The sequence below is a fragment of the Ptychodera flava genome, chromosome 9 (assembly GCF_041260155.1).
Source record: "Ptychodera flava strain L36383 chromosome 9, AS_Pfla_20210202, whole genome shotgun sequence".
NCBI lineage: Eukaryota > Metazoa > Hemichordata > Enteropneusta > Ptychoderidae > Ptychodera > Ptychodera flava.
Window position 1 is genome coordinate 16,400,982 of NC_091936.1, and position 72,089 is coordinate 16,473,070.

The 72,089-nt window shown below is 36.9% G+C and overlaps 1 protein-coding gene and 1 long non-coding RNA gene across 2 annotated transcripts; one reads left to right on the forward strand and one right to left on the reverse strand.

Moving 5' to 3' along the window:
* Nucleotides 1-7,009: 7,009 nt before the first annotated feature.
* On the forward strand, nt 7,010-25,445 carry LOC139140152 (uncharacterized). Its single transcript, XR_011553953.1, has 3 exons — nt 7,010-7,130; nt 21,977-22,108; nt 22,412-25,445. It is a non-coding gene; the product is annotated as an uncharacterized lncRNA (long non-coding RNA).
* Nucleotides 25,446-32,885: 7,440 nt separating this feature from the next.
* On the reverse strand, nt 32,886-51,903 carry LOC139141183 (POU domain, class 6, transcription factor 1-like). The gene is made up of 9 exons (XM_070710807.1): nt 51,865-51,903; nt 46,902-47,037; nt 45,572-45,702; nt 42,782-42,797; nt 41,232-42,098; nt 39,439-39,627; nt 38,198-38,242; nt 37,264-37,429; nt 32,886-36,791 (listed from the first exon to the last, which is right to left on the reverse strand). Exons 1-9 carry the CDS (start codon nt 51,901-51,903, stop codon nt 36,452-36,454), a joined length of 1,929 nt encoding a protein of 642 aa, XP_070566908.1. The 3' UTR covers nt 32,886-36,451.
* Between the last annotated feature and the right edge of the window lie 20,186 nt (nt 51,904-72,089).

Below are 72,089 nucleotides of genomic sequence, written 5' to 3' on the forward strand. Positions count from 1 at the left end.
ACGAAATGGAAAAAATAACACTATCAAAAGGCTAAAAATGCAAAATGGTAAATATACAACAAGTCAAAAGGGAATTTTAAGTGAGATAACAAGTTTTTACAAAAGTTTATATTCCAAAACAAGAAGAACAATTTCGTTAGAAATGTTTTTACATGATGTTAATATACCGACTTTAAATGAACAACAAAAGCAGTTATGCGATAGATTAGTTACAGAAACAGAATGTGTTAACGCCCTGAAGGGTATGAAAATGAATAAGTCACCTGGTTATGATGGTTTAACGGTGGAATTTTATAAGAAGTGTTGGCCAATCATTGGCAATCTACTTGTAGAATGCTACACTGAATGTTTTCAAGAAGGTTCACTCACAATTTCTCAGAAAAGAGGAGTAATTACTTTACTACATAAAAAGAGTGAACCAGAATTATTGAAAAACTGGCGTCCCGTAAGTCTCCTTAATATAGAGACTATAAGATATTAACTCAACTTTTAGCCAATAGATTAAAATGTGTTTTACCATCTGTGATAGACTGTGACCAAGTTGGTTATATGAAAGCAAGACAAGCTGGGGAAGTACTAAGATTGATTCAAGATCTTTATTATTATACTCTGAAAAATAATTCACCAGGAGCAGTTTTATATATTGATTTTGAAAAGGCTTTCGATTCAGTTGACTGGGATTATATACGTGAGGTATTGAAAATTTTTAATTTTGGAGAAAACTTTCAAAAATGGTTCAGTACAATGGTATTTCTAGTAGTGTAAAAATAATGGATGGATGACAAATTTTGTAAACTTATATAGAGGTGTTCGACAAGGATGTCCTTTAAGCGCACAACTATTCATACTTTGTGTAGAAACACTAGCGTGTAAAATCAGACAAAGCCCTGAAATAGAAGGTATCGACATTCCATCACTGAATCAACAAAAAGAGGCACGAGTAGCACAGCTAGCAGACGACACAACCATCTTCGTTAAAAATGAAAGGTCTGTAATGAAAGTTTTAGAAATAATGGATCAATTTCAGAGTGTCTCAGGGTTGAAAATAAACAAAGAAAAAAGCGAAGCCGTTTGGATCGGCAGCTTAAGAGATTCACAATCCAGATGTGGTAATTTAAAGTGGACATCAGAGCCTGTTAAAGTATTGGGTCTTTATATTGGATACAACAAACAAAAGTGTGACCAACTAAATTGGGAGCCAAAAATAAAAAAGCTCGAGAATACTTTCAATTCATGGAAAATGCGAAATCTCACCCCGCATGGGAAGGTTCTAATTATTAAGAGTTTAGGTTTGTCGAATTTACTGTACTTAGCGTCTATTTTAAGTGTACCTGAAGAGATTGTAAAAACTGTTGATAAACTAATTTATGAATTTCTAGACTGTCAGAAGTATAAAATCAAGAAAGGAGTACTATTGGCACAGATAGAACAGGGAGGTTTAAATGTACCCAGTTTTTATGAATTGTCATTAGCTTCTAAATTTACCTGGTTTCGCAAATATTTTGATCAAAGTAACGCAAAATGGAAAACATTTTTTTCTTACTTGTTACAAACAGATGCGGAAAATAGCATTCTCAGATCAAGTGTTGATCCAGATTATATACCTTTTCAGATTTCAAGAGCGTTGCCACCTTTCTATAGAGATTGCCTTAAAGTTTGGTTTGCTGTCAGACAGAAAAGTACTGAAGCAAGTAATAGACATCTTATGTGGAACTCAATGTACAAATTTTTTGTGTCTGTTTTTTGCTTATGACTCTTTCAGTAACACCATCGATATTTCAAAAATTTCATCAAGAATGGTTTACAGAATATTAATTAAAGATTTTGTGATAAAGCCAAATGCGATAGAAAGTTGGAGTAGGGAATGTAAATTTCAATTGCAGGAAAAAGAAGTGTGGTTATTAGCCAAAAGGGTTACACAAGAAACTAAGCTTCACAGTTTTCACTGGAAATTTACTATCCGTAGATTACCAAATTGTGTTAAGCTTTTTCACTGGAAGAAAATTGATTCTCCTTTATGTAAACGTTGCCAAGTATACGACACTTACCAGCATAGATTTTGGGAATGTATTGTCGCAAAAAATATATGGAGCTTTACGGAGAAAGTAATAAGTAAGATGTTACAAATGCAAGTTGAGTTAAAGTTTGTAGATGTGATCAGAGGATATTATTTCAAATCAAAGAAATTGGAAAATATTGTAAATCTTACTATTATCATAGCCAAATGGTCTATACATAAATACCATGTCTGTAATCTTGAAGATTCATTTCCTTCTGTAATTGTTATGAGAAACGAGTTGTATCAAAGAGCTCAAGCTCAGAAAATTGAAACCTTGCTTAAAGTCATGTGATTTTTTGGTCACATTGTTGTAGTTTTCAGACATGTATACCTTTTACGAGAAAGAAAATAAATAACAAACAAACAAACAAAATCTACATCGTATAATTTAAATGTTGCAGCTATGATGATGAGGTGCATCTAGATATCGTGCACGAAATACATTGTTTGTAAACAAGAAACTCGCACAGGCGCAGTTCCGACTTCTGTTTCCCTTTGATAATATGTATTCGGTATTTTTGTTTTTAGTCTAAAATCTGTCGAGGGAACGACATCGTGTCGATCAAGGCAAATGACATGGTAGCAGAGATGCTACGACTTGCACAAGAGGAAGCAGCAAATTTCAGTGACGATACATTACTTTAGGCGTATGGCTGTCGTCATCGGAATGTGATGTGGTTGACATGTGTACGATTTGTTGAGTATCAAAGGAGGGTTTCCAATATGAAAATAATGATGACAACATCATTAATCTTTATTTACTTCAAATAAAACTGCCTGCCGTCACGTTTTTGGGAGCCTTCAGTTCCGCAGTTATCATTATTTTCAAGGGATACAGTCTTTATTACAATATTGGGCATTTGTCCAATAGCGATATATGAGAAACTGAAGTTAAAATCGAATATTCTTCAATGCAACATGTGACAGATGAATCACATTTCCCAGATTACTTTAAATATAAATTATTAGGTTTAATATTCTAAAAATTGAATGGCCGCCAAATGTACCGCAAATGCTTTAAATTCTAAAACCTTACATTGACGGTGTTTAGTTTACAAAAAGGAAGAATATGACTATCGAGATTGTCCCATATGTGAATCGTCATGCGAGATATCAATACATCAGTATATGCAGGGATTGACCGAAAATGCAAGTGTGAAAATCAAATAGGAAATTAGCTTATTGCCGAAATATAGATGTAATATTTTATATGTCGATTTACCGATTTCAACTATAGATATATCGATTTGCCGCAAAATATCACGAATTGCCAATATTCCTATTTCTCATCTTTTGTATACACTTCATCCATCCCTGATGGATGTGGTCTCAAGTTTCAAGACAATCAGATGAAAATGATACAGAAAAGAGAGCAACAATTACGTCTGCTTCCATAGGATTACGTCAGATGATAGAAAACTCTATTCTTCCATATTTTCATGAAACTTTGCACATTTCTGCAGTCAAAACAGACCAGATTTCAATATGCTAGATATTAAGATAAACCCCACAAAAGGTAGCAAAATATATGTGAAAAATAGGCTTACTCGGCATTTTGTTATGTTATTGACAAAATTAAGGACCTTAATTATATTTTAAAACAAGAGCGGTGACCTAATTTTTATTGTATACTTTGAAAATCCGCGTTCTAAAATTGACGTTTTCACTTTACTTTTGTACATTTAACGGAGTCATGTTTTCGCTTCATCATCGGTGTCAAGAGAAGGAATATGATGCTTTTCCCGTAGCCTGTAGGGATCGTGATACCACAATCATTTCTTCCCGGGGTCTCCTTGTTTGTTCCAAACACTTTATAGCACTTCTGTCTTGGTTTTTACGTTTATACTTAGGCTGCGCGTTAGAGCCAGACCCTTCAGGTTGCGCGCGTCCAAAACTCGTGTTACCGCGGATTTAACATCTAGATCTACCGCTGGACTAGGTCCCGTAGTAAATCTAGGTCAATGACGTCTTGATATGACATCATTGACCTCGCCTGACATATTACAAAAGAATGGCATTGCTAATATTTATGCGCCTTTATTATGCAAAGTCGCTAATGGCAGTGATGAAAGCGGGAGCAGAAGTGAAACGGAAGTAAGAGCGCCGCCACTGTTTGGAGTGTGCTCGGAGGGATGCTGGCGAATAGATACCGATGTGTTAGGCGGCCTCATCCCGAGACCGTCTCACTAACAGCCGAGTTCATTAAACTACAATAAAACAAGTATTGAGGACAATCTACGCATTAGAACGTGGGAACGTAGCATAAACTCACAGTATAAACTCTACACTATTAAAACTACCCTAGTCCACATAAGGCCTGTGGCCTATACTGACAACATACAGACAGACACGTGTTGAGGTCAAGGTCAACGAATTTAGGGACGATTCAGAATTTACTTCTAGGGGGAGGGTGGAGGATTTTCTATTTCTCGGTGATTTTTTTCCATGCCCCCCCCCCTAGTAAATTATAGAAAAAATCTATGGCCCCCCCCCTCATCTTTTCCTGTTTTTTTTTCCATGGCCCCCCTAATATATACATGCATGCTTATACGGTACATTATAGACATATCTAGTCTAACAAGTTGCAGGAACTGTAGGGCCTAGTGGACATTAATCGATGATATAACAAATTATTTCAGGTTATGTGACTATAAAAAGAATGATTTGCAGGACTGCAAGTGGCACACTTTTGGAAAGGGTAGCAATAAACATATCTGGTTGTAAATTTCTGAAGAAAAGTTAATTACTAAATATGAATACTTTTTTCGTTATGTCTCACTGATACATATGATGCACACAAAGACAAGCCAAAATGTCAGTTAGAAATGGTGAACAGAAAATCAGAGGAGCAGATAATTGGCAAAGTGATATATATCTTGAAGTTTAATGGTACATCTCATTTGCAGATATCCAGATATTTCTGGAAAGTGAGATGTACATGTACATGCACACGTTCAGCATACATTTTCATTTGATGATGCTGAATATTTGCAGACTCACGGTGAAGTTTTAAACATAAGGAATTAAAATTGTGAAAGCCAACTTGTTTTTAATTTTCTCTTTTTTTCTAATTTGGTTGTCATAAAACCAAGTTGCTGCCACTGAAAGCAACAATGCTGAGGAATATTTTAGAACATTTCTTGAACAAAACACCTTATCCAAAACATGAATTCACATGTTATTCTGCTCATTCCATTCACAATCAATGTTCATATTAAAATGCAGATAACCCTGTGTAAGTCAAAATTCACATTTTGTCAGCAGTATTTTTCAAAATTGACAGAGCATTCATATTTCAAATTTTTTTTAACAAACTTTAATTTTAGAATAGTCATGATGCGCATGTTTTCAGATGACACGAAACAATACATGTTAATTTGTTTTTTTGCCTTTTCTGCCAGCCGCCACTGTGAAATCTTTGATTATACATATCAGAATGAATGGGACACAAAAGTATTAGCATCAATACACAATGTGTAAGCCTATCCACATTTCTCCTAGCCTCATACACACTGAGATCACTTCTTGGACTACAGCAAATTTCTTGTGTACACAATATTTCAACAATCCGACACCATAGCATTGGTGCAGTGCCACATGATCTTCTGGATGCACATACAGGATTATTGGAAAATCAACCCTTTTGTAAATTTTTCACCATATATTTTTGACAGTATACATAATATTTTTATTTTCAACATTAAAACCTATTCGTTGAAAAGCACCTTGAAGATGAGACGGCCATAAATTTATTTTCAAAAAGTTTATAGTAGATGTAAGCACTGTAAAAAGTTATGTAGAACATTTAAACAATTTAGAAAGGGTCAAATTGATGAGAATGAAACATAGAAAAAAGGAGCAGAAAAGAAGAGTAGCAGTAGCAGTAGTTTACTCAAAGGATGAAGTGGTGTGTATATTTGGGGTAAAAAACCTCAATTTTGTATTAATGATAAAAATTAATTTAAGTCGAAAACTAGACAGTATTTTCTGAAATGTAATATTTACTTGAAAGGATAGTATTCATGTAGAAAAAAACAACTATTTTACTTGGCATTATCCATCTTCATTTTAAAATTGTAGGGGTTTAAAGACTGACACTCTAATAATTGATTAAAATCATGATCAGCAAAATTAAAATGCCTCTTATTCAAAATGCCTCTTATTAAAAATATAAGAGCTTTATTGCAAAACAAAACCAATTGATAGTTGTTGTGTTATATAGCATTTAAAAAACATAATGTGAAATTTCAGAAAATTTGACCCAGCTGGAGTGGAGTTAAATTCGTTGGAAATTTTGAAATTGGGAGGCAAAAGAAGCCAAGAAATCAGATGATTTGCATACATTTGCATAAATTAACACTTCTTTATCATGCAACTTTCAACTGCTTTACAAGCTACAAGGTAAACCCAACCTTAAAAAGACATTTGCTGTAATTTTTAGCATTTGTTCAATGTTCATCTCTGTGTATCAGCATTTGTTTGTTATTCTATCACTACATAGAACACCCAATGCTGTATTTAGCAACATACCAGTGTGAACATAAATGACCATTGTTATTGTTGATAAATGAATTCTAGTCTGGACTTGATCTGAGATCTCTTTTCAACAAAAACAACCCTGACTGTTCACTTTATGGTTTGTATTGACACGCTAAATACTGGACATTTCATAACGCTTCAGGGAGGAGAACAAGATACTGCAGTAGATGCATAAAACAAACCACTGTGAATATTACTGAATTTGGCAGCTAAAGGAGTTTAACTGAACATGTTGAGTTTATCTGTCACCCAGGTAGCGTCTACGGTGCTCTTTTGTAGAGATCAGAAATTCTGGGCAAATATTGAATTGATGTTTTTTTCCTTGGCCCCCCCTAAAAGATTGTGGTATTTTTGTCTGGCCCCCCCTAAATTTTCTTGGGAAAAATGGGTGCCCCCCCCTGGAAGTAATTCTGAATCGTCACGAATTTATTACAATGTTGACCTGCGATGAGCCGATTTCCACCAGAAACCTCCAACACTAGTGGTAGGCGCTAACCTTCCGGCGCCCTGGAAGTAGTGTTAGTGTCGCTGGGTAAGTCCGTGCTTTTTATTTGGCTTGTAAAGTTCTTACTGCAAAGGTCCGTGAGCAATAAGGAGTACGGAAACAGACATATGATGTGATAGTGCCTTTCCCGTAAAGGGTGTGTCCCAGGGGTGTGTCTCGCTAGTTTGTATGGTGTCCAAAACGTTGTTAATTTCGTGCAGGCGCGATAAGCAGTCCGCGTCGTTATCACTAGTTTTGACGTATCTGGTGGTAATGTGAAAGTTGGGGATTGTCGATAGCCAAAATAGTTCGCGCAGCCACTCGATGGCTGTTGTATTACGTGACGTGTCGGAGTGTTTCGCTAAAAATCCATTCAGACATTTGGGCCAGCTGTTGGCTATCGGCGCGGCGTTGGTGCAACATCGTCAGCGGTAAAGTCTACAATTTCACAAAATTGCGGCGAATTTGTCCATAATCTAGTGTACAAAGGCTTTATCAAGCATAACAAGGATTGGACAGTTTATTTCTCTAAAATGTGGTGAATCTTGGTGAAAACGTAACGCGTATCAATAGTACAAAAGCCACATCCTGGCTACTGACAGGCGCGGCATTGATGCAACATTGTACACGGTAAAGTCCACAATTTCGCAAAATTGTGGCGACTGAACCGTTGCAATCTGCTTATAAGGACTCACATAGTACTGAAACAGCACTGACTCGTATTCAGAATCGACAGAACATTGTCATGCTGGTACTTCTCGATCTGTCAGCAGCGTTTGATACAATTGACCATCAAATACTTCTCTCTCGTTTGTCTAGACTTGGTTCAAGTCGGTGAATTTTAAAAAAATAAAATCATTTATAATGATTTCTCTTGTGTCTCTCCTATTTCGTACAAACCTGTCCGGAATTTGGCAGCTCACGCCAGGTTTTCCCAGCGATTGAATGCGTCACGTTTGAGTCTGCGCAGTAGTGAGTTAGTTTCTGCCGGATTCACCGGGTGAAACTCCGGTGAATAGCGTTCACTCCACTCATCGCGTTCACTCCACTCATAGCGTCCACTCCACTCACGCGCGCGTTTCACATGAAAGCAGAATACAAATCATTGCGTTCACTCCACTCAAACATTCACAAATCACAGACTTGAACCAAGTCTATCGTTTGTCCTACCTTATGGGTGTTCGTGGTACCGCATTAACTTGGTTTGAATCACACCTTGAAGATCGTCAACACAGAGTTTGCATAAATTGTGTGTTTTCCAACCTTAGGAAAGTCAACTATGGAATTCCTCAGGACTCTGTTCTTGGACCTATCTTGTTCACAATTTACACATCACCACTTGGTAACATCATTCGAAGATACAACATAGAGTTTCACCTCTAGCGGATCGCTGACACCCAACTTTATCTTTCTTTCAGCGCAGACTACAGAATATCAACATGAGCATATCAAAAATGGAAAACGCGATCGCAGAAATACACAACTAGATGACCATTAATCTAATCACCATTTTTTGATCTTTTTAAATATTTTAATGTAGTTTTTTGAGTGTATATCTTCTTAAATATTTTAATGTAGTTTTTTTAGTGTACATTTTTATTGTATGGGTCATCGACCTGAAATAAAGGATAATAATAATAATAATAATAATAATAATAATAATAATAATAATAATAATCAAACTGAACTCGGATAAGAGGGAATTAGTCTTTATTTGGTTCGCAGGCAAACCTTCATAAACTGAACATACAATCCTTGCGAATTGACGGCTGTACCATCATTCCGACAACGTGTGCTAGAAACCTTGGCGCTCTCTTTGACAACACGATGAGTATGAACAACCACGTAACTGCAGTGTGTAAATCGTCATACATGCATATCAGACATATCAGCGCCATACGGAAATATTGAACAGAAGACGCAACAAAGCAGTTAGTTCATGCATTCGTAGTATCCAGACTGGATTATGCTATAACAGTCTACTTTATGGTATGACCAAGTTAAATATGCGGAAGCTTCAACTCATCCAGAACACTGCAGCTCGTCTGATTACAAAAGTAAAACAATTCGACCACATTACTGATGCTCTTATCAAACTTCACTGGCTGCCTGTCCATAAACGCATTCAGGCCCTGCACGGTGCTGCTCCGACTTACCTCTGCGATCTAATTACACGCTACAAACCAAAGCGCTGTCTTCGTTCTGAAAACCAATGTCTGTTAGCTGTTCCGAAAGTTGTATGTAAGACCTTTGGTAATCGGGCCTTTTATTCTGCTGCCCCAATCTTATGGCACGAGCTTCCACTTGAAATTAAAACCTGCAAGTCGCTTGACATTTTTAAGAAGAAGTTGAAAACTCACCTTTTTAAGCTTGCTCATAGTATGTGATTTTTATTTACTGTGTACCAGTTCTTTATTCGGTTTTTACCGTGTTGTTAGTTTTCTTTCCACAATTTTTATCTTGTTACATTCTTCGTTTTTCCCTTTATCCATTTTTCCTTTTTTCACTTTTAATGATCTTTTATTTTTATTGTTGCCATTTTCCCTTAAGCACCTATGAGCACTTTTGTGGATATATAGCGCTATATCAGTGCTTAATTATTGTACTTGGGCCTCAGCCCAAGTACATTTGTTTTCATTCCGTGGGAAAAAACTGTAAGGTATAACCATTTCTGGCTGAGACCAGGGAGGGCAAAATGTATTGGCTTCATCTTTCTTGGCATAATAAATGGCGTAATGATGTTAACTGAATGGAAGTGCTGCTCTCAGCCAGTCTTGAATAAGTGAGATGTGAATATAAATGCTTCTCTATCTGAGTTTTGGCCACAAAATCTTCTGAATATAGTCAAAATGTGCATCGAAATGCAACAATTAATGCACCCTCCGTTTCCTAGGCGATGGCACGACCCTTGCTACACCCACTGGACGAGCCAAAGTGGGAGGGGTAATTTCGGTTTGGTCGAACAGGAGGGCTCGAGACCAGAATTTAACATTTAAACTTGAAACATGTTTAATCACTGACAAGATGTGGATTAGTGTTAATCAAAGAGAAAGTTTGAAAAGGAAAGGTTTTATATCCCGGACACAATGAAAAACATTACGACTGGAAACTGTACCCCCGGTTGAGAATAGTAATGCCCACAGCGATGGAGAACACTTATCCTTGAGCTGAGAAAACCAGACCATCATTTCGAAATAGAGCTGCAGATTCGAGAAGCTCGTTAAAAATAGCTAGGTACACCCCAAGGGGTGGTTTCGCGTCTTGAGGGCAAATTTCGCCTCCTTCATTTAGAAATCGTACGTTTGTTTTTCCAGGGGAACACATCATTTGACACAAAATTTGCATGAAAAGGGTCGCCAGTAAGCACGTGGTCAAATCTGGCATAAGAAACAATATGAAATGTTGGGTAAAGCCAGTCCAAAATAAACTGATTTGAACTTTTGTGTTTTGTAATTTATACCACTGCAGTAACATGACTTTTTTTTGACAACATCACACAATGTAATACGTTTTGAAACTGAATACTCCGACGTATTCTGTGTCCCCTTTGCTAAAAAATACGGTATGCCGATTACCATGTAAGGAGATGATGACGTCAAGACAGATTTGTAGTGCGTTTGGTCTTGGATGGTGCACGAAGTTTTGTCGAGGTAGCTTGTGTATTTATTTCCTAAATGGGAGATATTAGGGTCGATCTAAAAGAAGGCCGAAAAATGTTATGATACTCTAAGCGAGCTGAACTCCAATGCGAATGGTTGGATAATTTGGAGGATGTCTAGACTGATCTCGTCTCATTAAGATTATTTGGCGGTCAGTATTGAATTTCAACTGCGTCACAAGTTTGCGTCGAACGGTCAACGAACGATATTTTAGAAATCTGGAGACATGGCACATCGCAGTTTTATTTAGTATTTTATATTTACAAAAGATGTAAGAAGCAATGATTTTGTTGAAAATTCTGAAAAAAATATAGGAAGATTTGATCGCGAACACATTTTCACTTGGGGGTCAACTAGCCCTGCGTACGATGCTGTGTGTTCCGCTACAGCTAACCGCCCCGCTCACCACAGCCCTGCAAAGACCCGTACGTTGGGTCGGTGACTTCAAATCCATTTTGGGACTTGACGTAAAAAGCCAAATTACTGCCGAAATTCAGCGTTCTTGGGCCCAAGTCGTATCCCAGCCTACCTCAGCTACTCGATCGCTTCCAAAATGACAGTCTTTTATTCACTTCTCGTAAATAACCGTCGATGTCGGCAACTCTCTCGCTGGCCCTGCGTACGATGCTGTGTGTTAGCTGAGCACATAGCATCGTACGCAGGGCTAGGGGTCAACATGGGGTCGCAGCCATGTTGCCTCAAAACTTATTTCTGTCTGCACTCAAAACTCAAAAATGTCGCATATGAACCTGAAAAATCGATGTAATTTTGTCAAACTTCGGCGAAATTTCAGCCTATAGACAAAATTTCATCTAGGTAAGGTAAATTTACTGAAATTTGATCGACAAATAATCCTGAGCTTGAACGTGACAGCTCGCCTTCTCCGGGAAGTCATGCATCCGGCCAGCTGCCCATATGGCCGGGTGCATGAGATTGTTTTCAAGCGATGGCGGCAGACCGTACGGGGCTCTGGATATGAACCTACCGCCGGTGTAGCTGTAATAACTGTTGCGTTGTTTTTAATCACCACGGACGAAGTCCGAGGGGACTTATAGGTTTGGTCATGTCCGTGCGTCCGTCCGTCCGTTCACGCCTAGTACCCAACCCCATACAGATGCACGTCGATTTGTTTCACAATGCTATCAAATTGGCCGTGTTAGAGGACTTTTTAGTTTACACCTCCATAGACTCCCATGTATAAGGCAGTTCTCCATAGATTCGCATGTATGATGCCAAGAAAAATAAAAATTTAGTTTCTCATCGTATTCATATTGCCTAAAGGATGCAGTGACACAGTTTTTTTGTCCCCACGGATAAAGTCCAGGGGGCTTATAGATTGGCTCATATCCGTCGTGAGTCCATCAGTGAGTCCATCGGTTCACGCAGATATCTCAGACATTTTGACAAAATATCATGTGACCTTGGTGACCTTTGACCTCAAATATACATTATTGTCCATAACTCAGTAACCACAAGTGCTAAACCTTTCATATTTGGTATGATGGGACACCTTATGACGCCACATATTGTACCCCATTAATTATGTGCATATCTAATTATGAGCGAGCCAATAGAGCAAGAGGTCTGATTTCTGGTATATAGGGATAAGTTAACAATATAATTTGTTTGACAAAACTTCACGTGACCTCAATGACCTTTGACCTCAAATATACATATTTGTCCACAACTCAGTAACCACAAGTGCTACACCCTTCATATTTGGTATGAAAGGACACCTCATGACACCATATATTGTACCTCATTAATTATGTGCATATCTTATTTTGAGCGAGCCAATAGAGCTAGAGGTCTGATTTTTGGTATATAGGAATAACTTAGCAATACAATTATTATGACAAAATGTGACGTGACCTCAATGACCTTTGACCTCAAATATATATATTTGTCCACAACTCAGTAACCACAAGTGCTACATCCTTCATATTTGGTATGATAAGACACCTTATGACACCACATATTGTACCTCATTAATTATGCGCATATATAATTTTGAGCGCGCCAATAGAGCTAGAGGTCTGATTTTTGGTATATAGGAATAACTTAGCAATACAATTATTTTGACAAAATGTCACGTGACCTCGATGACCTTTGACCTCAAATATATATATTTGTCCACAACTCAGTAACCACAAGTGCTACACCCTTCATAAATGGTATGATGGGACACCTTATGACACCACATATTGTACCTCATTAATTATGCGCATATCTAATTCTGAGCAAGCCAATAGAGCTGGATGTCCGATTTTTGGTATATAGGGATAACTATAGGGTAGAAATCTAAATATGCCCATCTAAATATTAGACATCTACCATCGAGAACAAAAGAAATTTGCTGTAATTTGAATATTTAAGGAGTTTAAGCAATTCCCGCTATAAATAAAGAACCCCTGCCTCAAACTCCACAAAAGTTGCTAGACATATTTTGCCGTTGTCATGCCATTGCTTCGTTTAATAACCAGTTAATCAAATGCCTCATTGACAGGAGGAAATTCAAGACCATATTTGAATAGTAGTATATATTGTCCTCAAAATTACTCTATCACGGCCCAAGTACTCATTGCCTTCAGCAATACTGCCTTGTTATTATTATTATTGTTATTATTAAAATTGACAAAACTTGGTATGTATATTGAAGATACTATGATACAAAATTCTTGAAAGGTATTAAGCAATTTTACTTCAGCCAATTTATAATTTGCATGTTTAATAAACTTTTGAAATTAGGGATATATCACAGGGGCTCATAAGTGCCTATTTAAGTCAATATTACAGCGTTTTTCTTTCTTTTTCAATGTTACAAATAAAGCTGAAGAGCACAACATTTTGTGTAGCTGTCTTTTGTGTAGCTTGTATTGGCATGTATAGTGCGCCCTCAATGGGGAATGTGATCATATGTAAATACGACCTTTAGTTCCGTGACCTCTAGCCAATTCCTCTGGCCATGCCTTCTGTACACGTGTACAGACGTCGCTGTGTTACTGTACTATACAGTAAGCATAGCGAGGGCAGGGCAGGAAGTAGGCATGGCTAGAGCCGGGCCTAGAGGTCACGGAACTAAAGGTCACATTTACGAGGACTCACTATACATGCCAATACACGCTACACAAAAGACAGCTACAACAAGTGTTGTTCTCTTCAGCTGGATTATTTTTAACATTGAAAAAGAAAGAAAAACGCTGTAATATTGACTTAAATAGGCACTTGTGAGGCCCTGTGGATATATATTTGAATTGACTCGACGAAAGTTGATGAAACTTGCTATGTACATTAAAGATACTATGACATAACATTATTGAAAGTCAAAAGGCATTTTTACTTGAGCCAATTCCCTATTTGCATATTTAATGATCTTTTCTAATTAGGGATATATATCTGAATTGGCTCGCTCGAAGTTTATGAAACTTGTTATGTACATTGAAGATACTGTGATACAACATTATTGAAAGTCATTAAGCATTTTTTCTTTAGCCAATTCCCAATTTGCATATTTAATGAACTTTCCTACTTTGGGATATATATCAGATTTAAAGTTGACAAAACTTGCTACATATATTGAAGGTACTATGGTACAATATTTTTGAAAGTCATTAAGCATTTTTACTTCAGCCAATTCCTAATTTGAATGTTGTTCATGATGTTGATCATAACACTTTCAATGAAGTTGCAAACACGTGGCAAAGGTTCAAATTTACACATAACTGCAATGTATAATGAAACTCGTGAGCATTTTCAGTTCATATCTGGTTTATACTTTGACACGCCAAGTGAGCAAACTGAATGTGTCTATTACATGCGCTAACTTTGGAATATGACATCTTAATACATAATCTGTGGGCCCAGTATCTCAAAAACGGCTCGTCAAATTAGAATCAAATCTGGTACACAGATTCTGTTTCATAATTGCAAGAACAGATTAGTTTTTGGAGGGTACGGCTTGCATATTTCATGCATATTTGCCTAATTAATGATTTTAGAAAAATGAGACACACAGTGAGAACGTCTGCACAGAATTGGATTAGATTTGCCACAAATATTGGTCACACAAGCATTTATTCGCCTTGAAAAACATAAAGGTGTGACCGACATCAAAGTTATCTGCTAATTTGCATATTTGATGAAGTTTCCTAATTAGGGATATATATCTGAATTGACTCATTCAAAATTGACGAATGTGGGTATGTATATTGAAGATACTATGATTTAACATTAGTGAAAGTCATTAAGCATTTTTACGTCAGTCAGTTCCTAATTTGCATATTAAATGAACTTCCCTAATTACCTAATTACGGTTATATATATCTATCGACTTGACTGAAGTTAATGAAACTTGCTATGTACATGGAATATACTATACTACAACATTATTGAAAGTCATTAAGCATTTTTCTTTAGCGAGTTCCTCATTTGCATATTTGATGAACCTTTCTAATTAAGGATATATATCTGAATTTACCCCATCAAAATTGACGAAACTTCGTATGTATATTGAAGATACTATGATTTAACATTAATGGAAGTCATTGATCATTTTTTCTTCTGCCAATGCTTAATTTGCATATCTAATACACTGTCCTAATTAAGGTCATATATATCTTGATCGACTTGAACAAAGTAGACGAAACTTGCTATGTTCATTGAATATACCATGATACAACAATGTTGAAAGTCATCAAGCATTTTTACCGAAGCAATTTCCAAATTTGCATATTCAATGAACTTTCCTAACTAGGGATATATACCTCGATTAACTTGATCAAAGTTGGTGAAACACGCTATGTACATTGATGATACTAAGTTAAAACTAAATTGAAAGTCATTAGTATTTTCACTTCAGCTAATGACTAATTTGTATATTGAACATACTTTCCCAATTAGAGACATACATCTGGATTGGCTTAATCAAAGTTTACAAAACGTGCTATGTACATTTAAGATACTACGAAATAACAATATTGAAGTCATTAATCATTTTTATTTTAGCTAATCACTAATTTGCATATTTAACAAACTTTCCCAATCAGGGATGTATATCTGGATTGACTTGCTATGTATATTCTAGTTACAATGAGAATATATTACCAAAGGTCATTTTGATTTTGTAAAACATTATTACTAATTTGCATTTTCAACGAACTTTTCAAATTAGGGATATATCTTGATTGACTTCATGAAAGTCGATGAAACCTGCTATGTACATTGAATAATTTCCGATGAAATATTAATGAAAGTTGTTTAGATTTTTACATTGGCAAGATACTAATTTTCATATTTAACTAACTTTCCCAATCAAGGATATAAGATTGGAAGAACTCTAAAAACAGTTATGAACTTGCTATGTATATTGATAGGGTAATTATGTTGTATAAGTGAAAGATATTTTTGTCTGCTAATATATAATTCGTAAATTCAATGAGCTTTCACAGTTTTGCATATATAGCTTGAGCTTAACCAAAGGCTATTACACTCGCAATACAAAGTGGTGATACAATTACAGTATTCAAAGAAATTTTGTATTTTTATCAGCTAATTACATATATATTTAATGACCTTTGGAATTAATCTGTGGTGAATATTGTTCATGATGTTGATCATAAACACTTTCAATGAAGTTGCAAACATGTGGCAAAAGTTAATTTTACATACAACTTCAATATGTACTGAAACATATGAGCATTTTCAGTTTACATCTGGTTAACACGAGCAAAGCGAAGAATGGTCGCTGGGTAATCTCGCATATCGATAATCGTAGCGATCATCCGACACAGATTTCAGATACCAATTGCTGATTTGCACACGTTATCGCAGCCGTGGTACCAATTGGGACCAAAAAACTCCACGGAGTTGAGAGGCGGCGAAGCCAAAGCCGTACACTCTCGCCATACTCGTAGGGTTAAGGCGCTGGTCAGTTTCTTTGGCCAAGGTGGATTATTTTTCGCCCACGTCAAAAAGTGGCTGACCCCCCCTATTCCAAATTTTGAAGACAGGGTGACCTCCGCGATATATATATATATATATATATATATATATATATATATATATATATATATATATATATATATATATATATATATATATATACGAAAAGATCTGTAGAACGGCAGGTTGTTCTAAGATTGACCTTACTTCCAATCCCAAGAGTAAATTTTGATGAGCAACGTTTCGATGTGGCTAGCACACCTTCATCAGGCTCTATTTACTAAAACAAAAACAATGTGCGCATGTCCAGATTAGACAATGCGGGAATATTCACGTGACCCAAAAGGAGACCAATAGCACGAAAGCAACTAATTTTGAATTCCCGTAGGCTCGTAATCATTCAAACCCTGAGGATACATCGTTTCCGCTTTGTTAATCCATAAACTTTCTAGCTGTTTCATAAGTTGTGTGTTAGGATCTGGTAATCGGCAGAGGATTACGGCTGTCAAAGCATTATCTGACAATGAATGACCAGGCAGCCTAAAATGAGGCACTACATAAGGAGACCTGTCCTTACGATTTGTTTTGATATTAGAACGATGGCCATTCATTCTTTATGGAAAGGTTGTGTTGTCTGCCCTATATATTGAATATTACATGTACGACAGGTTAAGGCGTATATAACGTTGTTTGATTTACAATTAACGTCATCTTTAATTTGGAAGGATTTACCAGACACTGTAGATATGAAATACTTTGTGTCCTGTATAATAGAACAGCAAGCACATCGTTCTCTGTTACAAGGTTTGCAACCCCAGGTAATACGTTCAGATTTAGCATGTTTAAGTTTATTTTGACGTAGAATGTTACCGATCGTCGCTGGTTTGCGGTACGCGATAATTGGTGGCAATGGCATCACTTGTCTCATGCGAGATGATGATTGGAGGATGATCTGGTTTTTATCGCTGATTTCCTTCAGATAAGGTTGTCGTGGATCATATGTTGTAACCCAAGGCACTCTATCTGTGTGTGTAAGTGATTTACATTTGTATTGAAGTAAATCGGAACGAGTTTGGTTTGATGCACGAGCGATCTGCATATCAATGGATTTTCCCGAGTAGCCACATTTTCTGTTGTGAAAGCGAAATTCTTTGATTCGTTGATCACACCATTCCGATTTACTGCAAATACGGCGAATACGAAGTGTACCGGAGTAAACGATTGACTTAAAGATGTGTGGTGGATGACAACTCGAAGGGGGCAGGTAACGATGTGATGCTATAGGTTTACAATAAAGGTCTGTCTCCAGTTTGTGGTTAATAAGGTGTAGTTTGACATCTAAAAATGGAACTGAATTAGGACTTATTTCAACAGTGAATTTTATCTTCGGATGACAGTTGTTTAGCCGGTTTATGAAGGTGCGTATATCCGTTTCATTAGATGTAGATAGCGCGGCAAGATCATCGATGAAACGCTCTGTGATATCTGGATGGTTTGGGATGGTAAAATAAAACTTCCGCATCCACCAACTCATATATATATTTGCATACGATACTGCGAATGGTGTACCCATAGCAGTACCCGAGATTTGTTTGAAGTGTTTCCCATTAAATTGGAAGAAATTATTTTCCAAAACAAAGCGAGCTATTTGTGTTATATATATATATATATATATATTATATATATATATATATATATATATATATATATATATTAATATATATATATATATATATATATATATATACACACAAAATGTATACAATGTGCCCTCCCGGTTATCACATAATGGCTTTATGGCAACCTCTGAACTTGGGCACAGAGAGTTATGTATATATTATATATATATATATATATATATATATATATATATATATATATATATATATATATATATATATATATATATATATATATATATCCTTCAATAATTCTGTGTTTTAATGAAATTGTTGACATGTCATGATCAGTTGTAAGACAGGAATTTCAAAGTGCCAATTTTAAAGTTTGAATACAGTTCTTCGGTACTTCAATTTTGAATCAGCTGTGAATGACTTTCATACTTTCCATGCTTAACCAGATGTCCTGAACTGTTGTACAGAAACGGATGTCAATCATGAATATTTAAGAGGGAAAAGCAGTAAAACAAATCAAAAAATCAGTAAATCAAAAACTTTGATGGGTCTTAAGGTTTCAAGACAAGAAATTGACCATTTTAATCTAACAATTCTCTGGTGGTTAATAAGCTCAGAACTCCCGTAAATTGTACATTTTCTGAAAGCCTAGATATAGGGGAACATTTTGGTAACAACAGTGTCACTATTGTTTACATAACTATCAGGTAACAGATACTTTGCATAACCTTTCGAAAATCGGTTTTCCCAATGTTTTGTCTCAATTCTTCAAAATATCCGACTCAAACTTTCTGGAATGCAAGCTGTCACAACGCTCTTCCAAAGTGTGTCTCAGATTTTTTATATCTTGCTTAGTTTTTTTGGAGCACAATTTTAAAGAAATCAACTCGGATTAAATTCACCACTCTGGAAGTTTTTCTGGCATAAAAATTGTTTTAGAAGGTTTAAAAAAATTCTGAGAGACATTTTTTGGAAGATCTGTAGGACAGCTTGCACTCACACAAAGTTCAGCCTTATATCTCAAAGCATTGAAACAAAACATAAGGAAGCAAATTTTTGAAAGGTAAGGCAAATTGCCCGTCACGTGATAGGTATGTAAACAATATTGACACTTTTGTATCCAAAATGTTCCCCTATATCTAGGCTTGCCGAAAATATATAATTTACAGGGATTCTGAGCTTATTAACCACTTAGAGAATGTTAGCTTAACCAAGTCAATTTCTTGTCTTGGAACCTTATTAAGACTTGCCAGCCATCCAGTTACATCTCCTGAGAAGCCACAGAGAGCTATATTTAAAAGTTGTAGCTAAATCTGATGTGTGCAGTATCTGAGAGGACCTTTTCTTTTAACATTGAAACCACATAAAGCACAGCTAATAATGATAAGAGCTGCCTTTAGTTAACTTTTATTTTAGTCATGAAAAAAAATCATCTCTTGACAGAAAACCTGTGACACAACGATAGTTGCATCAAAGAGAACGAAAAATATCTAGTCATTTTTCTCTTTCTAAAGTATATCATTGTATCAAATATATTGTGAAATATTAGTGCGTGTTGCTTTCCAATACTGAATTCTCATAGAGAAAACAGGAAAGTATCACGAATTTGTCATGCTTTTCATATGAACTGCAGATTTCATAACTGTAAACTTTGCTTTGCAAACATCAAGATATCTCTGACATGTATCTCTGATTTATGTAAGTATATGCCGCACCAGAAGGGCGCGCTGAAAAATATTAAACATCAAGATAGCTCTGATATATATGTCTGATATATTCAAGTGATGCGCCCGAAGGATGGCCTGAAAAATATTAAACATACAGATATCTCTGATATATGTATGTCCGATATGTTTAATTTACGCGCCCCAAGGGCGCGCTGAAAAATGCAACTGAATTATGCTTCCGAGGCTGGCACGATGCATTTTAGGCAAGTATGAGCCCGTGTCGAAATTCAAAACACTGTGGGCATTTCAAAAATCATCGTGACCCCATCACCAAAGTCAAAAACAGGGTGACACCATGAATCCACCGTCCCTCAGGCCGAAGACACTGACCAGTCCCTAAGCGCCCAGGATAGTTGGTTAAAACCCAACTAGCTGGAACTCTTGAAATGTGTTGGCCTCATAATATCTTCCTATTTTCTCCTGGTTTTCTCTGAATTCTACACTCTGAAGGGATATGGGCTTTTACTGCGTAAGGAAACCATTCCTTTGTGACATATTTGACAAGTAAATTCATTTTTATTTTCCGCCTTTTTCAAAAATTGATAAAGGAAAACAGAACTTACATCGTCACAGTTGAAATCAGTCACCCCTATTATAGACTACTCTGTACAGTTTATGCGTAGATTTCAGTGCAGATATGCACAGTATCCACGGTTTTTGCTTTTCCGCATTGGGCTGCGATTTAATGTTTGGGCAAACATTTAATTGCAGTGTAATCTTTATCTTGTTCAAAACTGCATTTACAGTCGCATAGAGTGACTGAGTGACTGAACACACCTAAATTAGTACATTCTCACATAACTTATTTTAGCTTGAAAAGTAAATTAATAAAATAATGTAAAAGATACAGCCAGTGGGGCTTTAACTAGGAGCGTGCAGACACAGCCCGGTAGGACCGACCAGAGACAAGGAGAAAGGTAAACTGTGAACAGTCTCCACAGCCGGCCCTGAGTGCCCTATTTGCCTACCACTAACATAGCCACCGTGGCAAGTTTCCAGGAATCATCACTTTCCCGAAACCGAAAGCTATAAAATGAACACGATTGGAACTAATTTGGGATAATTGGATGGTGAAGTAATGTCGATTTATATCTGCAAATATAACCTCACCTACGTTTCTTTATAAGTTACACACTTGTTTTTATGAGTAATTTGTAATATTGCAACATTCAGCTACAGGGCACCTAACACTTTTGACCTTGCTAAACTCCGCTCATCAAGTCATACATTGGCTATTGAATTTGAAAGATATTCAAAATCCATTGTTCCAGTTGAACAAAGAGTATGTTGTTTTTGTTTAAGTAAAAATTTGTCAGTTGTAGAAGACGAATGTCAATTTGTACTTTTCTGTCCTTTATATGAGCATTGTAGAATGGATATTATTCCTTCTTACGATAAGTTTATGCTGTTTTGGCATCGTAAAATCAGTGTACTCTATATAAGTTGTCTATTTTTGTACACAAAGCATTCAAACTTCGAGACGAGTTTATTTTGCAGTTAAATAAATACGGTTTTCTTTCATATCTCTGTATTGTACGTTTTTTTGTTTGCGATGGGCTGAGGCCCAATCATTTGAATAAAGATTGATATCAGTTTACTTACATGCATGTAGAAATATTCCTACCCTGCCATGACAAATAATGGGCTAAGAAATTATAACCTACACAAAATATTTTGACGGCTCTCGGCAATCGCTACTTATCTAATTTCCCCCTTTTTCTTGTGACTCAGCGGCCGAGGGCTGTCATTCGGCTCCGTGTAACTCAGACTATGAACCGAAAAGAATGCTGGTCAAAAAAAGGCAGCTATCGGCAATAGTTGAAATGCATTTCCTTTCGTTTTACTTTTAATTCACTTTTATTTTTATTTTACTTTGAATGTTTTTTTCATTTTACTTTGATTTTTTTATGGTTTTTTTTTCATTACACTTGCAGAGATCATTCACTCTAAAAAATCCATCATATCAGTGCAAGTGGTGAGCAAGTAGAAGTGTTCCGCCTCTCGATCAAACAGGATTGAATTACAAGTAATCATACATTTACAGTCGGAGAAAAGTTGAAAATTTGGTAAATATAAACCCGTTCATTGTAAATCCTTAACTAGTCTGTTGCATTCACATCACCAGGCAAAATGGCACCCACAGATTAATCGATCAGATGCTTCGTCTATCGTTATACCAGCTTCATTTGTTTTTTCGTCTACAACACTTCAATGATCAGCATATATATTTTTAGAGGATACTTTCGTCATTGTCCATATTAGAATATTTTATACGCTTTATTGGCTTTTAGAATCTTGATTTCTTCAACTTGATCTGCGCGTTGAATGCTGATGTAACCAAAACACCATTTACCTGTGCGAACTTTCAGATTTTGGTCCCTGGATACTGAGTCTGAATCATGTACACTAAAGAAGAGTCAGTGGACTTCATCGAAAACGTTCTGAAAATAAAAGATCCTCTGTTGATGTTCAAGGAAAATCCACTAGGTTTACTCAACTGTCTTGTCAGGGCTTTCCATAACGCCATCCCGTCGCAGAACGTCACCTTGCTGGCCGTGGACGAGGAGGACAGACGAGCGCCAACTATCGATGATATAAAGCGAGCTGGTTTGTCTGGCATGGGTGGTATTTGCACGGTCAATAATGGCTTTCTAAAATTTCTGCTCGAAACTATAGGCTTTGATGTTAAGTTCGTTCCGTCTGAAGTGATATATCCCAACCATCACTTTGTTGTAATCGCAAGCAGTGTTTTACTGTGGTTTTACGACTTATCCGGACACCAAACTTGCTAATTACCCAGCAACTTCGCTGATGATATTGAGACTTTGATCGGTAATTACCAAAGCACTTCGGTAATTCACCTCAAACTTGATACTTGATCTGGCTGCATGAGTGCTCCATGGGGTACACAATGTGTATACAAAGTCACTGATAAGTGCCATAAACTAATTTGTGACCAGGGGTTGGCATTCCACTGAACAGCATTCCTCAGTAAAACCAACATATGTACATGTGTGCTGTTCATCCGTGTTACATGTAAAACTCAACTACGGAGAGGTTAGGAGAGTATAATGGGTCGTTAGAGTTTGTTAAATTACTTTTCAGAGCAGAAAAACTATTACTAATGTTAAAACAAGGGGACATTGGAATTCCTGTTACAGTATTGTGAGGAAAATCCTACATTATCCAGTTTATTTATAATCCTATGACCCTCCGTCTCTGTCACCTATAGTCCCACTCCGCACATCCGCCATTGGTTTTCCTCCTATAAAACCTGCAGTTTCATTCGTTTGAAGCAATTATCGTTTCATCTGTGAAGAGTTTTTACCGGTGACTATTACAACTTTCACTGCCAGTTGTTGTTTCCATAAGATGCAGACCATTTGATACTGAGTACACTGAGTTGCTTTTACGTGCAGGCAATGCAGATGCCACTTCACAGTTCACACTGTGCTGTTGATCGGCAAAGTACAAGACGTCATTGTTTCACTTTTTTTTAATTTTAAGATATGATTCGTGTGAAAATTTTACCAAATGTCACTGATGGGATTGTGTTTCAATTTCATTTGATGCAGGGATATGAAATACTAAGCTCGGAATCATTGCTGAATTTTGCTGCCTTTTGGCAATGGTTGTCTATCAGCATAAATGTGATCGAGGAATGCCCATTCATGGAGATAGAGATATTGAAAATCTTTTCTGTATTCTAGCTTCCTTTACAATTTCTTCATGTGTAAGTCGATTTAGGAAAGTGATTGAAAGTTTGAGTGGTGTTCAAGAATTGTGCCTAAATCAGCACGACTTGAGCGGAAAAAGGACTGTTCAATCAGACATGGTGTCCATTAAAGTTAAAGAAATATTTTTGGTGCAGTAGGCAGGTTTACTGCATTGCAAGTTGTATTTGTCCTGTGCCATTTTCATCACTTTGTTCAGCAATTTTTTGTATGGGTACACTGTTGAATACTTCGAGTGCAAACTCATGTCTCAAATTGGTTTATGCTATCGCTGCATGCACTGTAGATGTCGGCATCTGTGTTTACACTTTGCCACCCATCGAGTTACTGCAGCCAGATCAAGTATCAAGTTTGAGGTGAATTACCAAAGTGCTTTGGTAATTACCGATCAAAGTCTCAATATCATCAGCGAAGTTGCTGGGTAATTAGCAAGTTTGGTGTCCGGATAAGTCGTAAAACCAGTGTAAAAGAGGGCGATCAGTATTGTCTCGAGGCTGGATGTTGCTATCCCACTTTTGAAGCCATTCCTCTTGATTTTGACGCAGAATCTCCAGTCTACAGAAATTCCTTTTTGCAGTTTAGACTGGTGAGAAAGGGTGAATTGATTGAGAGACAGCATTTCAAAAAGAGCCATGACTCAGTCGGAAAAGTTGCAAGAAAGTGGGTCCGATTTTATGATTTCAACCCGAATCGTTCCGTCGATTTCGACTTTTTTGAGCCTCATATGAATGAGGAATGTCGAGGCAGTAGAACGAAAACGATAGTTACTTGCCTTCGTGCTGTCGCCTTCAAGAGTGACAAATGTATCGCCCTCAAGGAGAACTCACTTCTGGTCGAGGGCGATGATCACCATCTCCACGAGACAAAACTGAAATCCACGGACGAGATGAAACATCATCTCCGTGAGATGTGTCCAAATATACCATCTCACGTCATTGCAAAAGCACTGGCATTCTGGGAGAAGAAAATCAAACCGACTCTTGCTTCCGATGAAGTGAGTTCTCTTTCCTCTGATTCTGAGACCATATTATAAACAGAGTTCTAGCTCTTTCATTCCTAATCACCATGTATTTTTCGCAGGTATTGTTGTGTAGGACACTGCATCACCGTTACATGTTAGAGATATAATTTTCATGTTTTAATGCGAGGGTCTTATTTTTTAAGTTACACCCTTCTGCTGACCTTCGCAAAATGTTAAATATCGATTAATGTTTCTTATTCTTTTGGATGTTCTTCGGCCGCACTCTTATTTGTAAAAAAAAAGGATGGATACGAACTAAACAGGTATTTGTGAACACAAACTGTATCTAATAGTTAACTATTTGTGATAATGTAATTTTGATGTATCGTTTGATCATTTTAGCTCCTTTCGAAGATTGCTTTGATGATGGATGTCAACTCGTCACCAATTCATACAGCTTCAGCCGCTTCTTTGAAGCTGTTCAGTCAATCACTCATGCATACCACATTTTCAGACCCGAAGTATAATCTCTTTCTTGTTTGTTTTCAATATAAATTTGAAAGCTGCGATTGCTCACTGCTCTGGTTTGTTCCGTTTCGACGATTTAGATTGTGAAACTCTGTCGAATAGTAACTGTCAGCGCAGTGTTCATGAAATCGGCATATTTTTAGGTGTGTTTTGGTAAATAAAAAGTTTTATTTAGTCAAATTTGTGTTCTACAAGAGTCTGATGTTTGGTTTGTGCAAGGCGACATGGATATGATTTTAAAGTGTTGCATGACTCATTAAATCATGATCATATCATATCTAGATTGCCCATACATGTTCACATAAGGAGGTACTAATTCACTTTAAAGATGTTTTCTTGTTGTTTACTTTTTGACGAATACATACACAGAGTAAATAACAACATAGCTGAAACATTAAGATGCATGGTTGTTTGAAATAAAGCAATAATTAAAATATAAATTGAAAAGTGGGGTGTTTCCCACATAAATATGCTATCCCGCAATTAAAATGGTGAAAGACAATGAATTCTATGTGTTAATATCATCCTGAAGATTCTACCTATACGCCGATGTTTTCCCCTCTCCCTATATTGGAAAATTTCTCTCAAGCTCTCCTCCGTTAGAAAGTCTCCTCATTGCCCTGTCATCACCACATGGTCTTACCCTCCCAATTGACACCCTAACAGCCGAGTCCTGCAACAGTATTTTGTTTTCAATTTTCCCGCTAAGCAAATGAACAAGTGCCCACCAAGAGACTGTTTATATATACGAATTCTTTTATTCACATTCACAAACAACAGCTTTGTTTGATATGCCCGTGTGTACGACCTTTCGCTTTACTTCCCACTGTAACTGTAAATATAGAGACAGGGCATGGCATCCTGCAGGGAGAAAATCTGAATTTGTTCAGTGTTTTTTTTTTAATTTTTTGTATATGCGTTGCTTATTAATGTATATAACACGCCTCGAGAGTGAAAGACTTCAACTTCTGCTCAAACTTTCCTCAGGGAAACTTTCACCAATTCTCTTATAAAATTAGGAGACACCGTGCAAAGAAACAAATTATTACTAGTAACTTGACCAATATTTGAAATTCAAAATTGCAGCCACCCCTGCATTAACTTTAATGAAAAATGGGAATTTTCGATTTTTACAAAACAAAGACGGCGAAAATAATGTTTACTACAAGAGCTTCAAACTGAATTTACGTAAGTGGTAGATCAGGAAAAAACAATTGTAAAAGTTTGAGAGTCCGTATTCTACATTAACAGAGATTGCAAGTGTGTTTTTTTTGTATTTTAGGAGTATTTACTGGTAACAAGAATGAAAGGTATCAGTATTTGTCCTGATGGTGTAACAGTACAGTTCTCACCGCGAACTGTCAGTAGAACTTTATATTTCATACACAATAGTGCATTTTGAAGTTTGGAACTAGAGAAACAAATTACCCAACATTTTGCGATATTTTAAATTCAAAATGGACACCATTCCTGTGTTAACTCTATGAGGAAAATAGATTTGGGGTTTTCGAAAAACTGAGACGTTGAATTTTTTTTCTATATCCAAGAGCGTTAAAATGAGCACCACAGGTGTTAAATCAGAAAAGGCTTGAAGAAATTTGAGAGTCCAAATATCTGTCTCCTAGCCGCGGCCTACCTTGAAAGGACAAAGTCGCTCTTTTTTACTTTTTTGTGATCTAAAGAAATCATGGAATACTTGCACAAAATCATCAGTGTACAAAAATGTTCAGAGTATATAACTGCAAAAGTTACTTTATGCGACAGTGTATGTTCTTCGGTGCATGGTGAGAATTGTGTTTACTGAGAAACTTGATTTTTTTTGTACGGACCGTAAAATGTTTCATCGAATATTTAATTTTGTCTGACTGCGAGTAGAGTCGGGGTCGTGCACAGTTGACCAGTGTTCCAGCATGTTTCAAGGAGTCAAACAACACAGACTATTTTTCATACAAAAAATAATGAAAAGTGCTGAAAAATAGTCGCAGCGACTTTGTCCCTTACATATATGTCTACAGAAATTTTCATGATGCCATTACATTCATAAATACCCTGCTAATCCGTGGCAAAACGCGTCCAACGGTTTTCTTTTAACCCCACATTGACGGGTAAAATGGAATAAGGACACCTTTTTTATATTTTTCCTTAAAACGTTAACGAAAGATAATTAGTCTATAAGAAACTCTTAAACGTTTTCTCAAACTTTCCTTAAGGAATCTTTCATCCATTCTCTTTCAAAATCAAGAATAAAGGTCGGGGTCATCATGCAAATTTTGGTACTAGAGAAACAAATAACCCAAGATTTCCCGATATTTAAAATTGAAAATGGCCGCCATCCTTGTGTTAACTCTACGGAGAAAAACAAGATTTTCCGATTTCGAAAACTAAGCCAGTGAAAAGTTTTCTCACGACAAGAGCTTTAAAATGAACCCCCACAAGTGGTATATCAGAAAAGAATTGTAAAAGTTGGAGAGTCCGAATGTCTGTCCCCGAGGCGCGTTCTACCTGAAAGGATGAGTGTGTCGATTATGCTTAAATCTTTAAATTTGTAAGGAAATTATTTATTCCATCCATGAGTTTCTTACGTTCACATCACAAGTAATTACAACGACCTCACCATGGCTAATTTCTAACACCAAATAACAGACACATTCACATCACAGACCATGTAGCACACTTACGAAACATAAAAACCACGCAACATCTCAATATCATTGTAACTTTGAATCTGAGATGTCAATTGCAATGGACGGTAAATGCGGGAGCTGCCGCTTTGCAGAATGTGACATCTCAATGTAACGATGAGGTGGAAGTTATTTTACATACTTGGTAATTGTAATAACGACAAAATTTGTTAGCACACAGTTAAAGCTCTCATGTAATACTTCACACTCTTCATGATTAAAGCACTGGGTAAGTAGAGTAAACAAAGAATGACGTGTGACATTAAGTCCGTCTCTGAAGGTCAAAGTTCACTGTCACTTTCATGTTAATGCCTGTGATATTTCCACAACATATGCATGGGAGGCGTCGCTTTTACATTTGTGACACCAAAATCGGTGGGTACGTCATGACAACAATTACAAGAACTTTGCTTGCATTTAGCAAATCATGTTAATTATTTTTTAATAAATACACCAGTCGAATGACTCTAAGCAGTCTGAAGTATGGAAAAGAGGACAAGGAAACTTCCCGTGAATGATACCCTGGATACCACCAGCACCACTCCTTTGAAAAAGTTGGTTTGGCGCCCTCAAACTAACCACCAGCATTACCAACCCATTTACGTACCGAACTCATGGCAAAAGCTAGTTTATACCGTGAAAAGTGCTGTGAAGGCATTTGTGAAGTGATCTTTTCATATTAAAGAGGGATTTTAAAGTTAATGATTATACACGAAACTGGAAGAAAAAACTATACACTGAGGACGGATTTGAGTGTAGTCTACACATGTGTACACTTGGTGACTTTCTTGCAGACGGATGTACACCCGATACATAAACTGAAAATATTCGTGAACATTACTACACTAACCCTATTTGTAACAAAAGTTAACCCTATTTGTAATAAACAGCCTAATTTTCAAAAAAAAATGGCCGTATTTGTTTAAATTTTGATTAAATATGCATATTTGTATTTAGGGGCGATTTCTTGTTTTTTCCTTGTGGAAACTCATTTTTTGGAAACTGCTCGTCAGATTAAATTTCGTTGTACATGTTCCTAGGGATAATAGGCCTACTCGTGAGAGATAATCAAGTTGTGCAGATATATGCAAAGTTTATTTTGGGGCAACTTTCACCAATTTTGGTCAAAAATGTGAAAAAATCTTGTTTTCTAACAAAGTCATACTAACCCTATTTGTAACAAAAATTAAGCCTATTTGTAATCCTAACCCTATTTGTAACAGTAAAAACTAAAAAATTAAAAATAAATATGCTGTTCCGATAACAGGGTTTTTAAAAATAGGGTAGGTAGGTCGGCAGGGATTTTTTTCCAAAATACTTTTATTTTTAAAAATGCACTTTTCAGGGGTTCAAGGCGATCAAATACTGGCCACAACATTTCAAGAAAAAAACGTATCATATATATCAAAGGAATAAAAACATAAAAGACGTCCTCATTCAAGCAAAAATCAAATGTCAGGTGACGAACACGTGATTTTTCGGGGTTTTCCTTTCTTTTTTTTACTTCCGTGTTTACGTAGCTTGAAAAAGTTTAGGGTCGGCAGGCAAAAAATAGGGTAGGTCGGGTTATCGGAACATCACAATTTTTTTCTTTGGCCTAACCAATCCACCTGCGGGCCAACCATGCAGACTTGGGTCGGCCTCTGTAAAGGATGTTTCATAGTAACTAAAATCATCATCAAACTTTAAATCGGCGTCACGTCGCCCTGGAGTTCGATATTTCTCCTCCTTCTGTCATATTTTTCTCTGTATTACTCCAATTATTTTTCCCTGCAGCTCTTACACATATAGTACTGGGAAAATGCCGTACAATCGATAATTATTACTAAGCTTCAGCAGCCGAAAACCACATGGAATTAAGGCAGAAAGGACCCATCATGTAGTTACTTATAATCCGAGGCAGGCACAGCCAGATGATACACTACACATTCGGTGTCCAAAGTTAGAGAGTGGGGTCGTTTAATATGTTCCAGATCCGTCGATCTGGTTTTTGGCCTGATAGTATCGGGCCATGTAATCGAGTTGTTCAAAATGTCGAGGGACAGATACTTCTCGATTGGAGTAATCATAATTTTATTGAATGTTATCGTGATCTCTATGAACAAAAAGGAGAGATAAAACATGATTCTGTAGGGTATTCAGAACGAAAATCTCCGAATCTAAGCAGTGGTGCGGCCGATGCAGATGATAACATCGTTGACGATAGTATACTTCTTGAGGTTTATAAGACGAAATATGCCATGCACTTGACTCATCCCTTCATCACAGGCCACGGGGGTTACTTATCCATCAGCGCTCGGCAGCAACATCGAGTGGGAAATTACCCTTGCGTCTCTGTCTCCCAGTTAATTGTCAGTGAAAATCTCCCTGCAGCAGGTTATACAAACTGATGAATATTCAATTTGAATATGAAAATGGTGGTAGACTTCATGATACCGCAGTGACACTGGCAAGTGACACAGCCGGGCACTACAACAATGGTAAAAGTTTTCTGTATGATCAAGTGCACCACTGCAGTTTTAATAGAACAACCCATTTAATAAGCCGGACTCATTTGTCAATGAAAATGCCAATGTGCCACGTTGTAGCATGGGAAGTAAATTATTACTCTTTACCAAAAAAACAGAATCAGTCAGAACTGAACAAAGAACTGTTCGTAAATCCATTACTCCGCATTCTTACAAATAGGCCTATTATCCCTAGGAACATGCACAACGAAATTTAATCTGACAAGCAGTTTCCAAAAAAATGAGTTTCCACAGGGAAAAAAGAAAATCGCCCTTCCAAAATACAAATAAGCATATTTCATCAAAATTTAAACAAATACGGCCAAGTTTTTTTAGAAAATTAGGTTTTGTTACAAATAGGGTTAGTGTTACAAATAGGGTTAACTTTTATTACAAATAGGGTTAATATGACTTCTGTCAAAAAACAAGGTTTTTTCTCATTTCTGACCAAAAATGGTGAAAGTTGCCCCAAAATAAACTTTTGGCATACACATGCACAACTTGATTATCTCTTATAAATAGGCCTATTATCCCCAGGAACATACACGAAATTTAATCTGACGAGCAGTTTCTGAAAAAAATGAGTTTCCACAAGGAAAAAAAATAAAATCGACCCCCCCAGTACAAATATGCATATTTCATCAAAATTTAAACAAATATGGCCAAGTTTTTTTAGAAAATTAGGTTTTGTTACAAATAGGGTTAGTGTTACAAATAGGGTTAACTTTTATTACAAATAGGGTTAATATGACTTCTGTCAAAAAACAAGATTTTTTCACATTTTTGACCAAAAATGGTGAAAGTTGCCCCAAAATAAACTTTTGGCATACACATGCACAACTTGATTATCTCTTATTAATAGGCCTAATATCCCCAGGAACATACACGAAATATAATCTGACGACCAGTTTCTGAAAAAATGAATTTCCACAAGGAAAAACAATAAAATCGACCCCCAAGTACAAATATGCATATTTCATCAAAATTTAAACAAATACGGCCAAGTTTTTTTGAAAATTAGGTTTTGTTACAAAAAGGGTTAGTGTTACAAATAGGGTTAACTTTTGTTACAAATAGGGTTAGTGTTACAAATAGGGTTAACTTTTGTTATAAATAGGGTTAGTGTTACTAGAGTTGATTGTTACAAATAGGGGTGATACAGCAGGCACCACAGTTCATCATTAACTTTGCGTAATATAGTATTTCCGTAAATTCATACAAATCCAACGTTTTCAAGGGACGTTCCAGCATTGATTGTATTAAAACAACCACCCACTAATCACATTGAATAGCATCGCTTGCGATTAAATCCAAAATGGTAAAGTTAATGACAGAAACACTTATGAAAATGAGCGGTAACATTGCCTTCGTTTGTAAAATGAGGCCTACTTACGGTTGAATTTGTCGCGAGATAAGGACTGCCAATCCCAAGATAGGGTCATCAACAACATCGATGAAAGAATAGTCAAATGTTACACCTCATGTACAGATCTGTCTTGTGTTCTCCCGAAACAAGTATACATATGACGAGGAAAACTATACAGTCTTTATATTGATTTTTCTACGGCATTTGATAGGGTCGGTCATTCTTTTGTACAAACTTTTGTCGCTTGGTGTTAAGGATATGATGTAATATTTTATATATTACATTCTATGTATTCCAGTGTTACATGAAGTCATGTGTCAGAGCTTGCAATGTCTCTTCACAGTATTTTTAATGTCCAGCAGGCGTCAGACAGGGCTGCATTCTCAGCCCTATTCTCTCCAGATTTTTTATCGAAGAACTCAATGACATCCGGCCGTATGGGCATCCAGCTCAGTCTTTGACGATTTCTCGTCGACGTGGTGGAGAAGCATAGATATTTTTGTAGTTTGTTTGTTTGGGTTTTTTTGTTTTTGGGGGGGGGGGGGGGGGGGGGGAGGCTCTGTACCCAGTATCCAATGAATGGTTATTGAAGGTGGTATGCTATGTTTTGAATTGGCATTTTCATTGAAATGCAACAAAAAATAATATTCACATGATAGTTTTATAATCTTACCAGGTGGTATGACTTACTATGTAAATGACATAATGATAAGATTGTGTGGGAATTTCCTGAATTTCATTTGCCTTTCTCTCGGTGAGGAGTTTTGTGTGTATGATCAAGCACATTACAAAACTGCAAGTCTACAGTAGATTAAAGAAGTCTACACACATTCTGAACAAATTGTCCAGTCATGGAATATTTTCTATTTGTAAACACTAAATCGGGCTGCTGTCAAAGTTATTAAAAACCAGTCAATGCGGCTCGTTATGCTCGACCACATATATTTTTGAAGACATAAATGTGCCAGTTTTCACATATTATCTCATGAACTCAAAAAATAAGTTGGCCAAGAAAAGCCCAAACCTCTGTGTCTGTAAAATTAAGGAAGTACCACTTACACATCAGTTGTTGCTTTACTTTCCAGTTGATACACAATAACAACTGCCTTTATTTCACTTTTCATACAAAATATGACTTGGCCAGGAACAAAACAAGGTCACAAGTCAAAGGTCAAATGTCACCAGAGTCCTCACAAGCACAAAACTTTCACTGACAGTTTACAGCATTATGACAAAGTACAATTGAAAATAGAGTACACACTGATTGAGTAATAAATAATATTTTTTTTTTTTTGCTAAATTCTACTACTTTTACACAAGGCAAGAAATGTAAAAGGTAATAAATAAAATGTGTCAGCTACTATGTATGCAAACAACATGCAGCGAAATAGTCTCTGTAATTTGATTTATATTTCATCGGATGATTCTTAAAGGTAAAATTTGGAAATAGGCAATAATTTTGGCATCACAATTGGTCTTATAAAGAAAACGCATACGAAACATGCATGGCTCAAAACACACATACATACATCAGTACTCTAAGGCATAAAAGCTGGATGGCTTACATGAAATCGCATTTCAAATTGTGAGTCAGAATAAAAAAAAAAATCACTAGAAGATAAATACTTTAATACATACGGGTAAAAGTTCAAGGATGTTAAGGACTTGTAATTTTTAAGTGTCCTGTTTTCACATTTATAGAATTGGCGTGCTTTTTCAAAGCATCAGACTACATAAAAACTCACATGGTAATCATCACCATAGTTACAGAAGACTCGTTCAAAAAGCATCGACTATTATTTCTACAAGCTACAAGTACTTCCTCTGTTTATTTTAAATATACATGTATATAATGAGCAATCTATGACATATACGACTTGTAAGTTTTGCACAACTTTGAAAGCTGTTGCAGAGTTTTAAAAATATGTGACAGAATTGTGAACTTGTACTGTGATAGACAAACATCACTGTCTCATCAGATTTCTTATAACATACATTCTCTTACACTATAATGACATAGAATCTGGAACACCAATGGGTCAACTAGGACTGGACTAAAAATATATTATATAAATTATATATATTATGTATATGGCACATCACAATCGACTTCACACAGCTTCAAAACTGACACCTCTTAAGTAAACAACAATACGTTTGAGTGTAAACATCCAATGCGGATGAGTAACCCGCTGGTTCAGGATTGATGGGAAAAAAATACCATGTTTCCTGTCTCGGTAGGACATTCACAAAAACAATTAACCATCTTCTTGAAGAGAATCTTTGACAGATTCTGCACATTACTGATAGCCTAGCTGTTCAGGTACAAACTTTGGGTACGCAGTATACATTTAGAGTAAAGGAATGAGTTTATTATTTTTTTTGTAGTTTATCAATGATGCCCTATGATATGCTTAGTCTACTAGTAACTACTGACATTTATCTCTGCAGTTCACGGCGATTCCCCAAGTGGCCTTCACCTGAACTAAAAATCCACACATTTTCTTGCCGTCTGACCTGAGAGTGAGACTCGAATGACCACTATCAAAAGCAGAAGTTTACAGGGTTTCTCATAGAGAGATACACATTATAGTTTTTTTTCTCAATGGTCTGCATTGGTTTGTGCTTTGGTATGCTGTATAGAATACCAGTCACTGTTAGTGTTTAAGCTGCCACAACGATGGCCTGTCATAGTCTACAATAGGGGCTGGTTGGTGAAACAACCCGCTTTGGAACCCTGCAAATCATTTTGGCATTCGGCTATCTGTGTTATGTAGTCATATTAAAACTTTTGAGACATCACAGATCTACAATTGAATACTCATCTTGCCTTGCTGTTTGACTTAAGGTAGTGAAATGCCTCAAAACTAAAAGTTTTTAACTTTAGCTAAAAAGGAAACTTCAAAAAAAACCACTCCATTTCATAGTCAAAAATAAAAATCTGGGGCAACCAAGCAAATTTCAGTACCACAGAAAGACTTAAATTTACCAATATTTGAAATTTAAATTGCCATTATACCCTGTGGTGAATCTTTGGGGGAAAATTGAATAGTTGATTTTCATGATTTTCACAAAAAACAAGAAGATGAAAACTTCATTTGCTAAACAGGATTCAGCACACCAGGAAAGTGCTTTAAAAAATGAAATGGTCCAAATATCAATCAGTCTCTGAGGTGCATTCTACCTTAAACTAAATAGAAGCTGGAAAACAATACTTTCCAAATACACGGTGAAATTTGAACCCTTTGCAGACAGTATACTTCATCTATTGTACAGTGTACATATGCATGACTACAGGATGAATTTTAACCACACCATCATGCGAAATATTGGACAGTTTTAAGCGACAAAACTGAAATAGCATTTGGCTGTTCAGTATACCGTTCTGCCCTGTCGTTTATGCTACTGTACAAAGTCAGCTCAGAAATAAGTAACATTTGCCATAAATACAGACACAAGAGCTTTTCATCACAACACAGACCTGACGCAGTCATGTGAGCAATCTACCCAGCACTGACAGGAATGGTGAAGAGCCATAGGTGCCTTTGGCTCAATACTACTTTGAGAAGTGATGCTAGAATTACTCCATGTAGTAAATGTTCACAGACATTATTTCTATCCAAACTGGAGGAAGCACTGCCAATGCGTCTATTGATACACTTGATGTCTGTTCACAAAACTCAGAACTGTACTGTGATTTCATTTGATGAACACTTGTGCCATGCTCTAGGTTGGACTTTCACAGAGAATAGATTTGAACATCTGGGATTGAAATAGAGATAGTTGGAATCGCATGCTATCGCCAAAAAATTGATCGGCCCATCTCAGCACACAATTGAGGCCATAGGTCAATTGAGGCCATAGGTCCTCAGGTCAGAGTTCATAATCCAGGAAGTAGAAGGGGCCACTTGACCTCACAATAATTTGATTATTCAAATAATCTGTTATAAATAGTCAATCTTGAAATTTGCTACTATAGTATAATACGTTCACATGCACATTACTGGCCATACTATTTCCATGCGTCTTTCACAGAAACACCATGCTTTGTTATAGGACAATGATTTTTGATGTCCCTCTTCTCTTAAAGTGCTACGAAATAAATTTAAAATTTTGAAATCATCTGTATTGTGGCCTTTTGTAAACACTTTAAAATCTGTTTCATAATTGTGATAATTTTTAAAAAGATACTGATGCTAAATTCATTCAAGTAAATCTGCTTCTGTATTTCATGCAGGGAACTAGGATGCAACACTGGTAGAAAAATAAAAATATTCTTTTGAGCTCTCATAAAAAATAAAAACGGAGGAACGTAGCGATGTATTCATCAAAACTAAACACAGCTCATTTGGTCACAAATTTCTAAAAAGTCTGCACAATAAAAACTTTTCAGTACCCTTATCTGCCATTCCTAGAAACTTCTGTCAGATAATTTTGCAAAATTATCATTTCACATTATTTCATTTATCCAGCATTTCATTATAGAACGTAATGAGGAAAAGATATATACCAAAACATATCGATACAAATAAAAAAATTCATGAACTTGATATATCCTGATCCACTGGCATGGAACCGTGCATTGTAAGACATTCATGATACAACGGTGGTATGAGGTTTCTTTGGCTAGTTTCAGGGAGATTTCAGCTTCTTGATTGTGTTCTTCAGGGCCTGCCTCTTGTTGCAGAACCACACTCGCACCACCTCTCTGTCGTAACTCAACTTGTTGGACAACTCGGTCATGTCCTGGCTGGAGGGATGGGTGATCTTCTCAAAGTAGGCGTTGAGCACCTCCAGCGCTTGGGGAGTGAAGGAGGTGCGGCGTTTGCGCTTCTTGGACGGCTCGCTGCCCACAAAGTCAGTCAGCGGTCCAACACCGTTTTTATGCCGCTCCTCTGCTTCTTCCATCCATCTTTCCAACACAGGTTTTATCTTTTGGGCACTCTTCGGAGTGATGTCCAACTTCTCAAACCTGTCCAAAGAATAGACTTAGACTTTAGACAATATAGGTATCATCAGAAAATACATATTTAACTTTGAATCTTTTCACATTGCTATCAACGTCACACATGCATCCTCTGCTTATGAAACAAAAGACAAGGGTTTTTAACAAAGTTGTGTGTTAAACTCTATGATTTAAGGCTTTCAAAAATACAATGTCGGTAAAATGTCACAGATTAAGTTAGGAAGCTGCAGCTTTTGAAAATGCTGAGTTGGAAATGTTCAATTTCATTTTGTCTGCAATCCTCATTAATGAGCACAAATTGTTGATACTGAGGAACAGATTTTAAAAATTCACATTTTTTGTATCAATCAAGATGTGTCAATGTGCTGGAAAGCCTACTTTAAATGTAGCAAATATTCTATTTCTTATTCACGTTTAGTTATTCACTATTTGGTGGAATGAAAACTTGTTACTGTACTTGGGAATACAGCAAGCATACCTGCAAATGGCAGACTGGCTGTACGCTGGACCTTCAGTGGCACTCAATGCCTGTCCCACCTGTGTCTGAGTTAAACCCAGCGATAGCCGGCGGATTTTGAACTGCTTGGCAAACTCCCGGATTTCTTCCAGGTTTACTCCATCTACTTCAGAGTGACTGTTCCCATCTGAAGGGAGAAAAGTTGTTGAATAATGGTGAACTGTTGCTAGCTGCTGAGGAAAATTTACTGGTTCTTAACACACAGATACAGGAGAGAAATGTGTGTGAGAGTCAGTGTACTTAAATACAGTATCATAATTATAACCTCTGATCATAAAGACTCATTGGCTCTCAGTAAATTATACATTTATCTTGACAAGGTTTCAGATTTTTTCAGTACATTATTCTGAGATGAAGTACAGAAATTCTGAAACCAACAGGTCTCTATGCTATACTCTAATCAATAACATGGGTTTATCCACTGTCACACTGAAATGAGACAACTTGCAGATGGAAGGAGTACATCACTTGTGTACCCATACCAAAATTAAGACTTTTGGATATTGCAATTCTTTTACAAGCAAATGTGAAACATTTACAATTTCTTTACAGTTGATCAGTTTTAATAATCATTAAGACTACATTTAAAAGAAATTCAGGTTGAAAAAATCTAAAGATAAAGTCCCTGCATTAAATAATAGAGTTAAACACAGATGTGCTGGATCAATAATAACTAGTGGATCAAAGACAACTACATAAGGCTTTCATAGCAGGTAGCATACACATTCATGAAAGAGATGTAAAACACGCTTTTTGTTCTTCCATCAGGAGGGTGGGTCAACTTATTATAAGGTCAGACTGGAGATTTGAAAGATCACTAAAAGCTATCAAATATAAATGCCAGATGACTTTTTTTTCTTTTTAAAAAGATGGTTGGGAAAAGTTATTAATTCACCTGCTTTTGCCACAGTCGTGTCAGCACTTTTCAGCAATGGTATACCTATGTGAGAAAAAATTGTACTTGAAGCCAAATAAAATCTTCTTTGTCTAGATGACATAGGACACTGATTGTAGCTAGCCACAGTGTAATAGTACAATGCTTTTGCAGTTTTTAGTTCTTTTTTTTTGCTTAAAGCACAATTCTAGAAGTATGATGCTAGAGGTACAGTGTGAATTTGCACAATTTTGATGGGTGAATGTTTGGAAACACATGGAGGAGGACAAAGCTGACTGCACCCTCCTGAAAATGAATAACAGGATATCCAAACTTTTTGAGAGTCACTTTTCTAAAATAACAAATTATATATGTACATGTATTTTGTGAGTCTTTTCCCCCGAGAAAAATGACATCAGCGAAGCAGACAGCATGCATGCACTGAGTTGATCAAGACATGCATTAACAATTTAACCAATTCCATCATTCTGTGAGAACTTGCATAAATAGCTATTGGTGTAAATGGCGACTGACTGAAAACATTGTGACAATATTCTTGACTTCATTTGGCTGAGTGTTTTGACAGTGCTTGCATCAATGACAAATTGTATGATAGTGAACACATTAAATGCGGCAGAAAACCGACTGATATGTGAGCTTAATGAGAGCACTCTATGAAGCATTCTTTGCTTGATAGACATAAAAGTACTGGAGCAGCTTGTTAAGTGGAGTTTTGCACGGAAGCTGTAACAACCATCACCGCAAAAGCAAGCCTTTCTTTGCATGATCATTAGGGAAACACATCAGTATCAAAGTGCATTCTACTGTTAAAGTAGCTGATAAACATGCCTTACAGTGTGAAAAACACCATGACGCATTTGAAAATACGCATTATCATACATCTGAATGCCGCAAATTTTCTTAGGCTATCAAAAACCATCAGGTCCCCCATGAATCAAAATGACAAGATAACAGAGGCAGCACTCACAATGCTGCACATTATCTGTCGTAAACTCTTCTGTGATGTCAAACGTTGCACAACATTAGGAGATAGACATCTCAAAATGGTTCTAAGACAGCACTGATATCCCACTTTAAATGGCCCCAGACAAAGGTTTTTCAGGCTGTGAAAGCACACATATTTCAGAAATTGTTATCAGACAGATCCTCCCTGAGATAAAACAGAACCTATCCAGTTTGAAAGTGTCGGGAGCAAAATGTTAACGGCCAGGTTGTAAAATAGGAATTGAAGCGGTACATACTTGTTGTGAGTTGACTGATGTTGGCGGTGCTGCCTGGAGAGTTGCTGGTGGACTGGGAGCTGAGTTGTGGAGCTGACACTGAGGGCGCTGTAATGGCTGTAGACAGTGAGGTAGGAGCAATGGCAGCTTGTGATAACACTGCCTGCCCCGCTGTTGTTGTCGACAGACCAATGGCTGTGGCACCCAAGCCTGCACAAACAACATAAAAACACACATTGCAAAACGTTTTACACATGCCTTATAATAAAATAACACAATGAATGACCATTTCTCTTGGACCGTTATTTGTACATGGTGTGTCGGGTAACATACATGTTCTAGTGCATCTACGAGTGTTCTCACAAGACATTTCTTTGCATATACAGAAGATGGTTTGCCAATCACCACAGCAATAACAGGCCTATTCGGGAAGAACCCAAAATGCTACCATGCCAGAAAGATAAATTGGAAGATGTTAGAAGCCCTAAGCCCTTTAAATTCAATCAAAACCTCTCAAACTACACCTAATGACCTACCAATGACAGGCACTGAATAGCATGAGTAATTCACTTATTATTAACACAAGATTCAAAATCTTTATGTTTGTCTATTCAACTGCCACTTGAAACTACATGAACATATATAACATACACAGACCCACAGCCATCCCTTTTGTAGCATAGCTTCTGGCCACCAATGTGATGCTTGATCTAATGATGTGAAATTTTATCAAGAATCTATCAGGGTTTGCTGTAAAATCAGCTACTGATGAATCAGAATCAGAAATTGCATTGTTGTCAACGACAACAATAGGGATGGGGAGAGAGTGACAAGATGATTATTTGTCTGCAGGTCTGAAGATATAATAGACCACTCGTGAATATTATGGCATTACAAGATGAGTGCTGTACGACACAAATCATGCAACTGTGGATGTGCATAATAAATCATATATACAAAAGATCCAAACTTCACAAATACAGTGATTGTAATGATTTTATGAAGATGTCAAATGGTCCTAAATGGTTGAACGACAAAAACTACTTTGACAGAATAGCTTTAGGCTAGGTTCAGGTAAAATCTTCAAATGTAAAGGGTGATCACAGAGAAACATTTGGCAATCTTTGTGCCTTTATCTTTTGAAAAGTGAATTTTCACTCATCTGGATGGTCAAGTACCAAATAAAATCATCATATTTTACTAAACCACATGAACTTAAAGCATCACTTCATTGTAAACTGTATGAACCTATGTCTAGCCGGTGAAAATGTCCCTTATATTGTCAAACTTTATTCAATAAGTCTTCTCTTGACAGCTTTGTGTTCTTCTCTAGACAAAATTTGAGTTTTAAAGAGAACACCACATAAACCTGTCAAGCCATATAGCAAAATGCCTAGTGAGACAGGGAGTCATTTGGCCAGATAACAAATAAAATTGGCGATAAACTTACTGGTTGGGTACAGCAATTGCAAACACTAAAATTAGCGGGTAATCTTGATCGGTGTCAATTGTGAATTATTCTTCATTCGATTCAGTTTATTTTCTAAGATACACCATGAGAGAAATGGTTTGTACCACTGTGGGATGTTTACGCAGCCTGTAATATCAGTATCAATTTTATGGCCAGAGTTGGGCTTCCTGCTGACGTTTGTATTACAATCGCTGTACCAGACCACTGAAGTTTACTGCCAATTTACTTGTTATCTGGCCAAATGACTCTGTTTTACCAGGCATTTGCTAAATGGCTTGACGGGTTAATGTGGCGTTCTCTGTAAAAGGTGATAACAATTGTACAATACACTTGATATGCCTACCTTGGGCATTGACTTGAGTTGCAATTGATGGAAGGGCAGTAGCCAACATCTGATTTGTTGCACTGGATAAGACTTGTGGCTGAGCGTGGCTAGACACAGACTGGTGGGTTGTGGCAGTGACTTGTGGGCTTGCCAAGGAGCCTGTTGCGGACACGGCAGTCAGGGTGGACTGTGCTGGTATTGTGGAAGTTGACACTAGAGAAGCAGACATGGTCTGAGCAGCGGTTGTTGCAACCATAGACAGGGAGAGCGGAGTGGCTGGAGTAGACGCAGTAGTCATGGTTGTTGGCTGGGCTGCGACTGTTGTAGTAAGCTGACTGGCTCCTATCCCGCTGATGCCGGCAGCCGGGATCTGCCCGGTTGAAGATGGGATGGCAAGGAACTGGATACCTCCTTGTCCCTGGGCGATTGTCACTGGGATTGTCAAAATTTGTTGCTGGCCGGCGGAATTTGTGATGGGGATTGTAAGAAACTGTTGTTGAGGTTGACCTGTCGCGCTGTTCGCTGGAATGGTTATGAGTTGATGGCCTGTCAGGCTGGCAGCTGGCAAGGTGAGAACTTGAGCGGCAGACTGTTGTTGTTGTTGTTGTTGTGTTGTTGTTGTTGTTGTTGTTGTTGTTGTTGCTGCTGCTGTTGCTGCTGCTGCTGTTGCTGTTGTTGTTGTTGTTGAAGCTGTTGCTGCTGCTGAATGGTTTGCTGAGACTGCTGCTGTTGTCGTACTAGGTGCTGGTTTTGACCAGCTGCTGCAGCAGTGGCAGCTACTGCACTGGGCAATACTTGCTGGGTGGTGGCATGCTGAGTGTGTGTGGGATTTGTGGTGACAGCGTTGCTGGCACTGGAGAGTAAGTGTTGACTTGCAGCAATGTGCTGGATAGAAAAACAACGAAAAAAATGTCATGAGATTTATGAAATAAGTACCACAGTTCATGGAAGGAACACTCTTGAAACCACTGGAAGCGACTTACTGTATTTCTTTGCACAATCAGAAAATTTAGTTTCTACTTGTACCATACTGCTATATGAAATCAACAACAAAACACTACAAGCAAGTAATAGCTCTCCTTGAAGGATCAATCACGATAAATTGACCCATACAAAATGTAATATCTATAAGTATCTGTCTACATAAATTTTGGGGGCAGGGACACAGACTCGACAAGTTCACTGATAACTATTTCTCTGGCCCTCATCAAATTCGGGATTACTTTTGCTTTTCTTGATCATGTATACATTATATTTACATATTTCTGATGAAATAAATTCACTTCACTTCAATATAACAGATTAAATTTTAATATTATCTACAGCTGTGCATGTACATGTATGTTACTCTTTATGCAAGCATACTGAGTCTACTTTGACACATACAGGTACAATGTTGACTTTTGTACATCATGTATAGTTTTTACATGTTTTAATCCTTGAAAGCACCATAGTCTAGTACCAGTATATTTAGACAGTACATGATTTTTAATTAAAGCTGTTCAAACTTGTCCTGTTTTATGAAGGTGGATTTACTATTACGCACAGAAGTTGATTTACTGTCTGACCTCTCCTCGCCTGCCCCTGAGTGAAGAAATTATATTTTTTATGATTGACTGCCCTACAGTGCTAGAAATTACTAACATGCCCTTCTGTTTTGTATCATTGTAGATTAGCTTTCTAATACCTTTTCTTTATTTTGATATGCGGCTGCAGCACATACATTATTTTTTTTACATACATTATTTTTTTACAATATTTAAAATCAATGATAAATCATCCATAAAATTAAAATCAAAGTACATTTAGAAATTAAGGGAAGAGCATCAAATTTGTAACTAAATGGGAATGAAAAACACAGGTACTACAAATGCCATACTTTTGAGAAGCAATGACATACTGAGGTAGTCATCCACTACTGAACTGAATTTTCTTTTGTCCTTAGGAAAAATATTATACATTTTTTTGTATGCTAAACCAGATGTCTCTGGTTGCCCTACTTTCCCATAAACTATTCTCTATGGCTGGTTGTACAATAGTTTGAATGTTTTTCAAAATTGCTATCTCCTATCTCAATCAAGCATGATTTGCAAAACAAAGCAAAAGGGGAAATGATATATACCGGTACACTGTGCTCAGAAGCAAGCTTTCAGTATTCCCCTGACAAGCTCAGGAGTTTATGATGGTATAAATGAGTCTAATTGTGGAACATCTCTAGTCCTGAATGCCTTCAAATATCAGTAAGGTAGCAACAGACAAAAGTCTGTATGTCTACTGGTGGTTTCTGTTCAGACTGACGTTCTCTACCAATAAATGAGCAAAACACATGATTTGGTTGTATCAGTAAATTCCTAAAGCCCCATCAGCTGTATTTTTTTGCATTTTTTTCGTACGGATGGTCAACAATTAAAAGCAACTATTGTAACAATGCTTATTGAAGTGACCACAGAACATTTTTCAAACATTGGCGACAAACGTACAACCTAGATTTTTTAACAGCTATAATTTTTAACTTGCAAGTGAAATATGGCAACCACAGGCAAGTACACAAAAACTGATGAACAATCAACCAAATCCACCGCCAAGGACTGAAATAGTGATATTTTCAAAGACTACATGGCTTGATAACAGGAATCAAAAACATCTCTCTAAAGATTTGACAGTATATTTTTAGAAAGCAAAATTCAAAAAAGATACAGCTAACAGGAATGTAAACTGTTGGGTAAATCACTCTTGTCCTAGGAAATTTACCATTGACATTATCATGTTGAAATGGAATTGACTCTAAGACTTGTAGCCTTAAAATAAAGTGGCAAGTTTATGTTCTTGATCTGAATGATGTTTATTTCAATTTCTGACTATCCATGGCTTCTGAACTTTTGGGAAATGCCATGCACTGGGGTTTGAATGCTCATAAAATGATGGCAATTTGATGTGGAAACCATTTCAATGGAAAAGCATGCAAGCACCTGAGCTATTAAAATCATTACCTTTGTTGTGCTATTTTCCCTTACATGAGCTTTGGGAATACACATATTTGTAACAGCTAGTCTCATTATTCTGTGGACTTACACCATGTAGAGTCTTTGCATGAAACTGACTGTAGTTATAATCTGGGATTTTTTTTCCGTTATAGATAAGCGACTATTAAGGCTCCCTACTGAACTTGAACATGCCAGGCTGACAATGGCAGATTGGAAACACGGTTTTCGATCGTACTAATGGCGTCAGGATTGAAAAGAAATTTGTGAACCAGCCAGCATAGCAGGGTGGCCTTGATATACAATACTCTAACAGCAGAAAATGTGGGTTTTTGGATGTTTTGAAAACGATAGTATTATGATGTAAATATCTTATGTCAAGTTTTTTGGTAATTCATTGAAATATGAGATTTCATGGATGGGGTCACATTGGTTGCTGATGACTATCAGTGAGAGATTTCAAGTTCACTATGTTCAGAAATGTTGGTTAGATAATGACCTCTGTCAAAGTTTCGCACACACAGTGATACTTTGGATAGCTTGTTAGTATGGAATGAAATTGAAAGTCAATATTTAACTCAAATTTTGTGATTTATTCTATCATAGTTTCATCCTTCATGAGCTATTCTTTAAGGTGCATGGCAAATGTAGAGATGTAATTCAGAATGAACCATCAATTTATTTTCATATCAAATGAAGAGAAGATACCAAAAGAAATAGCATAATGGGAAGCTGTGGACTTCAATTAAAATATCAATGATTTAACAGGCACAGTAGAATATGCTTTGAGGCTTGACTGAAACCCACTGATGCGGATGAAACTATCTTGAGAACTAAACCTTCATTCAACTTGTAAGTCAAATTTGATTTCTGGTCCAGTTGACCAAAAAACAGTAACATATGGGGTCTCTTCTGAGAGTTACATGTTAACATATGCCACAAATGACACAGGCTAGCCCTCTATGTAGTGACACTAGAAATTAAAAAAGTCTCTGTGTCTAGCTAAGTGAACCATTCACTGCCTCTCCACAATCAATTTGTCCAAAACTGACATCACTTTGATTATTTGGTGACCAGGACAATATGCACCTGGAATTACAATTGCTGGAATATATGGATTGCTCCCCCCTCAGGTCAGGAAAAGCGGCTGTAAAGTATTTCACTTTTGGGAATAACATGAACATCTTTCTTATGGTAATGAGTCTAATACTCTGGGAGTGATATGAACACACCTCATTTGCATGCAATTACTCATCTCTCCTTTACATGGTTTCTGTCAGCGGAAATATAAAATCTAATTCCCCCCTGCGTGACTCACAATGCAACTGGGTCAGAGTTTAAATTACTGAAGGACTGATTTTTTTGTGTTCTTTTTACCTGTGTGTTAAGTCCTTGGTGTGCCAGCAGCGCTTGTTGAGCTTGTAAAGCTTGTAACGTGGCAGGGTTCATCATCAGCTGTTGATGAGCTGAAGATATTGAACTTCCCGCAGCAATGGATGATATGCCAACTGCCAACAGGGAGAAAACAAAACATCAATTAGACAGGTCTCTAAAATCCTTCTATGTGAGCTGTGTGCAAGTGAAATCAAACTTGAATTTCAGCCAGATGCCTGTGAATACTCAGATCAAAAAAATTTTACATTTGTTTCTCATTCCTGATATCTTATGAAAATGATGAAGTCATGATGTGGTTTTTGTGTTTTTTCCTTGAGCTCACTAGATTCAACTGTTGACTTGACAAGAACACATCAAAAATATTTAAATGCTGACAGTGAAGTCGCTTTTCAGAAATGTACAATGTGTACATGTATGTATAAACAATCGGGCAGACACTCTTATATTCTTCCTGCATAGTGCACTGAAAACTGTTTAAATATGTGATTTTTTTAAGTGACTGTGGGAAAACAGGTTGATGTGGCTACTCAAGAATGAGGAATGTGAGGCTGTGAAATATAGTGTTTGACTTTCTCTTTTTCTTGCCATGTCTTATATTTATAGAGGATACATGTATGTATTTATAAGGAGCACATGATGGTTAGAAAAATTGATAACCACAAATAAAGAATTTTACTGGTAAATTCACATGTAGCCACTATTTTACTATACATTTCAGAACATTCTGGTTGTTGAATCATAGAATTTCTATAACGGATATAGTTTCAGCACACCACCTCACAGTTCAGAGCAATATCTGGTTCATTTATTCCACACCAACTGTTCCTCAATGTGAGCCATGTGCTCGGAGCCTTGTGTGATCGCACACAAAAGCCAATCTTCAGAGCCTACAGAACTTTGATTACACGGATACTCAGAGAATACCAATTAGAGGTCACCGATCAATTCCCTTTGTATATACTTCATGACCAGGAAATAAAAAAGGAGCCTACATAACGGCAAGGAAGCCCGTATAATGACTTCACTAATATGCTCTCTCATCTGCAGTCACACGAAATAATCCCAACCAATGTTAGGAAAGAAACTGGATGAAAAGAGTGAGAAATATTGATTGACATTTGTGCAGCTACAAACTTCAGTTTTTATATATTCCTATTGATCTTTTTCAATTGTTGATGATGCATGTTTTTTGACCTGGGGGAAATCTATCTAGATGCTTTACCTGTGTGTTTGTTTGTGATTGTTACTCACTTAACTCTCATTTGTCAAAATCTTTGCACAGTGTGCGTTTGCCTGATGCAATTGAACTTACCGTCATGGTGTTTCATGACATCAGTGGTTGAAGTAGCTGCCACATTGTCCATTGACTGCACTGCCACTAGCAGCTGATCCTGTATGTTTTCTTGGTGCCTAGAAGCTGTGGCTGTATGCGCCGACAACATTGGATCCTGGCAAGGGGAACAAAGAAGTACAGTACATTGCAATCAAGACATTAAGTGGATGATGACATTGTAATCAAGACATTTAGTGGAAGATCCACTTCTGCTGTGCTACATTTAGGGACAGATCAGGATGAATATGGTTTAAGTACTATAAACCCTTGGAAGTAATGAGATGCAAAGCAAATGATGCAGAATATTTACAAATGCACAAAAACAACTCTCGATTAAAAATGATAAAATGAACAAGTAAGGGAAAACAACGTCAAAGTTGTCTCAATATGAACAGGTCTTCCGTAAGGCTGCAGAGACATTAGACCACAGCAATGACAGACATACCCGGTAATTTCCGAAAACAATTTGTGATCAATGTTTTCACTGTACAGAATTGTTTCATCACTATTAGAACTAATCTGTGCTAGAATTGTCTTTGCGAAGTCATGGAACTTGTCAGAATAATGTTAAGGACCTGGCCATCACAATTAGAACAAATCTGAGCTAGAATTCTCTTTGAAAAGTTGTGCAACTAGTCTTAACAATGTTAAGGACCTGGCCATAGACACAGAATGTCAATGATACTGAACTAAAAAGTTTCTGAGAATGATGCTGACCAATAACTGCAAAAATATCCCAAGCGGTACAGAGTTATTAATTTTGTCACTATATGATCAATTGTGAATGACGTCATCCCTGAAGATCCTCACACAAAACACTAATGCGAGTGGACAGTTGCTTTGTTATGACAGCTTCTAATATTATGGATTATCGACAACCAGCATGTGTCATATAAATACCGGTATACTGGTATACTGAAAGTATACATACATGTATACCAGTACCGTACATGCCGAGAGGGAAGTTGAAATAATTGATAATACATTACTATACTGGTACACATTTGAATTTGTTACACAATAAAATTTGCCGGTAAAGTGGTCAGCTTTGAGTACCTGGTACACAAGTACTGTTTCAAAATTTACTGTAATTATTTAGTTTCTTTGCCCAAGTGAGAGAAAACAGAGGCTAAAATTTTAACTAACACAATTGTGGGGACTTCAGTCTTTAAACACTGTCTAAAATCTGCACTGAGTTGAAATGACACAACTCATACATAAATCACACCTATAAAAAGTGTTGAAATCGTTCATTTTTCTCTCAGCTCATTTATAACCAGCTTCATTTCCATCTTGTATCATGATGCATTGATGTTTGATGGGGTCTAACCAGCTTTCATCATCATTTCACCAATTACAGTGAATTAATGACACCTCATCTCTCAGAGTAACTCACAATTGAACACATTCATCAACTACAAACTTCATGCACCGCCAGCAATGCAAATCACGGACTTTTGACAGGAAAAATTTGCTCAATCGATGCGGTCCGAATTCAGAGCAAACAACAGACAAATATGTGGGCGTACGGAGTGCTTCTGCTCAATGGCTAATAAATGACTCTCCTTTGAGGTATCCGTGCTGAATGCAGAATGTCAAATATTCAAAAATAACTTGGAACTCTGCACAGGATATTGCCATGATTACGGTAGGAAATGTATTCCAGACATGGTACCAAGAATATTGTGTATGATTTTCTATTTCACAGAACAAATTGGGTTTGCACATATATACAGGCAAGCATGTTGGAGAGATCAATAGTACGGTATACCAGTACCGGTATGGATAGACCTCCATACATAAACTACAAAAGGAAAGTGCATAATGCTTGTGTTTGTATTCATTCATTCTTACAGAATTCTGAAAACAAAAAGTCATTAAAATGCGTGCGGGAGAAAGTCTATCATGTCGGTGTATACAAGCAGAACCATGGACAAACATCCCTTACACAAAAATAAACTTTTAAGGTCTCTTATTTATGAAATGTAAGAATTGTCAAGAACCTGTAGAAAGATAAATGTGAATCTGTGTAAAATGATGATGGACAACATTTGTTCAAAATCCCTTAGTGAGGGGCACAAGGTTTCATACCATCACTGGATTTCAAGAGTTGGCACTGTCAAGAGGTTTGTCTATAGATTTTTAGCTAAAGCTATGATATACTGGTAATTTTGGAAACTGCATGTATGGCAGACATCTCTATTGCTCCCTCATATGAGTGATTAAAATTTAGCGCAGTAAAGGCAACCTGGGAAAACTGACAGAAGAATATAAGAACTGAACATTTACTGCTTTTCTGTCTACAACAAAAAAACCTGATATGGTGAATAGCAGCTACCTGATTGGTGAGCTAAATCCTTTTTTATTCTACAAACGTTCACAAACTGCCAGTAATGAGAACTGTGAAAACACAACATGCAATTGGATGTCACATATTGGCCATTTCCCTAAAAGGGTAAATCAGAAAAGTGCACCAGAGTGGCCCAAATACATCATAAAATATGGATGATTTACACAAGCAATATTACATGGAAGTTCAGACTAATCCCTGCTTTGGTTTGTAGACAGTCCAGGGAATACAAGTAATTCCCTGCACATACATGGGAAATATCTTTTCAGTCCTGTGGGAATATACACTTCACTCGGCTTATAATTGCAGACACTTTAAACGGCCTAGTATCACGCCTGTGTTGAGAGTCTGATTGAAATGAACACCTATATATGGGCAAGATGGATGATTTACAACTCTGTCTAGGAAATGTCTATAAGCATCATGAAGTTCTATTTGGTTATTTCTAAATAAGGTTAGACACACCTATCACTACCAGTATGTGTTTGCAACTTTAACACTAGGGCTGGGATTTTTAGAACAAGGTGGCTTGCGAATCTGTTCCTTGTTAATGAAGCTATCACATACGCACAAAAATATATGGTAGCACTTTGCAATTATGAACCACAGCAGTTAGAAATATTCTTTTTTTGGAAATTGTATGCATATGGTTTGAGTACACATAGCTGTAATTCCAAACAGTAGGATATTTTGATGAGCAATTTTCATAAAAGTGAATATCACGTTAAATATTGTGAGTGCAACTACTGCTGATGATCTGAAACACATAGGATTTACTACAGTACATGCATAATTTTTAATTTTGATCTTTTTTGATGGGACAACAACTATTAAGTTAAAAATTGTCTGCCTGTGAGTACTATAAAGGAAGTCATAACCTATGAAGTTTTGCATTGACAAGTACATTACTTCAAAACGACTACAGTTGCAAGAAGTTTGTGGAGTTCGAATGCCGAGGCTCTCATAATTTTCAGATCATCAAAACAGGTTCTGACTGTATACAAGATTTTCTGAGATATGCTGTATGAAAAGGATAAATTTCTTTTCAATCTGTACAACAAACAGATAATAAAAAAATATGGACTAGGTTTTGTGACGAGGACATTTGGAAAAATTTATGATTACAAAAACAAGAATTCCACTACAGTCTTTTGAGATGACCACACAGATTTCAGAAGCAATCGAGCCATAATAAAAGGGTACACAGTATGTTTGATCCCAGAAATACCGGTAGCAGTTAATATTAACTTTACAATACCCAAGTTCTGAAAATTGATATAACTTTGGTAGGATACATAAAGGGGATGTAAATCTATGGCTTCCAACTCTGTTTCACATTGCTGCTGTCAATTAAGGCCTCTCTGGTCAAAAAACACACACTGGCACGAGTAAAAAGTCTTCTGTAACTAGAAGTGAGTTTGACAGTGGTTTGAAAATACAGGCATAATTACAATGTACAAAAAAAGACATCACAAGCTGGCTTCCTCAACATCCTACTCTTTAAACCTTGAAACCTGTCCTGAATGTCGTGGGCATCATATCATCATAAAGCTGCATATCAAAGGGCTCAGCATCAGCTTTGTCTGCATTTGAGAAAGTTCAGCATGTCAAGGAAAATAAGAATCCTGTCACGGAAGACATGACTTCATACATACATGTATATGTGTATCATGCATGTGCCAGTATGCTCAACCCTGCATAAATTTAACTGACTTACAAGATCAAGTCACCATGGTGCACGGAAAATGTGCTTATCAAGTGCAGCTTACAACTAATCCTGTTTCTCTAAAGCTGTTACAGTTCCATATTGAATTTTTTGCAAGCCAACCAAATTTTTACATGAACTTGCAGTCAAAATCATCTCAACTGAGTTAAATTTGATTTCAGAATATACATGTATGTGAACAGTGATCTTCACAGTGCCCAAATGTACGTGTACTCTGAATATGGAATACTTTTGAAAACTCAATATGTCATATAGCTGTCTTGATCAGAAAACGCTCGTTGAACAAATTCAACTGGGTAAAAAAGAAGATAAATTAATGTCATTCATTAATTCATCATCCCATCCCACAGACCTTGACTGTACTACCTTGTCAGTCTTTCTTGACGTTCATCTCATACCACCAGTAATATAGGCTAATGGAAGCTAACATTATTACTGGTGAACAAAAGAGTGATAATAGGTATTGTATATCCAAGTGAACTGTGAAAACTTGTCTGGAAATTTACATGAAGCCATATTTCCTGGTGAACTCTTTTGAAGCATGCTTGATGGATGAGCTGCAATGTACATGTCGAGTTTAGTTTGTGAAAGAACCATAAAGAGTGATTCCTCCAGATCATCAATAATACCAAAGCACTTTACAATGAGGTCATTCAACAATGCTGAAATTCACTCCACGTTTGAAAAAAGTCATGACAGTTTATCTTGATGAGGCAGTGTGACTACACTTTAAGAAAGGTATTTCCTTAAAAGGCTTTTAACGTTTTAGGATTTTTTTAGAATAAACTTCTAAATCATCTAAAGCAAAGTTATTCTGGCGATATTGAGTTCTCAATATCATGAAACTGAAAATCATGTTTTTTTACCAGTAGAAGTAGCGGAGGCTTATCTTGCAAGTCTGTCATCGCTTTTAACGATTATTCTCTGTCGATAATGATTCCACTTACGAGAACTGACATAAAAGCTTGCAATACCCTGTGCTAATTTATGTGCTTTTTATATTCCTTGCATCAATGATCAAATTCAATCACTTTGCTCCCTCTCCCTCTAGTGCATACAGAGTGATTGCATGCACTGGGCAGCTTTTATATTCTCTGAGCGTTTTCTCTTATTGGAAAGGACAAGCGATCAAATGTCACAACCACACTATTTTCTATAATGAGGCTACCAAAAGTGATTTACAGGTAATACAGGGACAGCATGTGCAAATGATGTGTGAAAAGACAGATATAATTCTTTCCAGGATAGTAAGAAAACGAGTATTTCTCTGATTTAAGGTAATTTCTTGTTGCACTACTTTTTGCGTTTTGGATAGGAAAAAATCCACCTTCAATTGTTGCACTTTTTTAGAATGGTTAATATGTAGGAAATGGAGGTTCGTTGACTTACAGGGATATATTCAAACTAGGTTTTTCGTTTTATCTGAAAGGTCAGCACTATGCTATGGAAGCAACATTTTGTATACTGAACTTCGTTATCATATTTCTTTCAAATCAACAGAGTAGGGCTTTCAAACATTGAAACCGACAATTTTGTTGCAAAAAATCATCCATGAATTTTTAATTTTATCTCATCTTGGAAGGTATAGGATTGACAGAATTCAATGGAGTCACAGTTCAATGCACTACATCAGGGGACTCCAACCTATATCAAAACAAGCTCCACTGGCTCCCTATCGATTTCTTCTTGCAGGCAATGCACAAACGCAATAAAAAAATTGTTAAGTTTCTGGGTTGTTGCAGACTAGCAATTCCAGGGTAAGTCTGAATGGAATATTGATTCAGTGTACTGAAGATCTGCCAATATAACAGTTGAGGAACACCCTCTGGCGACTAATTATGCCTCATGTCAAATTTCTGTCATTGGGAAGTCCTTTCAATGATTTTCCCCCTTGGGGCTTAACCAATTGTACCTAGAACACAGGAAGGTTTTCTGTTTTTTCTGTCTAAAAATGTACACTGATGGTCACTGGGCAACAAAAATTTCTATTTGAATTGAGATAACACAGGGTCAGATAGCAAAAAATCCACAGAGCATGAATTCTACTTCCCAGTGAATGCAAACAGAAATGAGCTCCTGACAAACATGAAACGCTAAATGAACAAAAAAGTGTGCATGGTGTCAAGGTTGTCCTGCTGCTGACAAACCTGACTGGTTTGTTCACCTTTGGTAAATAGCCAGCAGCAGAAAGAACTATTAGAAAAGCTGAAGGTTGATGCATAAAGCGATTCTAAATGGGGGAATGTACCTGACTGCCAGTTATCATCTGCTGCACACTGCTTACAGAGGTCGTGATAGGAACACTGTGACCTGCCACCTCTTGGCCACGGACATCACCCTGTACTTGCCCCTCAGCTGTCACGCCGTCAGCCACCCCGTCTGCTGAGTAGCATCTCCGTCCATGGTAATGAGTTTGAATAGTCAGTGATGTTACCTGCAAAATAGATTCGAAGATAAGATAACTTATACACGCTAGACAAATAGGTTTCACTCAAATTCCCTAAACAAACTTGGAGGAACCTGCAGAGGGGAAAAAAATCACATTTGGGGAGTGTAATGAGATACCCAAACTGAGAGATCAGCTGAAAAAAAAAGTCTAAATAACAGCACCAATGGAAATCAACATTGCCTATGCAAGAACACCATTAGTGTGCTATGTTGACTCACATTTATCACAGTTTGCTTTTCCCCTTCCATTTCATGGTATGATCAGCAAATCTGAAGATAACCTTTGACCTCTGACCCCAGTGGTCAACTATTGAGGGGGACAAGTACAAACGGCAAGACTTTTCAGCAATTGAAGCTGACTGATTACCAAGTGTCAAGTTCATCGAATTATGTACATATGCAACTATCAAAATCATCCCTTCTCATGTTTCAGCTTATCATTTAAACATTTGTGGAAAAATGTGGAAAGTAAACACCGTTCACAGATCTGCTCTTTTGCAGCCTCTCCAAATCACCTGATGGTTGCCTGATTTCAGACGGTTGAAGCCTTTCTTATTGTATCAAAATGGAATAGACACCATAAATTATATATTTCATTGAAAAAAAAATTGCAAATAGACAACGATGCAAATCTTCTCATTTCAGATATTTCAGAGTTGTTCTACATGTATTACCAGGACAATTCTGTACCATGTTTATTTCTTCCTTCATATATTTCCTGCCAAACATTAATTAGCACAGAAAATACAGAGACAATTATTAAAACATTGATAATGTAGCGAATATTTAGTGTCAGCAGCAGGAATAATGTAAAAAAGTCAATTTAAAGCTAAGTTGACATTAACCTTTTACCTGCCAAGTTCACATTTCGCCATCAAGTCAAGTTGGTTAAAACTTGTGAAGCAAAAACATGTCTCATATGGTGCATTTTAACAAAGACTTGAAGATTTAGACAGAGATACTGTAAACATGATTTTCCAGACCAAAGGGAATAACATACCAAGCCAAGTGGGTGAAAATACATATGGTTTTTGCTCAATACTGCACCGCTTTTCACTGACTAATGGCAGATGGGGAAGTGATACTGTCTGGTAGGTAAGGGTTAAGGTAGTATGCGCCTCAAAAGTGAAAGACTGAAATTTTTGCTCAAACTTTCTTCCATGAAACTTTCAACCATTCTCTTACCAAATCAACATGAAAATCAGGGGTCACTGTTCAAAGTTTGGAACTAGCGAAAACAAGTTAATAATAATAATAACAAGGCAGTATTGCTGAAGGCAGTGAGTACTTGGGCCGTGATAGAGTAATTTGAGGACAATGTATACTACTATTCAAATATGGTCTTGAATTTCCTCCTGTCAATTAGGCATTTGATTAAATGGTTATTAAACGAAGCAATGGCATGACAACGGCAAAATATGTCTAGCAACTTTTGTGGAGTTTGAGGCAGGGGTTCTTTATTTATAGTGGAAATTGCTTAAACTCCTTAGATGTCTAATATTTAGATGGGCATATTTAGATTTCTACCCTATAGTTATCCCTATATACCAAAAATCGGACATCCAGCTCTATTGGCTTGCTCAGAATTAGATATGCGCATAATTAATGAGGTACAATATGTGGTGTCATAAGGTGTCCCATCATACCAAATATGAAGGTGGTAGCACTTGTGGTTACTGAGTTGTGGACAAATATATCTATTTGAGGTCAAAGGTCATTGAGGTCACGTGACATTTTGTCAAAATAATTGTATTGCTAAGTTATTCCTATATACCAAAAATCAGACCTCTAGCTCTATTGGCTCGCTCGCTTGAAAACAATCTCATAAACCTGGCCATATGGGCAACTGTGTATGGGCAGCTGGATGCTTGACTTCCCGGAGAAGGCGAGCTGTCACGTTCAAGCTCAGGATTATTTGTCGATCAAATTTCAGTAAATTTACCTTACCTAGATGAAATTTTGTCTATAGGCTGAAATTTCGCCGAATTTTGACGAAATTGCATGATTTTTCAGGTTCATATCCGACATTTTTGAGTTTTGAGTGCAGACAGAAATAAGTTTTGAGGCAACATGGCTGCGACCCAATGTTGACCCCGGCATCTGCTAAAGTGCGGGTTGCGGGCTACGGGCTGCGGGTTTTTAGAATTATGGCTAGATTTCTAATATATGTAATATGGCATTTAGTATATAAGAAATAAAACCTTTAGAATGTGTCTATTATCAATAATGATGATCAGGTCTATCGTACAGTATCCCTTTTCCTGCGAAGTCCATATTTCACCATCAGGTCAAGATGGTTAAAATTAATGAAACACTACTATATGGTGTATTTTAACGTAATACTGTATATTTGAAGGCTGTTGAAAACATCAATGCTGTAAACTTGATTTTTTGGACTAAAGATGCTATAACAGACCAAACCAAATGGGTGAAAATACGTTATGTTTCTGAAAAAAATCAAAATCTGCTAAACTAAAAGCGGCGATTCGAGGACCAATTTATTTATTCCGAGCTGCCTGGCCATTACAAATAATTAGGGATCTGAATCACTTTTCTTTCTTGCCATGGATGTGAGTGAGAAATATACGTAATACCAGACTGACAAAAAAAAAATCGCGCCTCGGAAATGTCGCCACTTATCGCGGAATGAAAATTGTTACATTTCTAGTATCAGGCCATAGGAAGTAAATTCTTTGTAATGCATCCATTCACAATTCGGTTCCAGGGCAACTCATACAGAAAATTAAACAATGCCTAGTTAAATGGGATGCATAAGGAAAGATTTGACTTAAAAAAGCGTACAAGTGATGTGTATTGTAAATGCCGTGTATTTTTCATGAAATCTTTAAAAGAAAAAGACGTACAACAAAGGACTTAGTTTACTTTGCCGTTTCGGTTCAAGCGAGGTCGCGACCTCAGAGAACGACATTCTGCTAACATTTTACGCGAGAATTTCAGTGGGAAAAAAACACGCGGTGCGTTGCCTTATTTTCAGGAATCGATCTAATAGGAATATTTTTGGATGAGTTTGTGTTCTGCAGCTCTCAATAATTTATCTCCTAATATCATGAACGTATGACTTGCACCTGCAGTATGATAGTCGCTCCATGCCGGTATGCCCCCTTCAAGCATTTGATCCAGCGTGACTTTGAAAAGTTTCCTAGGACTATAATCGTGTTCACCACAATAAAATTATTTGAAACGGCGTTGAAAACGATTTTTCGAAAATTGTGCTTTTATCGGCGGTTGAACTAATCTGAAGTGTGAGAAGGGCGAAAATGATATCAAAAAACACACATTTTTTCATGCCCGCAACCCGCAACCCGCAAAATAGCGCATCCGGTTGACCCCTAGCCCTGCGTACGATGCTATGTGCTACAGCTAACACACAGCTTCGTACGCAGGGCTAGCGAGAGAGTTGCCGACATCGACGGTTATTTACGAGAAGTGAATAAAAGACTGTCATTTTTGGAAGCGATCGAGTAGCTGAGGTAGGCTGGGATACGACTTGGGCCCAAGAACGCTGAATTTCGGCAGTAATTTGGCTTTTTACGTGAAGTCCCAAAATGGATTTGAAGTCACCGACCCTACGTACGGGTCTTTGCAGGGCTGTGGTGAGCGGGGCGATTAGCTGTAGCGGAACACACAGCATCGTACGCAGGGCTAGTTGACCCCAAGTGAAAATGTGTTCGCGATCAAATCTTCCTATATTTTTCAGAATTTTCGACAAAATCATTGCTTCTTAAATCTTTTGTAAAATATAAAATACTAAAATAAAAATGCGATGTGCCATGTCTCCAGATTTCTAAAACATCGTTCGTTGACCGTTCGACGGAATGCTCATTTCGCAAACTTGTGACGCAGTTGAAATTCAATACTGACGAGATCATTCTAGACCCCGGTTCTAGACATCCTCCAAATTATCCAACCATTCGCGTTAGAGTTCAGCTCGCTTAGAGTATCATAACATTCTTCGGCCTTCGTTTAGATCGACCCTAATCTCTCCCATTTAGGAAACAAATACACAAGCTACCTCGACAAAACTTCGTGCACCATCCAGGACCAAACGCACTACAAATCTGTCTTGACGTCATCATCTCCTTACATGGTAATCGGCATACCGTATTTTTTAGCAAGGAGACACAGAATACGTCGGAGTATTCAGTTTCAAAACGTATTACATAGTGTGATGTTGTCAAAAAAAGGTAATGTTACTGCAGTGGTATAAATTACAAAACACAAAAGTTCAAATCAGTTATTTTGGACTGGCTTTACCCAACATTTCATATTGTTTCTTATGCCAGATTTGACCACGTACTTACTGGCGACCCCTTTACATGCAAATTTTGTGTCAAATGGTGTGTTCTCCTGGAAAAACAAACGTACGATTTCTATATGAAGGAGGCGAAATTTGCCCTCAAAACTCGAAACCACCCCTTTATGGGGTGTACCTAGCTATTTTGAACGAGCTTCTCGAATCTGCAGCTCTATTTCGAAATGATGGTCTGGTTTTCTCAGCTCAAGGATAAGTGTTCTCCATCGCTGTGGGCATTACTATTCTCAACTGGGGGTACAGTTTCCAGTCGTAATGTTTTTCATTGTGTCCGGGATATAAAACCTTTCCTTTTCAAACTTTCACTTTGATTAACACTAGTCCACATCTTGTCAGTGATTAAACATGTTTCAAGTTTAAATGTTAAATTCTGGTCTCGAGCCCTCCTGTTCGACCAAACTGAAATTACCCCTCCCACTTTGGCTCGTCCAGTGGTGTGTGTAGCAAGGGTCGTGCCATCGCTTAGGAAACGGAGGGTGCATTAATTGTTGCATTTCGATGCACATTTTGATTATATTCAGAAGATTTTGTGGCAAAAACTCAGATAGAGAAGCATTTATATTCACATCTCACTTATTCAAGACTGGCTGAGAGCAGCACTTCTCATTAAGTTAGCATCATACGCCATTTATTATGCCAAGAAAGATGAAGCCAAGACATTTTGCCCTCCCTGGTCTCAGCCAGAAATGGTTATACCTTACAGAGTTTTTTCCCACGGAATGAAAACAAATGTACTTGGGCTGAGGCCCAAGTACAATAATAATTTATTTTTCTAAAGCGATTTCCATCAATAAAATATCAAACCGCTTTACAATAAAATACAAGATGAAAATACAATAATAATAAAAGTACCATAAAAATGCTCAGGTTAAAATACAACAAGTACATTAAAATACTCCGTTAAAAATACAAACTCTACAATGCAACATGATACGAACATCAAAACGAGACTTAATCATTATAGTACTTTCTGAAGAGATATGTTTTCAGAGATATTTTAAAAGAGGCAACAGATGGTGACAATCTAATTTCTTTTGGTAAAGCATTCCATAAAGTGGGAGCAGCATTAGAAAAAGAACGGTAACCAAAATGTTTCTGTTCCCAGTTCACCGGCTCCAAAATTGGTGTGAACGCTGAGCGTGTAAACCGTTTAGGAACGTGAACTGTGATAAGATCAGAAAGATAAGCAGGTGCTTGATCATGCAAAATTTTATACACAAAAAGAAGAATTTTGAAATTAATTCTAGCATGGATAGGCAACCAGTGAAGCTCACGTCTCACTGGTGTGATGTGTTCATGCATTTTGTGCGTGTAACTAGACGAGCAGCAGAATTTTGAAGTAACTGAAGTTTACAGAGGTATTTGTCTTCGATACCGAACAGCAAGCTGTTGCAGTAATCGAGACGACGGTGACGTGATGTTACAAAAGCATGCACGAGTCTTTCACTGTTTGAACGATCTAAAACATTTCTAATACGACCAATTCTATATATGAGCGAACGATGCACACTGACATAATTTCAAAATTTGAGTACTCATATCTGCACAGCAATTTAAATAAACACCAAGATCACGAACAGATTTAGACGTATAGTAACATCAGTGGTCCCTACTCGAAGAGATGACAGATCAACTGATTTCTTAAACTTTGAATAGAAGTGGATCACTTCTGTCTTAGCATCATTCAAAACCAACCGATTTTCAATCATCCATTGACGAATATCATCAATACAAAGTTACCCAACATTTTACGATTTGAAATTTAATATGGCTGCCATCCCTGTGTTAACTCTATGGGGAAAAAAAATTTCGAAAAACTAAGCTGGTAAAAATGTTTTCTTTCTCCAAGAGCTGTAAAATGACCCAATCGAGTGGTAGATCTGAAAAAACTGTAGAAATTTGAGTCTGAATATCTGTCCCTGAAGAACATTCTACATAAAGTCATATTCAGGGTAGATCAATGGTAACAGTAGATGAGGATATACAACACAATATAAATAGTACGGTATATATGTACACACAAACACACAAATTTGCATAACTTATTAATTTATACGACTTTAATACCAGTATACACACATAAATACCAATACTGGTACATAAATCATTTTAATGTATACCGGTACATGTAGGATCAGGAAGGCCTGGATTCTATATCCCAATCCAGAATCCTTGTGTATTCCTTTCATTTTCCTGAATCTGGCATCAATTATAAACTGTAAAACTAGACATTTTCTACAGCTGTGTAAATTTTTACACTTGACACGTGCGGGGTTAGGTCTGGTATACTGATAGTCGAGCTTAAAGTGCATAGTTCAAGGAAAAATACAACCTTTGCCATTTTCATCTAGAACATGTATTTCTTTATCATAACGTTGGTAGTGATGATATTTTCCAGTGTCCTAACTGCAGGGCATATAAACTTTCATTTGAGTTGTAATCAAGCATTTTCCTGATACTGGTTATAAATATGTTGACTTTTCACGATTTTACCATTTCAATCATGTGTGATGATTGTTTAAAAATTCTTCAAAGTTGGATTCAACCTCAATGTAAATGTGAGAAATGTGCACTATGAAGATTACACATCATCCAGTTTTACAGTATATAACAACCTCTTCGACATATTGGTAGTCACGCATTTCAGGACAAGTGGTGCACAGAAAGCATAGTCACCCATTTTACGCTTACAATAGATATTACTGTTTCACGGAACATAGCTGAATTACTTCTTCTATAATTGTATTGACACTATGACATTTTGGCAAACAACAAATATCAAAATTTATTCTGAGGGGATGGGATAATGTTTAAACAGAGTAGAAATCTTTGTGATTTGAGATCAATGTTCCCTCACAGGATAAAACATTTGAGCACACACATTTATCTTTTGCATTTGCAGACAGACAGGGTAATACTGCAATTCATCAGATCCATCAAAAAGTACAGCGTTGCCATCCATCATTATCAATATCCACATTTTAATAGCTGCTAGATTAGGAATATCTCTTTTCAGTCAGCTTGATTTATTTCCCTCTATGTCTAAATGTCAGAGGAAAATTCACTCTGCTAAATCCATTTTGGTATGGAAGTTTGATAGCTGACAAGGAGAAGACAAGGCACAAAGTAATTAGCTTCATTGCCATGCTCCCGACCTAACACTGAATCTCAGTTTTTCAAAATCAACCATTGAAATGCAAAGCACGATTTGAACATGTAGCTTTTTCGGCATGCTATTTTGGCATGCTTTCAAAATTCTTTCTCATATTTCTTGAAGGGGAATAGTATCACAATTGCATTGCCTGGAAAGTCACATAGCATGATCAATTTGTAAACTTAGAAAATAATATTACACTATCACTAACACACATGTCGGGGTACAAACACGATGCACATCTTCTTTCTAATGTTCCTTCCTTCAGCATTTGTACACATACTTCTCTGTCTGAACTAAACTTGCCTAAAAGCAACGATGACACAGTTAAAGCACTGATTGAAATAGTTGAAATCCACATTTACTTCTAAATTTTTTACACCAGATGATATTAATCTCCATCATGATACCATACATGTACCCGTTTATGTCGTACATATATTGGTATATGAACACAACTGTGTAAACTACATTGTACTATTGGTTATTAATTTAAAGTGTGATTTGAATATGACAGTCTAAAACACTACACAATAGTATTGACTTTTGTACACCCAACGTACAGTATACCGGTATTGTAAGTACGACTATCAGTTGGCTTGGTAAACACACTTGTACCGGTACATTGTGTGCCAGCATTTACCATATTTTTCATCCCTGTAAGCACCCATGCTCGGGCAAGAGCCCAACTCCAACTTTCATAGAACGTTTCAAATTGAGGTGATGTTTGGGCAAGCATCCATCTCAAATTTACTGGGTTTTGACGGGAATGGAATATAAAAATTTCAAAATCATTGTGTATGAGTCTTGTTCATTCCACTTCTGTTCTAGCATCGGTAGTTGGTGGCCTTAAAAAGAGCCGTTTGACATAAAACAAATTTGATGACAAATTTTGAACAATGTACATTGTAGCATACATAAGTGTATATAAGTGTATGTCACACTTTTTCTGCCTTTTTTATGATGACAAAATGAAACTAATAATATTTGAACAGGTAGGGTAGGGTCAGGGTAAGCACCAACCATCAATTTCTAAGGAAAATTACATGCCCCCGGGCACTTACGGTAAACTTGGCATTGAGTCCCTTGGCATTAAGTGGAAAAAACAAAACAAAATATACAGATATCTACCTGGACAAATTCTTTGTGGTAAAAACGGAAAAAAGAACATTCTGAGTGGCCACAAAATTTGAACTTTTATAACTTTTGATTTTCCAATGTTTTTTCCATTCCTAAACTGCAGTATTTCGTTTTATTCCTCAAATCACGTTGAAGTGCCTGCGTTCAACAGCAGTCATTTGTTGAGTAACGATAGTTAAAGCTTTCAATGCAACCTGTATATTTGCATGTAATGTTACCTGAGGACATGCCTTGTACAACAGCAATACTACAATAGGAGCTAGTCCAAGACATAATTTCAGTCTGAAATACTGACAGGCTTGTCGTCTGCAGTACAGGCTTGTCGTCGGCAGTAATCTTAATTCTGAACTTCACCATTCTCTCGTAACACCGATCGGTGTTGGCAATTAACTCCTGACGTTTTCCATTTACAATAAGAGATGAGGATACCCAGGAACACTTTGTACTCAAGACAAATTACTCTGTTGATCACAGAGGCACTGATCAAATCACTGAGTGACTGAGCGACCAAGCTATCCGCAATGCCTTGACATATCAAGAGAAATATTGATTTGCAAGCAGTTCAGGTCACCTAGTATGCCCTTTCATTACAGGCAAGGTTTGGGTCCTCTGAATCTCAAGTGACTATCTAATATGCATACCGTATACCACATGCCAGGAACTTCATAACTGTATCAAGTTATTGATTGCAGTTGGCTATGGCAATATTCATGCATTTTCACCAGACACTATCAACAAAATCAATGGATAATATTGAAAGTAGATCACACTTTGCAGACTACACAAAATACATTCCTGTTTTGATAATCATCATAAATTTTTATATTATTCTTTTTTTCATGATAATTGTTATGACTAGGAATTGGAAAGATGTCCTATCATGCCATGCATGTTAATCCAACTGTCAGATATACCCTACCGCATGCATAAAGAGGTACAGTAGTTTGGCCTGCCTTTATAAAATTGGGAGATTTGTTTAGAAAAATCAACCGATGTCATAATGTACTGATCTATCTACAATACATGTTACTCCCAATGCCAGATGAGATACACCCTATTGTATGCAGAACCCAATGTTGGCTTTCCTTTGGGAAGTAAGTTCACTGATGGTTATAGGGTACGTTGTGAGATTATATCTCATGAGAAATTACTGTTGTACACTAAAAAACTTTTGCTCACTAATGTTCACAAACACTGTCATCCTTGAAACCCTATGAATCAATGGGTCAAATTACCAGTACTTTTAATTTAATTATTAAATTGTGGAAAACATGCAATTTCACAAGGGGCGGTCCCTTTACTACATTTGTACACTTTCAATCCTGGAGAATGATTCAATGACATAATTAATTTCATAATATTCAAAAGGTACTGCAAATAGACTGAAAGACTCAGAGTACCTTGCTGTCATTTGTAGCGCCACACTTGGTAGCAACCCTACCAGCAATTTTGCATTTATAACATCTTGTACATATCTATGTGATTAAATAAAATATCACAGAGAAAGTAGTAAGTGCTCTGTATGTGAAAATGTGCATAATCTATCATTTTTTATCAATGAGAATGAATGTCAAAGGAAAACAAACTACTTAAAATATTTTTAGACTGAAAATCATACAACTTAGAGGAGCGAGATTTTTCTCCTCTCTGCTTTTGTGAAAGACATACGACAGTGCTCGCTACCTATACTAGTAATCTGAAAAAATTTGAGGGATCTGAACATGTGTAAAAATCTGAAACGTGTCTCCATGGTCATAGTATTCTGCGAGCGATAAATTAGGACTCATAAAGTGCCTTTCTTGTGATTTCACAGTCACAGTTTCATTTTCAGCGAAAAATTGATAACGTAGATGTTAATAAATACAGTTACGTGTACATGTACTGATCACACATTTATCGGTAGGTTCTATTCCTATGGCACAGTACAAAACCATATATGATACATGTAGGTTCTGTGAATATGGCTACAATACAGAGCCTGTATGATACACCATACTGCATTTTACACCTCTGAATGAAAATATTATCCAGAATTTCTATATCTCTACCACTGTTACCAAGTTACGTGATTTCTTTCCATTTTTAGAATACACCCACTGACGGTGACTTAATTTATGAGCTGCACACTCTACCGCGTATATACAATATCACAATATTACAAATGGAATAACATGACAACGCAGAACAGAGCTATAAATTTTTGATAACTTTGCAGCAACAGAATGGATGAAGTCAGCTAGTGAATATAAAACCTTGAATCTGATGACAAAGCATACAAAGCTTCTGGATTTTTTAATCTTGTTGTTGAAAAACATGGAAAGGCACTTTCTGAAATTTGATAATCTTTGTAAGACTGTGATCAGACAGCTTATCGTATTAAACACAAAGTCATTTGCACTCCGCTCAGTATCTTATTTCATTCATCATCATGCTTCATATTTCAGTTTGAATTTTAAAGCCTGTTGGTGACCTGGAATTAGTAAATCTTTAATATTTCATGCCTGTAAGATTTTTATGTATGAGTGGAAACCAAGGTCAGTATATTAACTGTCCACACCCTGTAGCACATGCAGACAAAAACACTCTAAATTAAAAAAGCCATTACTGACGAACTAGTGCATGTACTTTCAAAATGATCAAGGTCACATGCAATCCATTGAGATCTATACAAACACAAAGGTAGCTCTGCCTGCTTTAAGAGCCCTCTCAAATATCACAGACTACAATTATCATTTATGCATTTTGAAATGGCTGCAAAAATCTCCAGCCCCAGCTTTTGACAAAAGCTCAAGTACGGAAGACACATTTTGAAAAATCTTTTGTCCGTTTGGACAGTGATTTAAAAGCGAACTGGGCAATCAAGCTAGCACAGTAATAGAATATTATGAGAAAACTAGAACATGTATAATATTACAAGAAAACTAGAACATGTATCTTTAACAGATACTAGTGAAGCAAAAAAATAAGATTTCACCTGCGTAGTTGAATCGCAGCTACAAGGAAACTGAGCTTTCTCCAATATCTCCATCTTCTCAGAGGACTATCAGTGCTGCTTTGTTTCCAAACCACACCTCTTTCAGCGACTAGCACAAAGCCATTTATGATCGAACACAGGAAAAACCTACTGCCTGATAGCGGCTGATAATATTGCCTTAACCAGACGACAATAACACTGATGACATTTTTTTCCTGCCGACATGGCTAGAATATCAGCCAACGCACCTTAATGTACGCGAATGGGACACAATCACTCTCTCACACTCAATATGAGCACTTTTCATAAAATATGAAAAACCTGATTACCAAAGCTAATGAAATACATCCATTAACCAAATTTCAGAACTTTAATAATTATGATTGCTGTAATATCAAATGATGTTCAATTTCATAATTTATATGACGCACACACAAAGTGATGATGATGAACACCAAAGCAAAACTATAATGTTATGCTCATAGACTTACCTTCTCTCAACTCTACCTTTCACCAAGTCACAGATACTTCTCTTTTCCAAGCTCTTATCAAAGATTTTTCGGTTTCCTCAAAATACACGGGTGAAGGCAACAACTGTCCTAGACTCTACCGCCCTCTTTTTAATCTTGCACGACGTTCTCTGATTTCATTACTTTTAATTGGATTACTGTTGATTGGGAACTGCTGTTTAGAGCTGGCTGCAATTTGGCACTTTTCAACAACCAATCCAACACATGGTACGCTGCATTCCAATGATACCTCTCCAACCTGCTAGCAAGTTACCATGGCAACCAGAGATCCCAAGACTCTGCCATTATTTCCTTGGCCTGGCTGGATAAATCTGACACTCCCTGAATATTTCACAGATTGGGTTCAGAGAAATCACAGCGAACCTTTTTCTTCTTTTTCCCTTTTTTGAATAATAGATGGAAATCGGTTGTTCATCTGTGACTTCTTATCCTCAAATGAGCAATTTCGAATTTTTTTTTTCTTTACATGCCAAAGCTGTCTGACAGTCAAACATGATGAGAAACTCCTTCAATGTCTCCCAAGACAAACCCCCCGGAGAGAATTTTTCATCAAAGCTGCCATGTAATTTTTGAATATTTTACGAGCAGGTAGTCACTGGCATATTGTTGAGCTGAAAGCATTTGTCACACTGACAGCTCACGAAACAACATTAAATAGAAGGGTGTACACTCAACTGAGTAATGTCATGGTAACTGACAGATCTCTCAATGTGAATAGACCATCTCATGTCGTATCTTACTTTTTATTTTTAAATGAAACTAATTTTCAGCAGCGGTTTCTGGAAGTCATGGCGTGTTGAAAATGCCAGCATTTATTTCATCACGGCGATTCTACCCCTCACGCAACCGTGCAACCTCCCCCACAATCAATGCAACTGAATGGACACATTCTGGTTCATTAGATATACAATAAGTGGCAATGTGCAGAGGAAAAATCATTATCAAACTATATGACCTGAAACCTGACCCTAGGATACTAATCAGACTGCTTAGATTCCATCTCCAATAAACATAATCTATAATACTCTCTCGCAGAAAGCTAGCCCGCACATTAATAATCAATGCCAGTAGCAGTAAATGGACTGCTTTTGCAGTAATGTCAGCTTCCTGCCTGGATCAATCTGACAGGCTTCCCATCAAAGAGAGGGGACACTCGCTGGGTTTTTTCACATTGCTGTCTCCAGGATACAACTAGGATGTCATGACATTTAAAATTCACGATTACTGGTGTTTTTCTTGGTGACAAATCTGTTTCGTTCTACAGAAAAGCTGGCCGTTTCATTTGCATTTCATAAATTAAAAGTTTTAAGTAAATGTACATATTAAATGTATTAATGAACACACACTAAACGCAGCTTTACTGAATGAAATACAGCATACGTAAAATGATCTGTAGCGAGAGGAAAAAGACACGACAAATACCTCCTGAAATCTGACCTCTTCAAAAATATTTTACTCTGTTATAACCGATCTCGGTCTATAATTACTTTAATATTTTGTAAATTTTAACTTTCATGGTCAAGATTTGGATGACCACTGAAAGAGAACTTTTTGGCAAAGATAAATTTCAAGGTAAATGACATTATGCCTTTTTCAAATAATAGACTTTTTAAAATTGCCTTGCTGCTGCATGTGAAGTCAGCTTCCTGGACGAGACAGGAATAAATTCTGAGGTATTTTGTAGATATCATTCCTTACACTCCAGCGTTGACCTGTCATTAATCACAAATATGATCTGAATGCATAACTCTAACCAAGGTCACTGATTTCAAACAATTATCAGCAATGACCCTGGACTTCTCATTTTGTGGAAGCCACAGACATTTGGCAAATTGTCAGTGACGGCGAGCGCAAATATACTGCAGCACATGAGCCTCTCCCTTTGCCTTGATTGGGACAAGTGACCTATAAGTAATCACACCGTCTGACACTATTATGCTGAATGGAAAGTTGTCAGCTCTGATTCCCTCTCAAACAATAGCTTGCCATCCCTCTTGACAGATGATATTTCATTGCAAGATTTTTTCCCCTGCTAAACTCCACTCATTAATACTCCTCTCTCTCCTCTAAGCCACAACTTTTGTGAAGCAGAAGGAAGCAAAGAGGCAGTTGCCAGGCAACAAAGTTAATACAGCTTGAGGATGAAATACTGCTAATCTCAAGATTCTTGGATGAAATTCAAGATGACTACATGTTACCATGGCAATATGAAATTTCTCCTAATTTATTTCCTGAGTTCTGCCTTTGAGTAGGATCTCGATGGGATGAGGCAGCACTGAACGAAAGTAAAGCCCTGGGTCAAATTTCCTCTATTCTTTTGAATATATGACATTTGATGATACCTTGGCAGTAATCTCTATAGTATAAACCTTCAGATAAAGTTTACAAAGGCAATGACCAGCTGTTTCCATTGTGCATCTTCTATAAATTGAACCGCATCAGATAACAGTAGGTGATGAGGGAAGCTCAGTGAGGGAAGCAAACTGAAAAGTTGGTATCGACGGTAAATATTTCATTTCCAATGGCATGTTTAGAGCTGTGCTACAGACAATAGGTGGCTGGTTATCTATCATGTTTTGTTATGCTGGATGGGTTGATAATGGCAGGAGATGTATTACTGAATAGCTACAATGGGGAAAGATTTGAAAATGCAATCAGATAATAAAGCATACAGAAAATAAATTACATCATAAATGAAGTAACAAAATTACCATCTTTGACATATAGGGGTTAACTTTGTTATCACACATATCAACAGAGCTTTGTTTCTGGTGAATGAAGCCACTGTGTTGAGGGGCTGTGCACAAACATGCTACCTTGTAACCGGGGAATATTCTCTCAAAAATGCTGGTAAATGGAAAATCTTATCAAGTTATGAAATTCTTCTGGTACATAGTAGAAAGTACAAAATATGAAATTTACATGCTACGCCTAGAACAGTAATGAGTGCATGCATAAATTTGATGAGTGATTGCTCTTCGTGATCTTATTATACAGAGCAGTATTCAAAATATATGAATATTGTTCTCCATTGACAATGACTCATTATCTCTGGATACGCATACTGAAGCAATACTCATTAATACACTTCACATAAATGAATACTAATCAGCTTCTAGCATTAGCATATTTCTTGTTCCACTCCAAATCTTGTTGAAATGCATAACCTGCCTGTGTATGTGTGCGCATGTGTCTGTATGTGATTGTTGATGAGGCCAAAGTAAGTAAATTCTTTGTTTTGCGTCCGCGCGCGCCTAGGTTTTTGGAGATTTTCAGGAAAAAAAACACAAACGTTCCTTTCAAAATTTCGCCGTTGGTGGCGCTATTTGTCGCAAAAACAGGTCGTGGCTTTTTATTTTGCGGCGAAACACTCCTTTACGGCAGTCGGATTTCACTAATGGACCATGCGGTGGCGTAAAACGGTACTCTCTACACATTTACCCCTGTCGATACTCGCCGTCTCACAATCATTCTCGCTGTCTGTTGTGGCTTTACCTGTTGTTGCTTTGCCTTGTCACGGAAGAAAACGGATGAAAGCAGGGAATTAATCGACGTTACAAAACAGGAAACCTTTGCACGGCAATTAACTTGAAGGCATAGTCATCGCGAGCAACCCGGACTTAAACAGAGAGAGATTCAGTCAGCCGGTTGGACTTGAGTAGGCTTATGGTAAACGGAAAAATCGGAAAGTGTTGAAGCCTATCATAGTTTATCAGTCTTTCAGGTTTGCCAACAATTTTGTTCATCTGTCCATTTTAACTTTAAACAAAAACAAACCAGTGATCAGTCCTGTTAACGAAATGCCTTTATGTGCTATTTTGTTCAGTTTGGGTAAGGGAAAGTTATCCTTAAGGATAAAATTCATCTGTGAAAGTTAAAACTTGTAGTAGGCAGTCGTAGCTGCTTTTGAAGGAGGTCACACTTTCTGCATTAATGACATCGGCTGGTAATTTATTCCAAGTATCCACAACTCTTGTTGAAAAAAGTACTTCCTTGTGTCAAGTCGAATTGCAAGTTCTCGAGTCAGCTGCTAACTCAAGTAAAAGGTTACAGTGGTCGTAGTCTTTGATAATTTTGTAGAGTTCAATCACGTCGCCACGAATGTTTTTGTTTGTTTAAGTGTTATATGTGTTATTAAATCAAGCTGTTTAAGTCTGTTTTTGTAAATTGCAGTGTGGGGGTTCAGGTATCATTTTTGTTGCCTTGCGTTGCACTTTTTCTCAGATGTTTATGTCCTTTTGTAGCCATGGTGACCAAGCTTGTACCAAATATTCGAGCTGTGGTCTAACAAGTTGCTTGTAAAGAGGAAGAATGACATGTTTTGATTTGATTAACAGTGATCGTTTGTTGAAACCAAACATTCCGTTTGCCTTTTTTGCAAACTTAACACACTTGCTTGACGGTTTTAAGGTAGAATGAAGAATTTTTTTGGCTTGTCAAAATCAGCTTGTAGAATTTTAGGGTCACTACAGTTTCGCAAGGAGTGATATTTCTTGGTATTGTGAGTAAGTTCAGAGTTTAGAACTAATTTCGCCGTCAGTGTGATTGATGTACATTAGAAAGAGTACTGGTCCAAGAACTGAACCCTGAGTGACACCACTTGTGACGTATTCTCCATTCACATGATGCTCCATTTATGACTACTGGCTCTTTTGTATTCGTCAACCAAGCTTTGATCCACTGTAGAATATTTCCATTTATGCCATGATACTTCATCTTTTCAAAAAGTCTGGGCTGTGGTACTTTGAAAGTGCAAGGAAAATAGATGTGAAGTTTCCACCTAATGTCGGGTCTGATGAGTCTGTGTTTTGAGACTGGCAATTGCGAAATGATTTCATTGATTTGATGGAAAGGAAAGGTGCTGGTTTTACGGATTGTCCCGAGGAAGGTACAGGGAAGACTTTTGTCGATGATATCGCCAGTGTCTTGTTCTCTCTGATACCACATCTTTCTAAAATTGAATACAGATGCTTTAGGTTACCCAATGTGTTTGATGTTTTCTTTCAAAACAAAGACACCTTTCAGCAAAACTATGACATTCCATCAGAGCATATGACATTCCATCAGAGCATAAACATTACCCAAGAAAATTACACTTGAAAGAAACGTGCAAGAACTTGAGGACAAAAGACTGCTACTGTATACTGTTATAGTGTACCCATTCCTCAAAGTGTCCAGATTTAAGTAATTTGATGAGGCTGTCAAGGTGCTGTGCATGTGGACCCTTTGAATGCACAAAAAGACATCTAAAACTAATAAGAGAAAAGCAAACTTTGAAGAATGACTTTATTTTGATCCATTTGTTATGAAAATGCATACAGAGATCATACAGTGTGTCACACTATGACAGGAGTATTCAAGTTGTTTGAGAAAAATTGTCCTATAAAGGCAAACTGATTTTGTGTTAAATTTTCTGTGTGTGTTTTTTAACCGCTTACCCGCGTACCTTTTAGGATTTTGAGTGGACGCAAACAAAGAATTTACTTACTTTGGCCTGACTGAATTTTAATCAGGACAAGACTTTATCTGTCAACAATTTGAATAATGCTGCTAATTTTACTCTACCCACATTGATTGAATGGCTGACATTTGGAGTTTCAACATCCTTTAAGGAGGAGAATAATATACTGATCTTGTTCTAAATAATGTAACTAGCAAGAAATAGTAATTAGACACGAGAAGGTAATTACAAAAATGATGACGACTCTGATGGTCCTTTGTGCTAGTTTATTGAATTCTTTCATTTAGAGTTTATTTCCATGTGGTCATCTCATTTCAATATTAGTATTTCTCTAAAAAACTACATAAAGGTAAAGGTATATGATACATGGACCTGGTTGGGTATGTGCTAAAAATAGATTAATCAAAAAGAAGAACATTGTCAATGACACAATGTCAATGACAACATGGGCCACAAAAATAAATTTTAGCGAAATATTACTTACTTTGCAGATAAAAATCACGCTGTGAAACTAATTATAAGTATAATAAAAATAGTCTTGGATAAAGATGTTTTGGTTTATATGTCACTACTTGTATTGAACTTTCAGTCAATAGCTTCTCAAGAAACACAGCTGCGCAGACCACAGTTATTAGCACATTGAGACCTGGCGTGGCTAAATTCACAAAATTATTTAGAAAAGTATGTTGAAAGTTAAATTTGCTAGTGCGGATGCGTTTCCTTGCATGATCTGACAATGTATTTTATGAGGCGAGAGGCACCGCTCTTTCCTCTCCCTGGAGTTGAAGAAAATGTAAAGATAATCATGTCAGTACTCTATCCTAGGTTTGATAACAGTGAAGTATGCTTCCGATGGTCTTTACATTTGTTTAAAGTAACAGAGTGCATGTAATTCCAAGTCACAGAAATATGCAGCAAATGCATGCATGTGCAGAAGATTTACATATCATTATGCGAACTCAATATCATCTTACTGGAAAAAACATCTTTGCTGCACTTATGTATGGCTTCCATATCATTACATATGAGTAAATAATATGTATCTGCAAGG

Excerpts from the sequence above, each read along its gene's own strand:
- LOC139141183 (XM_070710807.1), bottom strand. The coding sequence starts at position 51,903 with ATGACAGACTTGCAAGATAAGCCTCCGCTACTTCTACTG. Across the intron at positions 38,243-39,438 it reads CATCAGTCAACTCACAACAA|GTATACCATTGCTGAAAAGT; the intron begins GTATGTACCGCT and ends TTTCTCACATAG. Across the intron at positions 37,430-38,197 it reads CACGACTGTGGCAAAAGCAG|ATGGGAACAGTCACTCTGAA; the intron begins GTGAATTAATAA and ends TTCTCCCTTCAG.